Source organism: Mercenaria mercenaria, chromosome 12, assembly GCF_021730395.1.
Source record: "Mercenaria mercenaria strain notata chromosome 12, MADL_Memer_1, whole genome shotgun sequence".
NCBI classification, from domain to species: Eukaryota; Metazoa; Mollusca; class Bivalvia; order Venerida; family Veneridae; genus Mercenaria; species Mercenaria mercenaria.
This window is the reverse complement of record NC_069372.1, coordinates 60,757,177-60,818,124: the sequence shown is the minus strand read 5'-3', so window position 1 is coordinate 60,818,124 and position 60,948 is coordinate 60,757,177. Positions and strand designations below refer to the sequence as shown.

The 60,948-nt window shown below is 36.5% G+C and overlaps 2 protein-coding genes across 3 annotated transcripts; one reads left to right on the top strand and one right to left on the bottom strand.

The window, feature by feature from the left end:
* Positions 1–4,365: 4,365 nt before the first annotated feature.
* On the top strand, positions 4,366–19,147 carry LOC128547590 (uncharacterized). The gene is made up of 5 exons (XM_053520612.1): positions 4,366–4,557; positions 4,845–6,494; positions 6,539–7,113; positions 7,251–8,874; positions 19,031–19,147. Exons 1-5 carry the CDS (start codon positions 4,366–4,368, stop codon positions 19,145–19,147), a joined length of 4,158 nt encoding a protein of 1,385 aa, XP_053376587.1.
* LOC123533929 (RNA N6-adenosine-methyltransferase mettl16-like) lies at positions 15,708–53,686 on the bottom strand. Of its 2 annotated transcripts, none has more exons than XM_053520191.1 (8): positions 53,586–53,686; positions 45,948–46,291; positions 45,106–45,246; positions 43,172–43,427; positions 42,811–42,880; positions 35,155–35,244; positions 28,875–29,012; positions 15,708–27,018 (listed from the first exon to the last, which is right to left on the bottom strand). In XM_053520191.1, exons 2-8 carry the CDS (start codon positions 46,258–46,260, stop codon positions 26,236–26,238), a joined length of 1,791 nt encoding a protein of 596 aa, XP_053376166.1. In that variant the 5' UTR covers positions 46,261–46,291; positions 53,586–53,686; the 3' UTR covers positions 15,708–26,235. The 2 variants fall into 2 exon arrangements, with proteins under 2 accessions (XP_053376166.1, XP_053376165.1); XM_053520190.1 differs by lacking the exon at positions 53,586–53,686 and adding an exon at positions 53,331–53,525.
* Between the last annotated feature and the right edge of the window lie 7,262 nt (positions 53,687–60,948).

Genomic DNA, 60,948 nt, shown 5'->3' with positions numbered 1-60,948 from the left:
TATTGCTTTTGAGGTCAGTAGATTAAAGGTCAAGGTCACCGTGACCCTGAACAATTAAACTGTTTCTTTATGTCAGCATGAGAACGCTTGGGCCTAGGATCACAAAACTTGATAGTGATAGGTAAATTGATTATGATCAGCAGATGACCCCTATTGATTGAGTTCAGTAGGTCAGAGGTCAAGGTCACAGTGACCCAGAAATGTTAAACAGTTTCCAGATAATAACTCAAGAACATTTGGGCCTAGGATCATGAAAATTGACAAGGAGACTGGGAAAGACCAGCAGAAACCCCATATTGCCTTTTAGACCAGAGGTCAAGGTCATAGTGACCTAGAACAGTAGAAATTTTGTTGATAGTGACCAAATAATTTGTGTTCCTTGTGCAATTACAGAATGCATTTTGTGTTCTATGAGCTCATGTTTATAACTTTTCGTATCTATGAGCTCATGTTCATAACTTTTCATATCTATGTTGTACAATACTGTATGCTTTATTTACAGTAACTGTCAATCTTTTTATATGCACTGTAAATAATGCAGTGAGTCAAGTTTTGTTGAGAAAATTTTTTTAAAGCAGCTTCTGTAATCTGAATTTTTATGTAGTTTTTGATTATTTGTCTGGTAAATATATATATGTTTGCATCTTATGTTAAAGCATAATGGTATGTTCATCAAGTCTTGACTCAATAATAGATTAGGCCTAAAAAAAAAATTCTTTGTTTCCGGTAACATGCTCAAAAAAATTAGGGTAGGTAGGTCGGAAATTTTTTTTTTTTTGGAATTTTTTTTATTAAGGGAGACTTTACAGAAATTATTTTTGTGTCAAAAAATGAATACAAATAAGGGTGTTATGCCTACAGAGCATCAGTAAGTTGATTTCTAACATCACTGGCCATGTTTAAGGCATAAAAAGTGCAGTTTTGCAACTTTTTGTTAAAATGTTGAAAAAAATATTCTCCAAGGCCATAAAAACATTTAGGGTCGGGCCAAAAAATTAGGGTAGGTCGGGATACCGGAAACAAACAATTTTTTTTTTTACGCCTTATTAAACTGTTTTATTCATTTTTGCCATAAGTCACATTTGCTGTATAATAGCAATACAATAAGTTTTGTAACATGTTATATTATCTGCATTTTCAAAGAAAAATCTGGCTTTTAGATTAGGTCTATGCAGACAGATGGGCCGATGGACGCAATAATGTTAACCTTTTCATTTATTCAATATTAGAGCAAGTATTTCACCTAGGACCTTGAAACTTCATAAGTGTAACTGCTGTGATGATAACGTCATCTGCGACGATTTATTCGTAAATGTAATTGTTTTAGTCCGGTTCTTTTTGCGGCATGGGAAACGTTATTTAAACTTTGACGGATTTGTGATGTGACCAAATGATAGATTCTGAATGATTAAACATCATAAAATTCTGTGCTGCTCTTGGGTTATTTACAATTATCGTTCGATTGGTTGTTGCGATCCCCTGCCATCACAGTCAAACTCTGCGGAATCAGTGTGTTGATGACATCAGATGAGTAACCGGAAATTATTAAAACAAGCTGGTCCAGTTGTGGAACTGGAAGAACCTACTAACCCTATATTGACACCTTTATTTGTCAGTGACAGCAAGGGAAAGTACATACGAGCAGTTAACAAGAGTTCAAACTTTGATAGAAAAATTAATTGGGTTTGTAAAGGAGGCTTGACGTCTGCGGCTGCATTTAGGTGGCTGTCGAACAATATTGACAACAAAATTAGCAAACTTGGACCTGTGAGTGTGTATATTTGGGTTGATACGTGTGAATTCACAGAAAAGGGTCACCGTTTAATAAATTTACGCCAAAATTCAGACACATGCTTAAAAAATCTTCAGGAAAATCTTGGAAAAATCAAGCAATGCTGCGCAGACCACAATTCTAAAGTAATTTTCTTGCAAATACCATACTATTCAATTAAACTTTGGAACAGCCGAAAGGGTCACGAATCTCCAGATACCTTCAAATTCGATGACAAAAAATTATCTGAACTTACTGATTCTGCAAACAATTTCATCGACGAATTAAACAGTCAGATTGGTACATACACATTGAAATTTAACCAAGATTTGGTGAGATCTCGGAAGGCAAAGTCATCGCGGGGACGCTACTCCATAAATTTCAACTTACTCTCAGATGGTATTCATCCAGACGAAAATCTTTCTAGAGCATGGCTGACGTCACTGAAGCGAAAAATGTTCAAGGACTGTGTTTAGCATCATCATTCATGGTAGTATGCAACCGGGCTAGAGCAAGTAATTGGGTGCAATTTAACTGAACTTTATTTTTGTAGGCCGGGATTGCCCAGCCACATATTTAACTGAACTTTATTTTGTAGGCCGGGATTGCCCAGCCACACATTTAACTGAACTTTATTTTTGTAGGCCGGGATTGCCCAGCCACACATTTAACTGAACTTTATTTTGTAGGCCTGGATTGCCCAGCCACACATTTAACTGAACTTTATTGCGTAGGCAGGGATTGCCCAGCCACGTATTGTGAATTCATTGGTTACAGTTGCGTTTTTTGTGATCATATTTTGTCATGTTGCATTATAGAAATTTCTAGTTTGTACTGAACAGTCATAAATAGTAACCGCTCACAGTACTTTACCTTTCTTATATATAGATATATATATATATATTTTTTCTTTTCTTTCATTGTTCTAGGACTGCTTAAAATTTAAGAACTTGAATTTTATTGGATTGCAAGCATTTTTGGATAACTTACATTCGAGTATTTAGGTTTCATTTTTAGGGTTTAGATTTATTACATATATGCATGTGTGCTTGACAAAATATTGTACTCTGTTCCTTAATAAGCATTTCTTCAGAATGTCGCAGACTACTGAAACGTGTGGAACAGAAGGTGAGGTGTGTACACAGGTATCTTACGAAACTGGTGGCAAAGATGCTCATGGAGAAGAGATACAGTCTACTACATCTGAAGGTGAGGTTAGTGAGGTTCGTGAACGGAAACCGACAGACAAGGGTCGAGTATGGAAACTTGAGCAGTTGTCAGGTAAATTTAGATCTGTAGTTACGAAGTGGCGTAAACAAGCCAATCATATTACTATATGTTTGTCAGATTGTGACAATCATGAATTTATTAGGAATGAGCGTTCTGTGCTGGATGTACTCTTCTCAGATGTTCAAAATGTATTTCACTCTATCTATCAGTTGGATAATAGTTCCCCAGAAGTAAAAAAATATGAATGCATTGAAAGTGAACATCAAAGTTTAATGCCTGGTATATCCGATGCCATAAGATCAATCAAGGCAGAAAGGTCTTCAGCTGTTTCTGGTAAGTCCTAATCATCTCGTCGTTCCTCTCGACATTCCTCTCAACATTCTTCAGTTCTTACAAAGGTGTCCGTTCAAGCTGAGGCTGCTAGTCTGAAAAACTAAGATAAAGTTCATCGAAGCTGAGGCAAAAACCAGAGCGGAGCTAGAGAAAATTGAAACAATGAAACAGAACAGAGATGGCTAATGCCAAGCTAGAGGTTCTTAATTCTGTTGACCCTTTCTCCCCGGGTATTACCAAGGAGATGTTGAGAGTCTGCCAAAGATGTGTCAAAGAATTATGTTTATGACTATGTCAAATCTCAGAATATGTCACAGGACTCTCAATCAAATGTTAACAGTCTTATCATTAAACAAGAACAAATAGTGAATAATGCTGCCAATGAGGTAAAAATGACTGTTGACTCTCAGAAGCCTCTAAAAACAACATCTCAGACTCACACTGACTCAAATGGTTTTAGGTTAAATCCATCAGCACAAGACTTTGTAGCTAACACTTCAAGTCACACTGCAGGTGTAACCCAAACACATGAATACATTCCTGATGGTAACAACTCTACTCAGTCACTTAGTCAAAATCTTGTAGAACTAACAAAATCACTTGCTACTCAGGTCAGTTTGAATAGACTCCCACCACCCGAACCAAATATTTTTTATGGTGATCCCATCCAATTTCCTGCATGGAAGGCAGCGTTCAAAACATTGACAGAGCAAAGAAATCTTCCAGATGGGGAAAAGATTCATTATTTAAAGAAGTATTTAGGTGGCCCAGTGAGACAGGTGGTAGAAAATTATTTTCTGTTGTCAACAGACGATGCCTACGAAGATGCGTAACGACTACTGGACGAAAGGTATGGTAACCCATTTGTGATAGCATCAGCGTTTCGGGATAAACTTGAATCCTGGCCAAAGGTTATACCAAAAGATGCTTCTGGGTTGCTTAAATTCTCTGATTTTTTGAAGCAGTGTCTTACAGCAGTGAGTAGTGTTCCAAGCTTAAGTGTTTTGAATGATAGCCGGGAAAATCAGAAAATGTTGTCCAAGTTGCCTGAATGGCTAGTTATAAGGTGGAACAGAATTGCAGCCACATCGAAGGAAGAACTCAAGGTGTTCCCCTCCTTTAAGCAGTTTGTTGACTTTGTTTCGAAGGAAGCAAAGATAGCTTCGGACCCAGTTACTTCTGTCTTTTACGTCAAGGGTAATCTTAGTTCTGCTAGTGACAAGGTTGGAAAATACTCACCTAGACAAGCTAAGGCTTCTGCCAGTCCTGGTTTCGTTCCTATCTTTCGAATACACAGTCGACTACATATCAAGGTTCACGTCAGTCTCAGAATGTTTGTCCTTTATGTCAAAAGCACCATGGTCTTAATGTTTGTTTTTCCTTTCTGAGAAAGTCGGTAGTTAATAGAAAGGCCTTCGCATTGGAAAAGAAACTGTGTTTTGGTTGCTTACAGAAAGGCCATGTATCTAAAAGGTGCAGACAACGGTTAAAATGTAATGTTTGTTCTAAGAATCACCCTAGCTCTCTACATGGTGACAAACTTACCCAGAGTGATTCCAGGAAGACTGGCAGCGAAAATGGTAATGGTGACGTCAACAAGGAGAACACAGTTACAGGTACACTTGTACAGGCTGGACACTCAGGTGCTGCGTTCTTAAGCAACATAGGCCAGATCAGTAAGTGTTCAATGATTCTACCTGTGTTTGTATCGCATTGCGACAATCCTGATAGGGATGTTCTTGTATATGCTTTATTGGACACTCAGTCAGATACCACCTTTTTGTTAGATGGTACACGCAGTGCTTTGGATCTTTCTGGGGTTGATGTTAAATTGTCACTATCGACTCTGCATGCCGAGAACAAAATAGTGAACAGTCAAAAGTTGAGGGGTCTACAAGTTAGAGGTTTCTATGACTATACCCGTATAACCTTACCTGATACCTATACAAGGGAGATAATGCCAGCCAATCGTGCACACATTCCAACACCCGAGCATGCTAAGTTCTGGCCACACTTAAAATGCATTTCTGACTGCTTACCACCTCTGCAAGAGGCAGAGATAGGTTTGTTGATTCGTTATAATTGCCCACAAGCTCTAGTCCCTCGGGAAGTTATAACTCCTGTTGGTAATGGTCCTTTCGCTCAAAAGACAGATTTGGGATGGACAATAGTTGGAACAATTGATTTAAACTGCGTTGAAGATGACTCAATCGGCTCGAGTCACCGTGTTCTCTGTTGCGAAGTTCCTTTGGCTCTATCAGTAAGTGATAGTCAGAAAGAAGTTGTCCTGTTCTCACTGCGTACTAAAGTCAAGGAGGTTGTGTCCAGTGACATTTTGCGCATACTTGACCGTGAGTTTTGCGATTCTGGGGAAATGTGCAACAAACTGTCTCAGGAAGATCAGCTCTTTGTGTCGAAGCTGTCCAAAGGTATCTGTTTTCAGGATGATCATTATGTTATGCCACTTCCCTTTAAGGGAGCTGAACCAGTTCTTCCGAATAACAAGTCCATGGCTTTGAAAAGGGTGAAATCTCTGAGACAAAGACTGAAAAGAGACTCAACATTCTGTCAACACTACTCCCAATTTATGAAGGAGCTGATTAGTAATGGCCATGCTGAAAGGGTCCCCGAGTTAGATCTTAATTCGAATAAGACCACTTGGTTTATTCCACATCATGGAGTGTATCACCCTCAGAAACGTGATAAAATTCGGGTGGTTTTTGATTGCAGCGCAACGTTTGAAGGCGAAAGCTTGAATGCACATCTACTCCAAGGCCCTGACTTGACCAATAAACTTGTGGGAGTCCTTTGCAGGTTCAGAAAGGAGCCGGTGGCTTTGATGTGTGATGTTGAAAAAATGTTTCACCAATTCAAGGTTTGTAAGGCCCATAGAGATTATCTTAGGTTTCTTTGGTGGGAGGATGATGACTTTGAAAGGTTCCCTACAGAATTTAGAATGACTGTGCATTTATTTGGAGCAACTTCCTCCCCAGGTTGTGCTAACTTTGGAATGAAGAAGATGGCTTCCGACAATGAAGAACAGTTTGGGTCTGACATAGCTGACTTCATAAGGCATGATTTTTATGTTGATGATGGGTTGAGGTCTTATCTTCTGTTCCTGAAGCTGTCAATTTGGTTAAGAAGAGTACTGAGTTATGCAGTAAGGCTGGTCTTAGGCTCCACAAGTTTGTCTCTAATTCTAAGGTTGTGATACAGTCCCTTCCTTCTGAAGCTCGAGCTAAAGATCTCAAAAATGTTGACCTGATTGGTGATAACTTACCTGTTCAGAGAACCTTGGGAGTCCTTTGGTGCTTAGACTCTGATACAGTTCAGTATGAGATGGTCTCAAACAATCGCCCTCTCACAAGAAGGGGTATCTTATCTACAGTCAGTTCGATATACGATCCTCTTGGTTTTATATCTCCAGTGGCTTTATCCGGAAAGCAAATTCTGCAGCAGATGTGTGCAGACCAGGTGGGTTGGGATGACCCCTTACCAGAAAGTCTAAATGGCAAGTGGGTGATGTGGTGCGCTGACCTGAAGAATCTTACTCTTTTGAAGTTTCCAAGATGTGTTAAGCCTGAAGGTTTTGGCAAAATTAGAATTACTGAGATGCATCATTTTTCCAATGCAAGTAGCTATGGGTATGGGCAGTGCTCCTATATTCGTTTGGTGAATGATGTTGGCCAGGTGCATTGTGCGTTATTAATGGGCAAATCTCCTGTTGTACCTTTAAGACCCATCACAATACCACATCTTGAATTGACAGCAGCTGTGTTGTCAGTTAAAATTTCCTCGCTTTTGTATCATGAACTTGAGTACCCAAACCTTAAACACTTTTTCTGGACCGATAGTAAAGTTGTACTGGGATATATATTTGCAACGAAGCAAGATTTCATATATTCGTCGCTAACAGAGTTCAGCAAATCAAGGAGCATACAAACCCTAACCAATGGAATTATGTTGCCTCTGGTGAAAATCCTGCGGATTTGGCTTCTCGAGGTGCATCTGTAGCAGAGCTAGCTAAGACCCCTATGTGGCTCAATGGTCCAGAATTTCTCTGGAAGCAGGATGCAATTTCAGCAAATACCGGTGCACAGTTTTCAGTATGTCCTGATGACCCAGAGTTAAAACATGTTCAGGCATTTTTGTCAAATGCAAAACCACCCTGCTTCAGTTCATTGTTGGAACGGCTTGAGTACTTCTCTGATTGGCACAGGTGTAAACGAGCGGTAGCATTGGTGCTTAGGTACAAGGGAAAATTGTTGCAAAAATCAGGGAAGTTGCAAACTACTGGTGTGGAGAAACGTTCATTACATTACAGTCCCATTACTGTAAATGAACTACAGAAGGCCGAGACTGAAATCTTTAAGGCTGTCCAGTTGTATGATTTCAAGGGTGAGATTGATACACTTAAAACTATAAATATAGTTAGAGTTTCTAATGACAGGGCAGAACAGTCATTAAGAACTAAGTCCCTAAAGGGAAGATCAAACCTGTGTTCCTTAGATCCGTTTCTTGACAAAAATGGCTTAATTTGTGTAGGTGGTCGTGTTCAACATGCCGAAATGTCAGATCTGGTGAAGTTTCCAGTTGTACTTCCTAGAAAGGGTCATATAACAGAGCTTGTTACACGGCATTATCATGACAAGGTTCAACATCAGGGTCGCGGAATGACCACAAATGTTATTCGGAATAATGGACTCTGGATTATTGGTTGTAGTTTGGCAGTTTCTCATGTGATTTTGAAATGTGTTGTTTGTCGTAAGTTACGGTGTTCCTTTGAAGGTCAAAAAATGGCCGACTTGCCATCTGACCGTCTAGAACCATCTCCCCCATTCACGTATTGCGCAGTAGACTATTTTGGTCCATTTTATGTTAAGGAAGGGCGAAAGGAAATGAAGCGCTATGGGGTTATGTTCACTTGTCTAACTTGCAGGGCAGTTCACGTTGAAACGGCTACGTCCTTAGAAACTGATTCATTCATAAACTGTTTAAGACGGTTCATTACAATTAGGGGTCCGATTCGTCAGCTTCGTTCTGACAGAGGCACTAACTTTATAGGTGCTAAAAATGAATCAAAGAGCTCACTTGCAGAATTACCAGTAGATAACGACCAAATAAAACAGTTCTTATTAAGGGAAGGTTGTGATTGGTTCGAATGGAAAATGAATGTCCCTGCTGCTAGCCACATGGGAGGTGTGTGGGAGCGTCAGATTCGTTCTGTAAGAAGTGTCCTAGCCACGCTGTTACATACACATGGCAATTCGTTAGATGATGACAGCTTAAGAACATTTTTGTACGAGGCTGCATCGATAGTCAATAGTTGTCCGCTCACTGTCGCAAATGTAAATGACCCATTATCTGTCACACCATTGACGCCCAATCATTTGCTCACTATGAAAACTACTATTATTCTTCCTCCACCAGGTAACTTTCAGACAAATGATATGAATTGCAAGCATCGATGGCGTAGAGTTCAGTTTTTACTGAATCAGTTCTGGACCAGATGGAGGAACGAATATCTACAAAACTTGCAGGTACTAAGAAATGGACATCTGTAAAAAGAAACCTGTCAAACGGTGATATTGTTCTAGTACGTGATGATAATCTAGCAAGAAATAATTGGAAAATAGGGCGAGTATAGGAGGTGTTCAAAGACTCGGATGGACTTGTACATAAGGTAAGACTTGCTTTGGGTACGGCGTGTTTGGACAAAACTGGTAAGCGCAATAATCCTATTGTGTATATGGAAAGACCAATTCACAAGTTAGTGTTGTTGAAGGAAACTGAGGAGATCCCCGTCGAGGAGCCTTGTTAACAGGTAGTGTATATGTATGTAACAGTCTGCCTTTCCGTCTATGAGCACGCGGTACATGTATATAGATTTATTCAGGATACTAAGAATAGTAAGATCTTTAACAATGTTAAAATGTCAGATAAATTTTAATGTTGTTGCTTTATTCACAGAGTTACTAAAAAAAATGCAGCTTCTGTTATTTTCCAGCTGGATTTATAATAATATATATCTATGTCATTGTAGAAGTATATTTAAGCACTGTAGACTAATTTTGATAAATACATACAGACTCTATACAATATTCAATAGAATATTAAAACATGATTTCATTTTGTTTTTCAGTACATTATAATGATTAATTGTCTGCTAACTATTTTTGCATGTTCAGATTTAAATGCTGTTCTTGGTGCAATTTTGTATTTTTGTAATTTTTGTGTGTGTGTGTGTAATTTTTGTGTAATTGACTTCACTTGTAATTGTCAAGGTACCCTTGTAGTGTATTTTTATGTAATTAAGTGTTTACCTGTAATTGTTAATGTTTGATTGTGGCAATATAGACAACAATGTACACAGACATACATTTATTCCATATTGTATTCTATGTCAAACTGAAGTTACAAAACAAATGTGCATATTGTTTCTCTTTGTATTCAAATTTGCATCAAATGCCAATTTGGGGGAGCCATGTAACTGATGTGATGATAACGTCATCTGCGACGATTTATTTGTAAATGTAATTGTTTTAGTCCGGTTCTTTTTTTGGCATGGGAAACGTTATTTAAACTTTGACGGATTTGTGATGTGACCAAATGATAGATTCTGAATGATTAAACATCATAAAATTCTGTGCTGCTCTTGGGTTATTTACAATTATCGTTCGATTGGTTGTTGCGATCCCCTGCCATTACAATAAGTATTTTGGTCTTAAAGTGTATATGACCCCAAATTATTTAAGGGTCACTGGGTCAAAGGTCAAGGTCACAGGGACTTGTGTGTGTAAACCTTATTTCACTCAGTATTGGGACAAGTATTTCACCTAGGACTTTGAAACTTCATACATATGTTAGTCTTGATGTGTACATGACCCCTAGGGATTTTAGGGCCACTGGGTCAAAGGTTAAGGTCACAGGTACCTGAACATAGAAAATGTTTTCCGTTCAGTATCTGTAAAGTATTTCACAAAGGACATTGAAATTTCATCTGCTGGTCTTATGTGTACCTGACCCAGTTGATTTAGGGTCAAATGTCAAGGTCACAGGGGTATAAAAATTGAAAATGTTTTGGTTTTCTAGTTTTATTTTTACACTAATATATTTATTTCATTTTGTATCTGTTCATTTCTATTTTTGCTTTTTCACTTAATATTGCTTATTAATTTAGGGGTTATTTTTTGTATGCCATTATCAGAATTTTAACTTATTGTCATCAAATTTGGAAAACATGCCCAAAACGACGCCAGGCGTTAGATGCTTGTTATACCATACTGTCATATTTTTTAACATCCAACTTTAAAATAACATTGAAGTGACTTATTTTTGAATTAACTATAGATATGTGTTTGTGTGGTTACAACAAGCTTAATGTGTATTTAGAGAATCTGTCATTGGTCTTCGGTTAAGATCAGAAAAAAAATCCCAACCCGAGTGCGCTCCGCTCAAGTGTTAAACGAGGCTGTGCCAAGTTTAAGACTTGAGCGATGCGCCCGAGGGTTGGGATTTCCGATCATCACCGGATACCAATGATGGATTCTATTTCTCATTTACCACAACAGAAACAATAAAAACAAGCATGAAAATATGAAACTATTTAAAACACAGGAAATTAAAGTCCATAAGCAGAAGTGACGTCGTGACATTTCAATGACGCACAATAACAAAGTTCCGTTTTAGTTTTATCATTTGTAGAGTAACGGTATGTTCTTATCATAAAGTAATGAATTTTGAATCGAGAAATACACTATAAGGAATGGAGAGAAAAGATAAAGGTACCTGATTTTTAATTATTTTACATAAATAATATGTATATTCAGTGCATGAAGTAGTCCGTCACAGGAGTGTGGGATAACCCATCTGATATAAGATTTTCCAGCATTTCTAAAAATAGAGATTTTTCTGTCCAATAAGTGAGAAATGATACTCTAGAACAGTGATGTTTGTTTTGTTCATAAAACAACAATGTTTTCTGTGTGAGCTTTGTCACATGCACAGGGATATAAATTAACACTCGCCCAGTCGCCCAGTGCGACCAGATTTGAAGCTGGTCGAGTCAATTTTCCAAAATAGTCGCCCAGCCGGCGAATGGCTTTGGATTCACCTATTAATGTCAATATTCTGGGTTTTTCCGAGACTGTCTTATTAATATGCACTACGTCACTTAAATCGACCAATCAAAATTACCAATATATACTACGACCAATCGGAATAGGCGGATCATTTACTCCGACAATAACAATGGCTGCGCCCATAGAAATACAGCACTAGAAAGTAGAGGTTTATTGAAGGTTGTTAAAGAGCTTAGAACGGCCGGTCGTGGGGACAAAAGGAAATATTATCAGGATTATTTAAAGACCTAAAGGCCAATGAGGACTTTTAATGAAAAATGGGCTGTTAACAGACCGCGGCTGCATAGAACACCGACCGCAACATGGTGTGTACTTTTTGTACAAGTAATAATTTCATAATTGTGAGTGACCTGTAACACGACAATGTAACAAAATACTACAATTCAGGTGTCCATAAGCGTGCAGCCTCTATCAAAATGCCCATAAACAACCCAAATCCTCTAGTGCTGCAAAAATCATTCAAACTTTAAGTGCGTCTGTGTTTGAGAGTCTGTGTCCGAATGTGTGAGTTTGATGAGTGTTCTGTAGTTATATTTAAGAAATTGATGTATTTTGGCAGGAAGCAAATTACAAGACTTATCATTAATTATGTCGATCTAAACTGCTGTTAGTATATTTTCCCGCTAATAATAGCTGGGCCCCTAACTTTTAGGCTGGGCCCCTAGAATTTGCCTGTAATGAGCCCAGTTGGCTAACAGGGTCTGAGTGTTAATTTATATCCCTGCATGCATTCTAGTTCTATAGTTGGAGATTTACCCAGTCATTTAGAACTTATACTGTCTGTGATCCATTTTTTAATAATGCATAAAATATCAAGATTATGCTTAGGTGAAGTTATATAAAGTTGTAGATTGTTAAAGCAGTTCAGCAGTTTTTACCACAACTTAATTGATATTTCATTCAAACAGATTTGGCACATTTATTATCTCATTGAACTATACATTTACTTAATGTAGTCTAATCTAATCTAGAATGATGTTCCACAATTTTTCATTATATTTTATATTGTTTTGATATCTCAGCATATAATGACTAACATCAAAAAAAATTTGTATTTTACAATTTGGCTGGTATAAATGTGTTTTGTTTATATGTTTTATTTAATTCTACCCAGAGTAATAAAGAAATTTACATTTTTAATTATCTCATTATTTGAAATTAGTAAAGTACATATTAATAAAAAAATATATATATATAAAAAGCAAATTCATGTTGATGGAATTTTCTGTATCAACATTTCAAAAAGAAACTTGATACATACAGTCTTAGTAATACATGTATTTACTTCTTTAGATATGTTTCAGTGAGATGAGAATAACAACATAATAAATACTTTTTGTTTTTTGTTTTCATAAGCTAATATTGAAATCATTAACTTGAAAAATATTTTATCTCACTGCTTTAATATTTTGAACATTTGCAACAAGGCTCAACATTATTATTGTGTGTACATTGCATTCATGTGTGATGAATGTTTTTATGGTATTCTTTACTATAGTATATGTTTTTCATCATACCTTGGATCTAAAGATATACATAGTTACTTTTCAGAAAATAAAGGTCAACATATTGACAGATTAAAATGCAATCTGAGAAAGCTTAAGTGATAAAAAGGGAGGTAATTCCGTTATAAAATTGTGTTGACTATATATGGTACAAATAATAAAGGGAGGTAATAAAATATTGCGAAGTTCATTGTCTTTATTTCTTTGATTAGTTAAATAATTGTTTTACTTGTAAATTAGTTACATATAAAGAGGACTTAAAATGTGTACCCATCTCGAAGGAAAATAAAAATAGGAGCTTGATGCCCTTGTACTGTTAAGTAGTTTCTGGATTTGTTTACATTCCATGTCTGAATGAAATAAAGAAACAGACTTTAATGAGGGTATCCCGGGAAAATACCCAAGTTTATTTATATTTCAGCAAATTTGATGAGATAGTCATTCAGGAGTTGTCTATCCTATTTCCAAAAATGTTATGGGGACCAAATTTTTCGGAGTAAATATCTCATTTAAAAAATAACACACAACATTTTCATATTGTGATTATATTATTTGATGCACTTAGCATTATATATTTGAAGGCAAAATGTTACAAAATGCAGTTTCAATTTTTCAGTTACAATGGCTACCAGATGACTCATTTTCGAACTCAGCCTAGATTTCATCAAGGTTATCATTCTGATAAAATTTCATAAAGTTCAGTTGAAAAATACAGCCTCTATCACATACACAAACTAAATGTTGACAGATGACAGACAGACGACAGACAGACGCCGGACATCGAGCAATCACAAAAACTCACTGGAGCATTGCTCAGGTGAGCTAAAAAGTTAAGTACACATTCTTACAAGTTACTATCATTTTTATCTTTAAAGGAAAAGTACAGATGAAAACGCAAATACAGGGCATGGCACAGCCTGTAGTTGTCAGACGAGAAATGAGAAATGATTCTTGAAGACCTGATGGATGTAACATACCCTGGTAATGTGACCCACCCAGGAGAAGAAGGGCAAGACATGGATAGAATAACAAAAGATTTCTCCCAGTTTTGGGACAATGCTTTAAAGGGGCAGGTGTTTGTGTGCGGTATCTTCCAGTCAAAGCAAAGGAAGTTTTCTCTTACATCGCAAACGTGTTAGAACATGCGATAAGTCTTTTTGGATCGTTTAAGTTGCGTTTGTGCAGATGTGCAATCTTGGCTTTGTAAGAGCTTGACCGAGCGTCTGACAAAGACATGCTCATGGAAGATTTCTTAAAATGCTTCCCAGAATCTGATAGAGATATTCTTGTAGTAGTTCTGGTAGTTCAAAGACAGCTAGAGCTGTTTTTACTTTGCATGACTTGACTGTGCTACCTACAAGTGAGAACCTTTCTAAATGTCTTCTAAACCTTGCCCAGGTTGAACTTCTGGACAAGCCAACAACATTCCTGAGGCTGATGAGAAAATGTATTACACCTTTTGCCATGCCCACTTTCCTTGACGGGCTGAATGCAGACTGTCTGTGTAGGTTTCAGTCTGCATTTCAGCCTGACATTTAAGACAATTTTGTTTAACATGCTGTTGGACTTCTTCGATTCATCACAGTTGAATCCACAGCAAGGAGTTGTACTCTGTTACCTGATTCCTCTAGTAAGGGATTTTTCAGGTGGACAGCTCCGACTTTTTCTGCGATGGGTGATGGGAACCAAGACTATGCCAGAGTTGCTGTCCTTTACCTTTAATTCAGTGTTTGGTGCAGATCGGCACACTGTGGCACACACGTATGGAAATGTTCTGGAACGGTCCAAAAAGTATGACTCATTCCAAGATTTTCAGGAGGAGATGTTTACTTACATTTTTTGTGAAGAGGCTTTCAGGTTTACCATGTTGGAAGTCAGAAGCTAACATGACAATATACATATATTGTACTATGTAAAGTACCTTTAAACATGCTGATGGTGTCTGATATATTATATATTTAAAATGATTTGTTTGTTTGTTTTGGGTTTAACGCCATTTTTTAACAGTATTTCAGTCATGTAACGGCGAGCAGTTAACCTGTTCTCCATAAGTAACTGCCAACTTCCCCACATGAATCAGAGGTGGAGGACTAATGATTTCAGACACAATGTCGTTAATCAAATAGTCACTAAGAACATGCGCCCCGCCCGAGGATCGAACTCGCGACCCCACAATCTGAGACCAACGCTCTTACCTACTGAGCTAAGCGGGCCGGCTATTTGAAATGAAAATAAATTTGTTGTTACTATAAAAAGGTTAAGTATTTACTATTTACAAGTCTTTTTTTTTAAATTTTGAAACTTTGTCCTCTTAAAAAAATTTATTTCATTTATTTATTTTGTTGGCTTTAACGTCGCACCGACACAATTATAGGTCATAGGTATTTTTATATTGAAGCAGTATGGTCCCTGTCCAAGATGCTGTGAATGGCTGAAAGTATCAGGATTTCTAAGACATATGAAATGTAGCCGAGTTGAAGTATCATTTAAAAAAAGTCAGGGCTGTCTGTTGATTGAAAGTAGGATATTGACAGGCAGGATCAATAGCATAGCCAGTGATACATTGGTTAAAGAAGTATTTTCTATCATGAAATATGATGATGTTGGAAAAACAGCACATCATGATGATTTGATTGTGACAATTGGGAATAGATGGATGGAAAAAGCTTAAAGGCAATGAAATAAACAGAAAGTACCTGGGTGGGGGGGAAGGCATCAAATACGATATCTTTTGTACTAATTTTATTTGATAAAAATATAAAGTTCAAACATGTTTATAAAAGTATGACACGACATAGTTAAGACACTGTTAAAATTACATTAAAAATGTTGTTTGTTTTATATACCAACTAAAAGTTAAACTATACTGGTTTATCATAGTCAACTTGCGTGTAAAAGGTAACTCCATCTCATAACAAAAGCTGTCAGCTGACAGCGCGCTCGACTATTCTCTGTGCTTGACAGTATAATATAAGCTATGAGTAAAGCTTTAACATTACAATAAGCATATTCTTAGTCGAAAATGGCCATAATTCAGTCAAAATGCTTGATAGAGTTGCCGCCTCCTTTTTACAGACTGGGGTCATAATGGTAAACAAGTACGCAAAATATGAAAGCAATATCTCAATGGACTTTGAAAATATTTTATTACAATAAGTATATTCTAAATTGAAAAGGGGCCATAATTCAGTCAAAATGCTTGATAGAGAAACCTCCTTTTTTTACATTTGGGGTGGTACGCAAACTTTAACATTTGTGTGACGCCGAAGCCGGGACGAGTAGGATAGCTCCCTTATTCTTTGAATAGTTGAGCTAATCAAAGGCCTGAAGGGCCTGAGTCGGCTAATGATTGATGTACTGACAGTATAGTCTACCAGTTTCAGTTTGTTTTTAGTTTTTTTCTTAAAATTTCATAACACAGCTCGATATTTACCCAAAATATTATATCCGGATACGATTACACTTTTCTCCAGTTTCAACAATATATTTTACAAATTGTGATGATACGAAGACATTTAGCAGCAGTTGGCAGTATCTGACATTGAAGTTTACGGTTAAATTACCTCTTATTTAAATCTTTTCATAAAAAAGTTGTTTCGTTTCGTGAAAGCAGCCAAACATAGACGATCTACTTTCGATTTCAAAAACTACAAGAAAATACAATTTAATGTTTCGCTGATTTGTTTATTTCTCGAAAAATAAGAATTAAAATCATTTTTAATATCAGTAGTAACTAAACAAACCAGTAAGAGCTTCTTCTTCCGATAATTTATCCGTTTACTGACTGCAAAATTCAACCCACGCAAAGTTTATAGAAATCATACGATGCGTGTTTACGTTCAATGTGGGAGAATTAAGGCTGATCGGCTATGTTACCTAACGCATCCAGACGATTCAGATTTTGTTTTTAAAAAAGCATTGTGTGCGTTTCTGTAATTTTATATACGTTTTTATATGCTTAGAAATTATTAGACATGCGTATTTGCATTATTTCTATACATAATTTACACTAATACGCATCTTATCTGGAGCCCTGTGGAACTATTTTTTGTCTTTCACCGGATGTTACCCAAGCTTTGTAAGCCTGCGCAATTCTTAAAATGCACATTTATGCTTAATGAGTTACATTCGAGTATTGCACAATTACAAGTCATAAATATGACAGATTACATCGTATATTGGTCATAGCGAAGGGAATTGACACAACTTAACTTCATTCATGCAGTGAACTGTTTGAAGTTTGAGAAATCTAATGGAACTACATCCCTTCACGTGTTATTCTGTCCATTTAGATAATCGCTGAACAGCAAGGACTCGTCAAAAGGCTTTCAGCCTTTAGCCTACTCAAAAATGTATCCACAGTTAATTCCATATTAACTATATCCATGATTCGATCACGTCGCATAGACAAACAACATCTCACTCATTTAAAACGTGTTTTCTCACTCAACTTAAAATGGAAGAATTAAGAGAATCTACACTTGCAAAACGCTCAAAATTTATGGATATAAGTTTGAAATGGAATTCGGAAAAATTTGTTGATGGACTATACATTTCTGATTTCGAAAGTATGGATTTTTCAGTAACGAACTGCAGAGGGACTGCAAACGCAGCCACGAACATTTCCTAAGGCTACTAGCAGACCCGACAGCGAATTTCCTAAATTTCTACAGGACTTCTGACCTTGAATTTTTAGTCTTGCTTTTTACGTTTTAGGAATGTGATGATCTTATGAAAGACTTGTGCAGGAAAATAGTCCATTCAGGTCAAATGATCTTATGAAAGACTTGTGCAGGAAAATAGTCCATTCAGGTCAACTGAAATACTTAAGGATATTCATTAGAATGAAACAATGTGACAAACTGTATCTTCAAACTTTTGCAAACACTTTAAGGGTGGCTATGGAAGATAAGCGGAGACGGGAGGACAACAAATTTAGTGAAATGTTTAAATTAAAAGTGACTGATGAACCACAAGAACCGCTTTCGTTTGCAGTCATTCGCAGACAGTTAGGATTTTGATTTGTATTGCAGAAAATTTTGATTAACTATACATTTCACAGTAAATTTTACAGTAAATTTCACATTTAGAACATTTCTTTTTTTGTTTTTCTTTTTATATTTTCAGTTACTTTTACTCATTATTTTGTTATAATGCGCTTTTGTGATATTTGAAATTTGAACAATCTTAATGGATCATTTAATGCTGAATATCTATGATGCAAAACATACACGTCCTTTTTACAAGGTAAATAACAAGATGAATTACTTTGTTCAAACTTGCTGTTACTCTCAGGTAAGACTTATCTCCCTTCCAATACACATTTTAGTTGTATTGCACGTAAATGCATGGTCTTTCTGAAAGGTCTTTTCAGTAGGTGTATGGGCCTAATGAAACTCAGGGCTGTATCCCTGTACCCTATGACAATTTTTTTCATTTAAGTTTGACGAAATTGTGTGTGCACTACCACATTATGTTGATCTCAATTCGAAGTTTCATAGTTACGAAGTAGAAATTGCCATATTTATAGTAACCTACATAGTTAACACTAGAAACTACAAACGGCCATAACTCTGGTGTTACTTGGGTAATTTGACTGACATTTTCCCCATAATGGTGAACATGTATATAAAATTTTATTAAAATATATCAAACCATTTTCTAGGTATGATTTCCAGACGGACAGACAGACAGACAGACACTGGCATCAAAAAATAGTATGCCCAATTGGGCGTATGAAAATCATCTTTTATGTATCTTTTAGGGTCATACTATTACTGTATTTGTATATTTCATCATTTTATGCATTTTTTTCAGCTTTTCAGCTTTACTGTCATTTATTAAGAGTAAGTAGTTAGGTAAATGCATGTTTGCCAAATTGTTTCTAACATTCAAAAGACCGTCATGAAACTTTAAAGTTATTTCATAGAAACACCTGATCTTGGTGGGACTGGCAATCCTTCCTTTTAAAATGCTGAAATTGTGAAGTAATATCATTGATAATATTTGTATAATTGTTTATGTAAGAATACTGATGCCATCCTTTTCAGATGAAACCACCCAGCCGGAAAAAACGTCGACGACATCTACATGCACGTGCTGTTCAACAGCTAAGAATAACAAGAACCGTCTCAGAAGACAGCATGCCCGACCATTTCGATGCTTGATGGTAAAACAGTGCACATGTGAGGAAGCCAGAGCTGTCACTGAAGTGTTAAATTACTCCAAAGTGGATGATGATATCGGATGAAAGCTTAAGGCTGTGTCAAATGCAACTGTCTGTGTCTAGCTGGGATAGAGAAGTATATCAAAACATTAACAAAGCATAAAAGGGACATAATTCATAGAAATTTCTGCATAAGTAATGCACCAGGACATTGTGTGATATTGTGAGGCTAATAATGTGGGGCAACAATTAGATGTTACAATCAAATTAGTGAGATAGAACAGAAGTGCATCACAACTTAACCTGAAACTCTAGTAAAAAGGGGGTATAACTTTTAGTGTCAGCAACATAACACTGAGTCATATAATGTTATTGACCATGTAGAACCATCATTTTAAGTTTGAATAAAGTCCATTTAGTAACAACAGAAACAGAGTGAAAAAGCATCAATTTAAGTAAAAAGGGACATAAGTCACTTTATATCTGTGCCAGAATTATAGACCTTGTGCCATATGATGGCTGCAGTTCACGTATTTTGTAGATCAAACTAAAGGAATGCTATACAGGGTTCAGTGAGAAACGTATTACAGGAATACTCCACTGAAGCTTGTACCATCACATGCCATATCCAAGATTTACAAATAAACCTTTGCCAAAGACTGTAAAATCTTCGTCTTCTAATCAAAGATGGCAAATTGACATTCTGAACATGAAAATATGAAAGGCTAACATACAAGTATATACTACAAACATGACAAGTAATTGATATTCACTCAAGATACATAATGCCACAGCCACTGAAGTCAAAGGCTGAAGTAGCAACTGCGCTATAAAAGTTAATGCTAGAACACCGGTTTCCAGGAATAGTGTGACAATGGTCTTGAATTTCAGGGCAAGCCGATGATGTCAATACTTTAACTAGGATGTGTCTTTAGACACAGGGTGTGCCCCCACTGGTACATTTGTCACAAGTTAGGAGAAATAATTCAAATGGTTGCAGTGTTATCATAATGTTACCTTGCACACTTGGCATTCTTCTTGAGAATCTTTGTGCTTATTACAGATTTATGGCCCTTGAAATAGCCGAAATAGTGGATTTTTTGTTTGTGATGCTCATAGCTCAAGAAGTATATAGCCTAGACTAATTAAAATAAATCCTTTTCATGTAATGTTTGTTTATGCTATACACCATTAAGGTTTCGAAGTAGGCCTTGAGAAACAAAACTCAAACAACAACAAATCATAGAAAGAAAGAGTTGTTTGACATGAAAAATGAACAGCAAGTAAAACATGTATACATATTACTTTTCAAAACAAGTGTCAGTTTACTGATATAAACACTGAATTCCGGAAAAGGACTGCCTAAAGGAGCTCCACTTCCGGACAGTTAAACGCTTTTAAAAACTAACAATTTTGAAAAAACAATTACACATGTTTGTTTTGATGCATTTGCAATTGCATGCGAGTGGTGAAATTTCGAATAACAAGGTGGAACATAGTTTTCAGCAATTGTTTATCTTTATTTCTTTACAAATGGTATTCATTTTCAAAGGGAGACAACTTTTTCTGATTGTTTTAAGTACAAATGGAGGTTCATTTTCAAAGGGAGACAACTTTTTCCGATTATTTTAAGTAATCGTCGAGAAAAAATTGTCTCCCTTTGAAAATGATGTTGTTTGATTTTTGTTCCTCAAGGCCTACTTCAAAACCTTAATGGTGTATAGCATAAACAAACATTACATGGACATGAATATATATCATATACTTTTTGAGCTAGGTACATCACAAGGTGAAAATGTGCATTTTTGACTATTTCAGCGACCATAACTCTGTAAGTTAGGGGCTGGGGCAGACAAAAAATAGGAGGTGCACAAGTTCATATCATGATAAAGACTCGAGCAAGGTTAAATCAATTCATATGTAATACTTTATGAGTTAGGCGCGTCACAAGGTGAAAATGTGCATTTTTGACTATTTCAAGAGCCATAACTCTGGATATAGAGGGCTGATTCAGATGAAAAATAGGAGGTGAGCAAGTTCATATCATGATAAAGACTCATACAAGGTTTAACAAGAGCCATGTTACACATGACTAATCCCCCCGCTGGGCATATTATAACTGAAGGCTAAAGTTCCTGGCAAGTTAGTGTCTGAAAGTATTAATTTTGGGGAAAGCTTTGAAGAACCGTTTAGTTGTGGTCCGCATCAGGGGTGGAACAAAGAATAAGTCAGTAATTAGGCGGTTTACTGCTAAATTTTATTAATTTTCATGAACAGTATAGCTATGATGTTTTTCTATATGGCTACTGTAAAAAGACTGAATGGAAAGCTAATAGGGAACAAGAGTGCCAGAATGTCACAATATATACCCGTCAAAGCAAATTTCTTTACTCTAGCACCTGTATTTGCAAATGGAATGTTAATTTTGTGGTTGTTTAGTAATCATTGTAAGTCTTTTGTTTTTTAAAGTCCACAAAAAACTCCTTACCAGGTAGAGGTACCTTATATATGATAAAATACACTTAAAATTGGAGAGTAACATCTATGTTGTACCACAGAAAAGTGGTCTTGTTTTTTCCCCTAGGGTCAATCATAAAAATGTTACAATATAAGTTATTTACAGTAACAACTAAGGGAAGTTGATCTTTATAAAACAAGAGCACCGCCTTGCGGGTGCTGACGCTCATCTGATTTTTTTTGTATAATAGAAATATTGTCCTACCCATGATTTTCTAAGTCTAAAAAGGGCCATCATTCTTGCAAAAAGCAGGATAGAGTTATGTTTCTTGATGTACAGTGTCCACTTATGATGGTGAAAAACTGTTGCAAGTTTTAAAGCAATTGCTTTGATAGTTTATGAGAAAAGTTGACTGAAACATAATATTCAACCAAGAAAATGATTTTTCTAAGTCCAAAAGGGGCAATAATTATTGCAAAAAGCAGGATGGAGTTATGTTGCTTGCTTTACAGGGTCAGCTTATGATGGTGAACAACAGTTGCAAGTTTTAAAGCAATAGCTTTGATGGTTTAAGAGAAAAAGTTGACCTAAACATAAAACTTAACCAAGAAATCTGATATTTTCTAAGTCCAAAAGGGGCCATCATTCTTGCAAAAAGCAGGATGGAGTTATGTTTCTTGCTGTACAGGGTCCACTTATGATGGTGAAAAACTGTTGCAAGTTTTAAAGCAATAGCTTTGATAGTTTAGGATAAAAGTTGACCTAAACATAAAATTTTACCAAGAAAACTGATTTTCTAAGTCCAAAAGGGGCAATAATTCTTGCAAAAAGCAAGATGGAGTTATGTTTCTTGATGTACAGGGTCTGCTTATGATGGTGAACAAGTATTTCAAGTTTCAAAGCAATAGCTTTGATAGTTTAGGAGAAAAGGTGACCTAAACATAAAACTTAACCAAGAAATCTGATATTTTCTAAGTACAAAAGGGGCCATAAATCTTGCAAAATGCAAGATGGAGTTATGTTTCTTGCTATACAGGGTCAGCTTATGATGGTGAACAAGTATTCCAAGTTTCAAAGCAATAGCTTTGATAGTTTAGGAGAAAAGCTGACCTAAACATAAAACTTAACCAAGCAACGCCGACGCCGACGCCGACAACCGCTCAAGTGATGACAATAACTCATCATTTTTTTTCAAAAAATCAGATGAGCTAAAAATTAAAAAAAAAAAAAAAAAATTACAAGTCCACACAAAAATCTTTATCAGGTAGAGATTGGTCAAAATACACCTCAAAATTGGATTTAGCATGCTTGTTGTCTTACAGAAAAGTGGTCTCGGTTTTTCCCTATGACTAGTAACGAAAAAGTTGCAATAAAAGCTATTTAAAATAACAACAAAGGGAAGTAATTCTAAAGAAGGGAAATGCTCATGCCACTTCATCTCATGATGGTGTATAATTGTGCCAAGTTACATCAAAATCCCTCCATGCATGAAGAAGAAATGCTTCGGACAACATCATTCTTGTATCTGATCTTTGGCCTCTAAGTGTGACCTTGACCTTAGGCCTTGTGACCTGGATCTTGCGCATTACACTCCGTCTCTTGGTGGTGAACATTTGTGCCAAGTTATATCAAAATCCCTCTATGCATGAGGAAGAAATGCTCCGGACAAGGTTTTTATTCTTGTATCCTTTGACCTCTAAGTGTGACCTTGACCTTAGACCTACGGACCTGGTTCTTTTGGCATGACACTCCGCCTCGTGGTGGTAAACATTTGTGCCAAGATATATCAAAATCCCTCCATGCATGAAGAAGATATGCTCCGGACAAATTTATTTTAAGAAAAAATGATAAAGAGGAATAACTCAAAAAATAGGCACGGTAGAGTTATTGTTCTTGCACACTGCACTTCCTTCCAATGTGTTCTATTTGTATATCATGGGCTTGGTGCAAAACTATTGTAACTGTATATAAATAAAGAACAAGATACAGTAGTTTTGCGCTAAGCCCTCGATATGACGTTTGAAGAAAATCCCTCCAGTACTTTTGGGGTTATGCTCCGGACAAAATGTTTCAAGAAAATATGATAAAGGGGAATAACTCAAGAAATAGGCAAGGTAGAGTTATTGTTCTTGCACACTGCACTTCCTCCCAATGTGTTCTATCAGTGTATGAAGTTTGAAGAAAATCCCTCCAGTACTTTTGGAGTTATGCTCCGGACAAAGATCGTTGCGGATGCACGGACGGAGGCACGCACGCACGCACGGAGAGCATCTCTAATATCCCCTTCGCCTTTGGCAGGGGGATAAATAAATTTATATTGAATACTTTTTGAACTAGGCGCGTCACAATCTGACAATGTGCATTTTTGACTATTTCATGGGCCATAACTCTGAAAATAGGGGCAGGCCCGGTTACAAAATAGGAGATGTGTAAGCTCAGATCATGATTAAGAATCATGCAAGGTTTCATGAATCTACATCAAATACCTTTTGAGTTGTAAGTCTAGAAATAGGGGCCTTTACTCCAGAAATAGGGGGCTGAAGCCAGACGAAACATAGGAGGTGTGCAAGTTCATACCATTATAAAGACTCCTGCATGGTTTCATCAATTTATATTGAATACTTTTTTAGCAAGGCACTTCACGAACTATGTATGGACACACAGACGCACGGACAAGACCAAATCTATATGGCCCCACCACTCATGTGGAGACCACTCATGGGGAGGGAGCACAAAAACACAACATCAGAATCATTCACAGTCATACTTATCACTAGCCATCACAGGAAAAGAATTTGAACAATCCAGCCAGGCATTAAGAAGAAGAATCCTCTGCCTGCAGAAGAAAAACGGGTTTTAACTGGGTCAGTGTTTTAAAGAGGTAGGTTACCTTCTTACCAGGGTAAAGTCAAATTAGTTGAACCGCAGCAATTTTTTTGTATTTCATTTAATTTAATGTTTTAACTGCTACAATTTTAATTTCGTTTATCTCTGGCCCTTCAAGTACAGTTTTTATACAGTTTTGTAGAACACGGCCCTCCAAAGATATTTAATATAGAAAGAAGGAAAATTTATTTAACAGTTTCCAGTGCCTGACTGTACATATTCCAGAGTGACTGTGGAAAAAACTGTGGACAAATGGTTGGCTGCAATAGGGATCATCTAGGTACTTGGCATGTCCAATCATACCACTAAGTTTCAACATTTTGGGCCTGTTGGTTCTCAAGTTATGAAATGGAAAAAGTTTTCCCAAGTTCATGCCCCTGTGACCTTGACCTTTGATCGAGTGACCCCAAAATCAGACAGATTACATCTGAAAATCACCTATCATGCATAATGCAAATATGTTCAGAGATCATCGCTGTTTGAAACTGCTGTACAAACATAAATTCTCACCTACTGAATGTAAGAATGTTTTGAGTGTGAAATACATTATTACATTCCATGTGTGTGCGTATATATCCAATTTGAGACAATTACTTTTAAACTATCTATATTGTACTGTTTATGTACAAATATAAACAAGGGTGAAAACTGATCAAACTGAAAATGTTGCAAAATAGGTTAAAGTATGCAAAAAATTAACAAAAGAACAGCAAACACATGCAAAAAAGTGGACATCTTTAAAAAAACAAAACCTGACCAACTGAGATGTATCACCATGATTGTCGGGTGATCACCAGGTTTCATCCCCAAAGCCTTTGGTTATTATTACTGGAGCTACCCCACCTACAGATGCTTGCGGTAGTGCACCAGCAATACAAGAAAGTCCTATTTTTTTCTCTCCAAGATGCATTATTAGTCTTTCTGGTCGTTATATAAAGGTGATATTCTCATTATCAGTAATCAGTACAGTAAGTGTTATTAGTAAAGAATGTTATAGTCTATGGATAGTCTATGGTCAATAAAAGTCAACTGGTGACTACACTGACTGTTTAATATACATGTGGTTTTTTCCATTTCTTCTAACCAATCAGTGGATATGTGGACTGTATACAACCAGATGTGGTTGGTTCTAATCAATTGACGTATATATTAAGAGCATAAGCAGTTACAACAATGTACATAAGGAATCGTCCACCGCACTATAAAATGGCTCCTAATCAATTGGTGGATATGTTTAGAGTGTAAGTAGCTAAAACAATGTACATTAGGAATCGTCCACTTGCACTATAGGATGGGTTCTAATCAACTGATGGATATGTTGATGGTATAATCAGCTAAAACTGTGTATGTATGGATTCTTCAGAATACGAATTAAACAAGATTGACAAAGCATGCACTTTACATTTTTTTAACAGATGAAAATATATTTGATTATGAAAAATGTTTACCAGCATTTTTGTAAGTTACATGTGAAAAGTCAAATGAACAAAGCCAATTTTCTTAACCTATTAACATAGAAATACTGAGATTTTTTCAATTCTGCTATTTCAAAGTCAACAGGTTTTTTATGTTAACTGATGTTGTTTAAAGGTAACTAAAAAATGTATGCCAGACTACCCATCTTGCTTAAGCTAACCATAGGCTGAGCTTAGATCAGCTAAATAAAAAAAATATTTTACCTGATACTTTTCAACATTACACAGATCAACTACCTGGTATGTCTTTTTTTTTCAAAATGTAAAATATTAACTTTTCTGCTTTGCACAAAGTTTGTTCTTGAAAAACTGTAATATCTGATGCATGGATTCCCTTTTTCCGCTCATGTATGTCATAGAAAGTGAAATAATTCCTTCCTCTTTCCTTAGCACAATCTTACTCAACAACAAACATTCCTCTTCCTCATTAAATGGTTCAAGAGACTCGTAGAAGGATTTCTCTACTTTCTTTCCAGGCTTTTTCTCACTGTTTGCCTGCTTCTCTTTCCAGAACTGTTCTATGACGTCTTTCCGTACAAGTTTATTAGAACTTTCAACTTCCTGTTTAACAGTTTCATCAGTTAAGTCATTCTTCTCGCCAAGGTTACCATTTCCATTTTCTTCTGTATTCTTACCTTTACCCTCAACTTCTTTACACTGATCGTCTGAGTCAAGTTTTACCTTTTTTGAATCAAGACCACTGTCTTGATCACTCAATGTTCTTTTTCTAACTTTTTTTTCCACTTCTAAACTTTTATCAGTAACTTCACTTTCAATGTCTTCTATCTTTTCTGCAGGATTACATTCCGAGTCAATACCTTTACTTGCACTCTCTGCTTCAATTTCCTTACCAGCGTTTTCCAATTTGCTGCTTCTTTTTTCAACGTCTTTTAAATCACTTTCAACTGATTTTTTCTGATCACCTGCTTTAAGTTCGGTCTCATGTTTGTGTTGTTGTCTTCGTTTTCGCCTCTGATGAGACCATGTATTTTCCTTAGCTTGGATGATAAAACAGGCATAGAACTTTCCGTTGTGCTTTGTGTAGAAGTGAATCTGAAATTCATAAATAACCCAGCTATTCATAAAATGTTTTAACTGCTGTTTCCACATTTGTTTCCCTAAGAATATGATAATAATTATCAAAGAAATTTTAGTTTCTGCTCTCAGGAATATCACCAAGAGTCTGCTACTTTAAGCTCCTCCAGCTGTTTGCCAAGAAGCCAGGAGTGTGTTGCGACATTTACATTTAGCTCCTCCAGCTGACTGAGAAACTAGGAGTGTGTCGGGACAGTTACTTTAGCTCCTCCAGCTGACTGAGAAATCAGGAGTGTGTTGGAACAGTTACCTTTAGCTCCTCCAGCTGTTTTAGGGGAAACCAGGAGTGTGTTGGGACAGTTACCTCTAGCTCCTCCAGCTGACTGAGAAACCAGGAGTGTGTATGGACAGTTACCTTTAGCTCCTCCAGCTGACTGAGAACAGGGTTCATACAGACAAGGCCAAGTCAAATTCAAGGACTTTTCAAGGACTTTTCAAGCACTAGTCTTATAGTTTTCAAGGACTTATTTATAAATAATACTTACACAGATCTGTAACGAATTGACGCCATTTTAGTCAGGGGAGACAACGCTAACAGAAAGTACGAAACATTCGTACCCAAACTTCGCTTTCGTCCCGAACACATTCGACCTTTTTTATAACAGCGTTTTCGCAGCTCTTCCCATTGCTCGAAACTTGCCGATTTTATTCTAAAAGATTTACTTTTGATTTTCAGGGAGATTTTAATTGTCTAGCATATGAGACAATAAGAAATTCAAGTACTTTTCAAGGTCTTTGGGCAATTTTCAAGCACTTTTCAAGACAAATTTTGTTTTCAAGGACTTTTCGAGACTGCCCTTCATTTTCAAGTACTTTTCAAGCCTGTGCGAACCCTGGAGAAACCAGGAGTGTGTTGGGACAGTTACCTTTAGCTCCTCCAGCTGTTTTAGGAGAAACCAGGAGTGTGTTGGGACAGTTACCTTTAGCTCCTCTTGCTGTTTTAGGAGAAACCAGGAGTGTGTTGGGACAGTTGCCTTAAGCTCCTCCAGTTGACTGAGAAACCAGGAGTGTGTTGGGACAATTACCTTTAGCTCCTCCACCTGACTGAGAAACCAGGAGTGTGTTGGGACAGATACTTTAGCTCCTCCAGCTGACTGAGAAACCAGGAGTGTGTTGGGACAGTTAGCTTTCGCTCCTCCAGCTGTTTTAGGAGAAACCAGGAGTGTGTTGGGACAGTTACCTTTAGCTCTTCCTGCTGTTTTAGGAGAAACCAGGAGTGTGTTGGGACAGTTACCTTTAGATCTTCTTGCTGTTTTAGGAGAAACCAGGAGTGTGTTGGGACCGTTACCTTTAGCTCCTCCAGCTGACTGAGAAACTAGGAGTGTGTTGCAACAGTTACCGTTAGCTCCTCTTACTGTTTTAGGAAAAACCAGGTGTGTTGGGACAGTTACCTTTAGCTCCTCCAGTTAACCGAGAAACCAGGAGTGTGTTGTGACAGTTACCTTTAGCTCCTCCAGCTGACTGAGAAACCAGGAGTGTGTTGGGACAGTTACCTTTAGCTCCTCCAGCTGACTGAGAAACCAGGAGTGTGTTGGGACAGTTACCTTTAGCTCCTCCAGCTGTTTTAGGAGAAACCAGGAGTGTGTTGGGACAGTTACCTTTAGCTCCTCCAGCTGTTTTAGGAGAAACCAGGAGTGTGTTGGGACAGTTACCTTTAGCTCCTCCGGCTGTTTTAGGAGAAACTATGTGCATGCCAGAAAAGTAACATTCACCTGCTCAAGCTGTTTCATGAGAAACCATGAGTGTATTGGAAAAATTAATTTCAGCTCCTCAAGTTATTTTAAGAGAAATCAACAGTATGTTAGGACAAATACCTTTAGCTCCTCCAGTTGTTTTATAAGAAACCAGGAGTGAGTTGGGACAGTGTAGTCTCCCACCACTTCTGCTGATGACCGTGGGATTTCCAAATGTAGAGGTGGCTTAATATTCTTCTGTTCTTTAAATGAAGATTTCTGGAAAGGAAACAAATCAATTCTTCAAATTTATTTACTACAATACTAGTCTGACAGACTATGTCATTGAGGATACAGTTTAAAATTCCAAATTTAACACAAATCTACCAATATATATCCTTAGAAGAGGGCCTATGATGGCCCTGTATCGCTCATCTGACTCAAATAGGTAAATGATTTCTTGGTACATGCTATATGCTAAATATTTACCGTAGATACCCATGTATAACGCGCACCCGTGTATAATGCTAACCCCGATTCTAGCCCAAAATCCTGGGAAAAAAACATTTTTGGTCAATTTTGAGGTAGATGGAAAACGAAAGTAGAGTTTACATTGACACCGGTAATAAATTTTATCTCCGCAGCAGAGAGCAGCATCGGTCTCGCGGTACTATCAATTTTTGTTTTCTCGAAAATAAAACCAGTAAAAAATATTGTTATATTTGTTGTTTTACCTTTTTAATTATCCATTCTGAATAAATAAACAGCAGCTGATTCAATATTTCAGAATGGTATCTTTCAAAATGACATGAGCTCCTCAATTCAAACCAATAACAAAAGGTGTGATAGTCTTTTTGTCACAATCAAATAGCCAGTAATTACCAGCAATTAACGTGTCACCTTGTGTCAATTATGTTGTTCACAGTTTGATCTCGGTAAAAGATAATTCTCGATCTTTAATTAGTATCATAATTTTTGTGGTTTATTAACATTTCTTTCATCAAAATACTTTTAAGTTTATATGAAATTAATTTTGTTTTAAAGAAAAATAAACCATTCGATCTTTTACGGAACGTAACGGCAATCTTAGATTTTAGCGGTAACAGTAAGCGCGGGGAGTACCGTATTTTACCTAAGTCTTGGGACACCCTAAATCTTAGGACACCCCTAAAGTGTGGAAAAATAATTATTTTTCTTGACCCTAAGTTTTTGGACATGTATTTTCTCAGCATATTTTTCGTCCCTAAGTGTTGGGACTAAGGTTGCGTGCTGATTCAAGATGTAACCCAAATACCGTTATTATACATTAATGGTGTTGTATCCATCAAAATATCAAATAATTATAAGAACCAAAGACTTTTTTTTTAACATTTTCGTGTCGTGTTTTTTTACCATACCAGTTAAGTGTTGTATTTTTTTTTTTTTTGCTGCAGCCAGGAAGTCCATTTTCCGTTATTTATTTATTTACCACTGACTGGAATTTACCCGCGAATCGTACAGATATCAAAACGCCATGCCGGTAATTTTCCATTCCACGAGCACGTGCGACCTATTGTAATTTCTAACTTACAACGCCGTTACTTTTGTTCATCGACATGTATACAAAAAACGCGTGTCACGCATTCATTTTTTGATTTTATCGTTTCAGATTTTCAACACTGATTGAGAAGTAATATAGTTTGAATTCTATAACGATTTTAAAAAGGTATCGACAGAAATGTTGGCAAAATTCTATAAAAACGGTCGAATTTTCATAAAATTACTTGCAAAATTTCAAACAGCGCGATCCTAAATACTTATTTCTTTCTAAAAGTAAATAAATGATACAAACTATGGGCATAAAATTCAGACTTTTGACCAGAAAGTACAAAAAACAGAATAGAAAAGTCTTAAATAATGAAACGGCGGCAGCAATTTAAAAATATGAAGTAAAACGATTTTTGGCAAACAGATTTCTGTTACGTGACCTCGTGAACGTAAATAGAAAATGCGGTTAAAAAACAAAAACAATAATGATGTTGTTGCGTATTTTTAAGAAGTTTTGAATGAATCTTTGTACATGTACATGTATTTTTTGACACGACACTTTATAATAAGATATCCTTCGCAAACCATTTTGTAATTTCCTTGAGGGCAAATACACAGAAGTAAGATATCCGCTATTATAGTTTGACACATTTACCTGTCAGTTTATACGGGATATTGCACATTCGCTTTAACAAATTAAAAAGAAGCTTTTTTTCTTGATTGTTACAACACTAGATCTACTTCTCAGCACTTAAGAAACGAGGCGGTACGATCAAACAGTGATGTGCAACATGGCGCAAAAACATGACGTAATGCCATGAAAATCTCTGGGGAACTATACCGCTTTGATCTCCACTTCTAATGTCATGATACCGACACACTTCTTTTAGCTCTTTGAGGGGGTGTTAATTGATGATGAAAACAAGGCCAATTACTTTGTTTATCAACAGAATAATTACCGATAAACGTTAATTTTTTTTTTTCCCTTTCAACATGGGTGGGTGGGGGATGTTACCCGATGACGATTATTGTGTCCATATTTTTGGGACACTTTTCAAAATAATTATTTTTCGGGAAATAAGTCTTGGGACAGTGAAAAAAATAATTATTTTATGCTGTCCCAAGACTTAGGTAAAATACGGTAGTTTCCCTTTACCAAAATGGCGAACATCAGTAACAAACTTGTTTGAAGTTGGAAAATTGTCTATACCTGTGTATTATGCGCACCCACGAAGAGTCTAAATAGCAAAGTTTTTCATACAGAACATCTTTACATGAAAGATGTTCAATTAAAAGTTTAAAACAAATTGTACTCAGGTAAGGTTGTGCATCTGAGCAATTTAAATGTATTCCTCCAAAAAGTGTACGAGGAACTGAACACACCAAATTTCTTCAATATGGCCTATTTTTCTGAAATCAAGAAAAGTCCATAATTCTAGAAAAATATAGCCACAGAAAAAGAGTCCATTAAATATGGTAATCTTCATATCATGGTCCTTCATCTTTGAAACTTTCAAGCATATCTTTTCAATGAAACTTTCAAGCATATCTTTTCAATAATGTTTAAGTTGGACACTCAAGATTTTTCTCTATATTCTATAATAGCAAACTACAAAGGGCCATAACAGCGGTAAAATAGTCATAGCAAAAGTTCCTTCCTTTATGGTCATCTGCACATCAAGCTTGTTCATCTGTAAAAGTTTGAAGCAAATCAGGCTAAAAGTGTGGGAGGAGTTGGACACACAAGATTTTGGGACATATGAATGTATGGACAGCAGAAATGCTATAGGCTCCCCACATAAATGTGGAGGCATATCAATCAAATTCAGTGAATGTATATGCCTGCCGAATAGGCTGTTTTCTGAATGAGGGGACTATATTTTAAAAGATATTTAATTTTCATTTATAAACAAATTATGTATAATAGGACTGTGCGATAGTCTGTTGGTTCACTGACTGATCTGAGTATAGGGTGATTTTTTTTTTTTATATAAACATGCTTAAGGCAACAAAAAATAAGGCAATAACTGAAGTTAGTAAAGATCCTGACAAAGTTGCATGTGCACCACTGCCCTACAGTGACCTATATAAGTTGTTTGAAATTTCATCAAGATCCATCAATGGGTTACTTTGCTGTGGGAATTTATGAATTGTAAAGCAATCAAAGGGCAATAACTCTGCAGCTACTGAAGAGATCCTGACGAAAGTTGTGCATGCACCACTGCCCTATAGTGACCTATATATATAATAAATTTAATGAGAACCTATCAATGGATTACTTTATGTTGGAATTTATGGATTGTAAAACAATTATAGTGCAATAACAATGAAGTTACTGAAGTGATATTGATGTAATTTGAGCATGCACCACTGCCCTACAGTGATTTACATTAACTTTGTGTTAAGTTTCATGAAGATCTATAGATAGGTAAGTTGGGCGTAGTCAAAAATCCCTACTTTTTACCAAAACAAGGGGAAGACTGCTTTTACTGGGTCAAGGGGGATAATACTATATTTGAGCAAAGGTCATATGCTAATTATTTATTATGCGAGGTTGATTCTAGCTAAAATACTTGAATAAATGAAATATAAGCATTTTCAATTTCGGACGGATGCATGCACATACAAACGGACGAACAGCCATATAAACAACACCAGACCTACATTCCATTTACTTTCGGCAGGGGATGATAAGCGACCCTTAAAGGCAGAGACAATTTTGACCACAGAGCCAAGATCTGAACAAACTTCATAATGGACTACTACACATAGTCACATGCCAATTATCTAAGCTCGAAGGCTTCCGGTTTTACACAGTAAGATTTTTAAATTTTTACCTCTAAAAGTCTCTGTAAAACCAGTGAAACCTATGGCAGGGCCAATTTTGACATGATCTGAAGAAAACTGGTAGAAAACCACTAAACCGTGCTAGATGCCAAATATCTTAGCCTTAGGCTGTCATGTTTTCATTACATTTTTAACTTTTTTATATTAAGACCATGTAAAACAAAAGAACCAGGGGGTGGGGTCAATTTTGAACCCTGGGGCATTATTGAATAAATTTGGTACAGGAATACTACACAATACTGTATACAAAATATCTAAGCTTTGGGCTTTGCACTTTTGGAGAAGATTTTTTATTTTTTCTCCCATTTGGTGTTGCTTCTGCATGTAAACAACTCTGGTAAAAGATCGTGCAAGGAACATCCTGGACAAGTTTCATCAACTTCCACCAAATAGTTTCAGAGGAGCAGATGTGTAAATAAAACTTTTCAGAGTTCAGGACAGCTAAACAGATAGCTGTTAAATGACAGAGATTTCATTTTCAAAGTCAGAACAGATTCATCTCAGTGTTTCCATTCATGTACATTATGTATGTAAAACAACACAAAACACAGTAATGTGAAGTGTTTTTGTACTGCAATGCACGTACATAGAATTCTGCATGAACTGCTTTAATTTTTCAGTACCTTGTCAAAAAGTTGAGCGGGTGATTCTGTTTTGCTCTAAAATGATTCAAGTAATGGCGTTATTTATATCTGTTTTGCTCTTAAATGATTCCAGTAATAGGTGTTATCTTATAAAAAATGGCTGAAAAAACGCAAGTAACGCTGACCAGGCTGTGGAAGATAAACACGCCCACCAACGCCATTGCAGCGTGATTCTACTAAACATGCTAGTACATCAAGTGTCAGTGAACCACCAAAAAGTTAGAACCAAGAAATTTCAAAGCAGTTGGCTCTCCCTGTTTCTTGACTAGATCTACGTTATCCATTAATTAAACAAGAGTGGCAGACTGTCACAAAATATGCCCGCCATCGAGCTTGGCCTAATTCAAGGGCCAAAATCCAAGAGTGCCTAAGGTGATTTTGCTGGCTATCACACTTGGCCGAGATATTATGACCACAAACTTAGAGAGCGGACATGCTTTTGGACGCCGACTGCCCGCCACGGGTGTCCACATAATACGCCCCGCTCTTTCAGGGACGGGTGTATAAAAATGCTAAAATTTCAATAATGAACTTGTCCATCTTTCAATTTGGACAGTATCTTTAACTGTTAAAAGGGGTGCATACCATAAAGATACTGACTGAATAGCAAACAGTGCAGGTCATGATCAGACTGCACGGATGTGCAGGCTGACCATGACATCTGCACTGGTCGCAAAGCCAGAATCAATCATGTCCAGCATGATAAGGTTAACTCTCAAATAACTTTATTTCTTTATTTTATTTTCAACTGAAGCTAAAGAAAGGGTTATATCTGTGATTAAAAGTGTACATGTTTTATGACTGCACCCCCAATTTTCACAGAAAACCCCAAAAATTTGAAATTGGTCAGTCATAGGGGGTGCAAAAAACCCACACAGAAACAAGAGCTGTCTATTCTCAGTGCTTGATAGTATAATATAAGCTATGAGAAAAACTTTAAGATTACAATAAGCATATTCTTCGTCGAACAGGGGCCATAATTCAGTCAAAATGCTTGATTGAGTTGCCTCCTCCTTTTTACAGACTGGGGTCATGATGGTAAATAAGTATGCAAAATATCAAAGCAATATCTCAGACTTTGAAAATATTTGGGGTGGTACGCAACCTTAACATTACAATAAGCATATTCTAAGTCGAAAAGGGGCCATAATTCAGTCAAAATGCTTGATAGAGTTGTCTGCTCCTGTTTACAGAATGGGGTCATGATGGTAAACAAGTATGCCAAATATGAAAGCAAAGTTTGGATAAACATGCTGTACCATTATAAAGTCTGCTTGAGTACAGCTTCAACTTGCAGGTAAAACTTTAATATTTAATTTATACTTCCATGACATTTTTATGCAAAATAGAAAGCACATTTCATTTCCTTTCTTATGTTCATATTCAAAAATATTTCAGCTTACCGGAAATTCCACTGTCTCATCAAATGTCCAAGCTATTCCCCATCTCATGGTCTTGCCCTGACAAAATTCAGTGGAGGCATACTTAGGAACCTGAAACATAACCGTATGTTAACACGTTATTGAAACTATTAACTGTATGACCTCTTCATCCACCAACAAACTCAAGCTAAAGGAAGTTTTCAGTTTAGGCATTACAAGTGTAAACTACAGTAAAACATTAATCCAAGTGGCAATATGAGCAGAATTCTCAAGTCATCCACGATTTCAAGCGATGAAATCAAAGAAACTGTAATAACAGTGACTGTAGTCCATATGAATTCCTCGAGTGAGCCAAAGTGCCCGAGCAGTTGATACTCGAGCGAGGAGTGTTTCACTGCAGTGTTATTTAGCACACTCAACAAGGAAGAAGAATATTGGAAGCTTGTAGTCATGCCCTTGTTCTTTATCTTGGAAAAGCATAGACTACTATCATATTGGAAAGTGTGATTGTAACAAAAAGCTGTTAAAACTTGCAACCTCTGACTTACTAAATGTTTAATTCTTAGCCTGCTGATGGCAAGTGATTCTGCCTTTGCAACCAGTGCAGACCAAGATCAGCCTGCACATCCATGCAGTCTGATCAGGCCTAACAAAAAAAATTGTTTGTTTCCAGTGACATGGCCAAAAAAAATAGGGTAGGTAGGTAGGCATTTTTTTTTTTTTTTTTTTTTTTAAACCTAACACCATTCTAGTTTCAAACAGGGAGATTATAAACCTTATAAACATGCATCCTATTGTTATGTTTGATTTACACCTGAATGTACAATGACTTTGATGATGTTTTAGCAATATAAAATGCCATTTGATTGTGTAAATATTATGAAATAAATATATGCTTTATGTTTGTGTTTTGTTGTTGTTGTTTTTTCATTTCCAGAGTAGCCCATCCGATTAGCTCAATAGGTAGAGCAGTCGATCTACGGATCAAGTGGTCATAGGATTGTTGTGTCCTATATCATTCATTGTCCGCCACTAATTCATGTGGAGAAGTTGGCAATTACTTGCGGAGAACATGGTTTATATTTGATTAAACATGAAACTTGAATGAAATCTTGCTGTGGATTCTCTCTTTAAATAATAATTTTAATACTGAATATTATTCAACAACCAACATTTATACTTCAAACTAAAACCAAGTAAAAGCACACTGGCCAGGAATATGATTTGCATCTTTGACCTGCATTGGGATTAATACCATCACCCCCTACCCCAGTCTAAAATTCTGGATTAACTGGAAATGCTAGACAATGGAGTTTTGACTGGTATGCCCAAATTGTGAATTAATAAAGCTGCAAGTGGTTGTTCAACGTCTTACTACTATAAATCCAGGGTTTTCCCTTGGAAATTTATTTTGAGGGACATGATGTCCCCCCAAATTTATTTTTCTGGAAAAAAGAGACTATTTTGGGGGACATGTTAGGATTTGCATGAATACTTTGATACTCTTTTGGGCTTTTAATAGTTTAAATTGATTGAAATTAACTTTTAATTAATTTGAAAAATTGTGTTTTTGGGAAAACTCATGCCCCCCTTTGCTAAGAAAAGGGGGACATGGACCTCGAAAAGTGGTAAATTTACCACCTTTTTTTGGGCTAGGGAAAACCCTGTAAATCCCATCTAAAACCTGACTTTTCAAGACTCTGCAGGCCTCGACCTTAACATTTTTCAGCAGGTCCACCAACTGCTGAAATCTAGGAGCGCTGCTCAGACTTTAGTGGACCTCCAATTCTATCACATAAATTGTGATGTTATAGACGTCATAACTTCATATGACTCAAAGAAACAGGACTTATTTCTAAAATAATTAAAAATGGAAGACTGTAGCAATCTGTTATCCCGAAAAATAATTATTTTGAAAAGTGTCCCAAAATATGGACACAATCATCATCATCCACCCGACGTCGACCCGTGTTGAAAGTGTAAAAAAAAAAACATTAATAATTATCGGTAATTATTCTAATGATAAACTAAGTAATTAGCCTTGTTTTCATCATCAATTAACACCCCCTCAAAGAGCTAAAAGAAGTGTGTCGGTTATTATGGCATCTGAAGTGGAGATCAAAGCGGTATAGTTGCCCGAGATTGTCATGGCATTACGTCATGTTTTCGCGCTATGTGACACATCACTGTCTGATCGTACTTTCTCGATTCCTTAAATTGTTGAGAAGAAATCTAAAAAAAAGTTTTTTCTTTATCTTTTTTTAAAAGCGAATGTGCAATATCCCGAATAAACTGACATGTAAATGTGTCGTGAACGATGATAGTGGATAGCCTACCTCTGTGACCTATTTGCCCTCAAGGAATTTACATTATTGTTTGAAAAGAATATCTAACAAAGTGTTGTGTCAAAAAATACATGTACTATGAATAATTTAAAACTTATTAAAATCCGCAACAACATCATACTGCTTTATTTTAAAACCACATTTCTATTTACGTTCACGAGGTCACGTAACCTATTCTGCCGTGCTAACAGAAATCTGTTTGCAAAAAATCGTTTTACTCCATGTATTTAAATTGCTGCCGCTTTTTCATTATTTAAGATTTTTTAATTGTGTTTTTTGTACATTCTGGTCAATAGTCTGAATTTTACTACCATAGTATGTACCGTTTATTTACTTTAAGAAAGAAGTAAATAATCAAGATCGCGCTGTTTGAAATTTTACAAAACATTATATGAAAATCTGATCGTTTTAAAAGAATTTTGCCTACATTCCTGTCGATATCTTATTAAAATTGTTATAGAACTCAAACTGTATTAGTTCTCAAGCGGTGTTGAAAATTTGAAGCGATAACATTGAAAAATGAATGCACCACGCGCGTTTATTGTGTCAAAAGTAACCGCGATGTAAATAAGATATTACGATAGGGCGCACGTGTTTGTGGAATTGAAAGTTACCAGCATGACGTTTTGATATTTTTGCAATTCGCGGGTAAATTCCAGTCAATCCAGGTAATTTTGCCTGATGTATTAATTTCTCAATTTGGTAAAGTTACCACGTAAAAACCACTCGCCCGATCGGTGGAGCAGTCCATTCGCGCAAAGAGCTACAAAAATAATAATATACTTATTTGCAAAAATATGTGGCCCGATTTTACCGCTAAAAAAATTTAGGGTCAGCGGTAAAAAAATAGGGTAGGTCGGGCCACCGGAAACAAACAATTTTTTTTTTTACGCCTCATGGTCTGCACTGTTCGCTATTCAGTCAGTAATTTTTTGGTAAACACCCCTTTTAACAGTTAATGGTACTGTCCAAATTGAAAGATGGACCAGTCCATTTTAGAAATTTAGCAAGCTAAGGGTTAATACTACTTATACTTCTGGAATTTCCCCCATCTGTGTAAGATAATATACATTCAGTCATTATTATATTATATTTCTTATCAATTTTCACTGAATGAGATGCTTTAAATGGGTACTAAGGTGTTGTTGTCTTTTTCGAGATATAAATTTATAATTTACTCTGACAATTAAAAGAAACAGAATGAAACTCACTATATGACTTATGCTAATATGCGAAAACATATGATAACAAGAGCTGTCACTAATGGTGACAAATGCCCCCGCAGCACCTTGACCTTTGACCTGGTGACCTTGACCTAGTGACCCCAAAGTCAGTAGGGGTCGTGTACTCAATAAGTACTATCAGCATGTGAAGTCTGAAGGTCCTGGGTGCAGTGGTTCGCGAGTAAAGTGCCTTCATGCAAAAAGTTAACATTGTGACGAACGAACGGTCGGACAGTTGAAAACTAATATGCCTCCCTTCGGAGGCATAAAAAATCCAATCTTTAAAATTCTGACCATCAACCTCAAATTATTTTACACTGTTAACTAGAATGTGTCTGTAGGACACAGGGTGTGCCCCCACAGGTACATTAGTAACAAATAAGGGGCAATAATTCAAATGTTTGCAGTCTTAATGGGGTATAGCCCCAACAAACATTTTATGAAAAGGGTTCATTATTCTAGGCCCTATACTTTTTGAGCTATGAGCATCACAAACAAAAAATCCATTGTTCTGGCTATTTCAAGGGCCATAACTCTGTAATAAGAGTAAGATTCTCAAGAAGAATGCCAAGAGTGCAAGGCCACATCATGATAAAGACTCCTGCAAGGTTTCCTGAATTTACATCTAATACTTTTTGAACTAGGCACATAATTAGGTGAAAAAGTGCATTTTTTTACTATTTCAGGGGCCATAACTTAAAAAAATAGGGGTGGAACCTGCCAAAAAATTAGAGGTGTGCAAGTGTATATCATGATAATGACTTATGCAAGTTTTCAACCATTTATATTAAATACTTTTTGAGCTAGGTGCGTCACAAGGTGAAAATGTGCATTTTTGACTATTTCACGGGCCATAACTCTAAAAATAGGGGGCATAGCCAGACGAAAAATAGCAGGTATGCAAGTTCATATCTTGATATAGACTCATGCAAGGTTTCATCAATTTGTATGAAATACTTTTTTAGCTAGGGGTGTCACAAGGTGAAAATGTGCATTTTTGACTATTTCAGGGGCCATAACTCTAACAAGAGGGCCATGAAGGCCCTGTATCGCTCACCTGACCTATTGACCTATAGATCATCAAGATCAACATTCTGACCAAGTTTCATTAAGATATGGTCATAAATGAAGCCTCTAAAGTGTTAACTAGCTTTTCCTTTGATTTGACCCGGTGACCTAGTTTTTGCCCCCACATGACCCAGATTCGAACTTGACCTAAAGATCATCAAGATTAACATTCTGATTAAGTTTCATGAAGATACAGTCATAAATCTGGCCTCTAGAGTCTTAACAAGCTTTTCCTTTGATTTGGCCTAGTGACCTAGTTTTTTAACACACCTGACCCAGATTTAAACTTGACCTATAGATCATCAAGATTAACATTCTGAACAAGTTTCATTAAGATATGGTCATAAATGTGGCCTCTTAAAGTGTTAACTAACTATTCCTTTTATTTGACCCCCGTGACCTAGTTTTTGACCCGACATGACCAAGATTCGAACTTGACCTAAAGACCATCAAGTTTAACATTCTGACTAAGTTTCATGAAGATATAGTTATAAATGTGGCCTCTAGAGTGTTAAAAAGCTTTTCCTTTGATATGACCTAGTGACCTAGTTTTTGACTCCATCTGACCCAGATTTAAACTTGACCTAAAGATCATCAAGATTAACATTCTGACCAAGTTTCATTAAGATATGGTCATAAACATGGCCTCTACAGTGTTAATTAGCTTTTCCTTTGATTTGACCCGGTGACCTAGTTTTTGACCCGACATGACCCAGATTCAAAATTGCCCTAAAGATCATCAAGTTTAACATTCTGATTAAGTTTCATGAAGATATAGTCATAAATGTGGCCTCGAGAGTGTTAACAAGCTTTTCCTTTGATATGACCTAGTGACCTAGTTTTTGACCCCACCTAACCCAGATTTGAACTTGAGCTATAGATCATCAAGATTTGACCAAGTTTCATTAAGGTATGGTCATAAATGTGGCCTCTAGTGTAAACTAGCTTTTCATTTGATTTGGCTTGGTGACCTAGTTTTTTATCCTACATGACCCAGATTCAAACTGGACCTTAAGATCATCAATATTAACAATCTGACCAAGTTTCATGAAGATACAGTCATAAATGCGGCTTCTACAGTGTTAACAAGCTTTTCCTTTGATTTGACCTGGTGACCTAGTTTATGAACCCAGATAACCAAATATCGAACTCGTCCAAGATTTTATTGAGGGTAACATTCTGACCAAGTTTCATTAAGATTGGGCCAAAAATGTGACCTCTAGAGTGTTAACAAGCTTTTTCTTTGATTTGACCTGGTGACCTAGTTTTTGAACCAAGATGACCCAATATCGAACTCGTCCAAGATTTTATTTAGGGTAACATCCTGACCAAGTTTCATTAAGATTGGGCCAAAATTGTGACCTCTAGAGTGTTAACAAGCTTTTCTTTGATTTGACCTGATGAGCTAGTTTTTGACCCCAGATGACCCAATATCGAACTCGTCCAAGATTTTATTGAGGGTAACATTCTGACCAAGTTTCATTAAGACTGGGCCAAAAATGTGACCTCTAGAGTGTTAACAAGCTTTTCCTTTGATTTGACCTGATGACCTAGTTTTTGATCCCAGATGACCCAATATCGAACTCGTCCAAGATTTTATTGAGGGTAACATTCTGACCAAGTTTCATTAAGATTGGGTCAAAAATGTGACCTCTAGAGTGTTAACAGTCAAATTGTTGACGACGGACGGACGGACGGACGGACGGACGACGGACGACGACGGACGCCGGACACAGGGTGATCACTAAAGCTCACCTTTGAGCACTTCGTGCTCAGGTGAGCTAAAAATAGGGGGCAGACCCAAAGAAAAACAGGAAGTGCGCAAGTTCTTATCATGATTAATACACATGCAAGGTTTCATGAATCTATATCAAATAGTTTTTGAGCTAGGCGCGTCACAAGGTGATAATGTGCATTTTTGACTATTTCAGGGGCCATAACTCTAAAAATAGGAGGCGGAGCCAGACGAAAAATAGGAGGTGCGCAAGTTCATATCATGATAAAGACTCATGCAAGGTTTCATGAATTTATATGAAATACTTTTTGAGCTAGGCGTGTCACAAGGTGAAAATGTGCATTTTTGACTATTTCAGGGGCCATAACTCTGAAAATAGGGGGCGGACCCAAATGAAAAATAGGAGGTGCGCAAGATCATATCATTATAAAGAATCATGCAAGGTTTCATCAATTTATATGAAATACTTTTTGAGCTAGGCGTGTCACAAGGTGAAAATGTACATTTTTGATTATTTCAGGGGCCATAACTCTGAAAATAGGGGGCGGACCCAAATGAAAAATAGGAAGTGCGCAAGTTCTTATCATGATTAATACACATGCAAGGTTTCATGAATCTATATTAAATAGTTTTTGAGCTAGGCGTGTCACAAGGTGAAAATATGCATTTTTGACTATTTCAGGGGCCATAACTCTAAAAATAGTGGGCAGACCCAAATGAAAAATAAGAGGTGCGCAAGTTCATATCATGATTAATACACATGCAAGGTTTCATGAATCTATATAAAATAGTTTTTGAGCTAGGTGCGTCACAAAGTGATAATGTGCATTTTTGACTATTTCAGGGGCCATAACTCTAAAAATAGGGGGCGGAGCCAGACGAAAAATAGGAGGTGCGCAAGTTCATATCATGATAAAGACTCATGCAAGGTTTCATGAATTTATATCAAATACTTTTTGAGCTAGGCATGTCACGAACTTCGGACGGACGGAGGGACGGATGCACGGACAAGACCAAATCTATATGCCCCCACCACTCATGGGGGGAGGCCCAAAAACATAATATTTTACAGCAGTTTTCAAAAGCAGCAGATCAGGATAGGCAAATTCATAAAAACTGTGAATTCAAGCTGTTAAGGCACAATGCTAGAAATACAGTTTCTGCACTAGTTTTTTAATTTTCATTCACTATTCAGTCTGCATATCACTTTAACCTCCTCTACTGATCCCTTTAACCTCCATTAGTGATCACCTGTATATCCCTTTAACCTTCCATCATTTTTGTCTTAAATCAATATGAAAATTACCTTTTTCCTTTGCAGCACATCCTTCAGCAGGGACAAACTCATCTTTTTACCCAGTAAGCTCGTATAAACTCTGCGGAAGAAAAAATAAAGGCTTAATTTATGTTCTGATTTACTTCAGATATAATATTACCAATGTAACAAGAGTGCCATACTTCAAAAAGTACGCTCGTCAGATGAAAACTGTTTGACTTAGAGGGCAGACAAGGCAGAACTATTATTTCTGAAACAGACTTTAAGGCACTTGAAGACTAGTCCAATATACGGCAAAGCAATATATTAAAGCTTTATCTATCTTCAGCTATTAACTAATAAAATTGATGCGAATATAAAGTAGAAAATCTGCAGTATGACCATAAACTACCTGATTTTATTTTTCAGTATGAGGGATTCTTCAATCATCTGTGTTACAAATCTAACTTCTCCACCCCATGCGATACTCTCCGCCTCACTTGCTGTAGATATGGACGACGATTCTGACCTGTCGTCATTCCGCGCGGATGTTATACCCTGTGCCTCAAGATGATCTGAGTAGAATGGAGGATTGCACATACTGAAGTCATATATCTCATTTTCATCAACTAGCCCTATCAGTAGAGTGTCCTCTGTTACTTTCTTTACTGGAATAAAAATATATTCATCAGATACATAACATTAACAACACACTGACCAACCTGTAGTCCTTAAATAACATCATAAATATTATAGCAAACAAGAGCTGTCCGTAAGACAGCCAATCTCGACTATTCGAAATATTGTCACAGAAGCAGGAAATTATTACCCAAAATGTTAAATATCAAAAGAGTTTTAAGTTCGAAACGGGACATAATTTGACCAAAATGCATATCAGAGTTATGGGACTTGACACTATCAACTAGTTTAATAACCCCGAAGAAACATGTTAAGTTTCAATTCCATATCTGCATTAGTTTTGGAGATAGTAACTTGCATGTTAAACTTCAACCAGAATTTTCTAAGTCCAAAAGGGGGCATAATTTGCTCAAAATACATGTTAAGAGTTATGGAACTTGACCCAGTGAGGTTGGTAACTGACCTAGAAAAAGAATAAATAAGTTTCAAAGCTATATGCCTTTTGGTAATAGCTGTATGTATTTGCACGCAAAACTTTAACCAGGATTTTCTAAGTCCAAAAGGGGGCATAATTTGCCCAAAATACATGTCAGAATTATGGGACTTGATTCTATCAACTAGTTTTATAACTCCGAAGACACATGTGAAGTTTCAATTTAATATTTGCATTAGTTTTGGAGATAGTAACTTGCATGTAAAACTTTAACCAGGATTTTCTAAGTCCAAAAGGGGGCATAGTTTGCTCAAAATACATGTCAGAGTTAAGGGACTTGACCCAGTGAGGTAGGTAATTGATCTAGAAAAAGAAAAAATAAGTTTCAAATCAATATGCCTTTTAGTAATAGCTGTATGTACTTGCACGCAAAACTTTAACCAGAATTTTCTAAGTCCAAAAGGGGGCATAATTTGGCCAAAATACATGTCAGAGTTATGGGACTTGACCCAGTGAGGTAGGTAATTGATCTAGAAAAAGAAAAAATAAGTTTCAAATCTATATGCCTTTTAGTAATAGCTGTATGTACTTGCACGCAAAACTTTAACCAAAATTTATTAAGTACAAAAGGGGGCATAATTTGGCCAAAATGAAGGTCAGAGTTATGGGACTTGGTGCTATCAACTAGTTTTATAACCCCGAAGACACATGTGAAGTTTCAATTCAATATCTGCATTAGTTTTGGAGATAGTAACTTGCATGTAAAACTTTAACCAGAATTTTTTAAGTCCAAAAGGGGGCATAATTTGCTCAAAATACATGTTAGAGTTATGGAACTTGACCCAGTGAGGTTGGTAATTGGCCTAGAAAAAGAATAAATAAGTTTCAAAGCTATATGCCTTTAAATGATAGCTGTATGTACTTGCATGCAAAAACTTAACCAAGGTGTGACGCCGACGCCGACGCCAGGGTGAGTAGAATAGCTAGACTATTCTTCGAATAGTCGAGCTAAAAAAGAAGACAACAATAAGAAGAGGGCCACGAGTTTGAAATAGTTAGAACAAGCATTTGGAGAGAAGATTTTCAGTTTTCCACATAGCTGTACAAGGAAAACTAGCCACATTAGAAAATGAATTAAAATATTTAATACTTCTTTAGCAATGCAAGACACAAATTCGGACAGAAGGACCGACAAACAAGGGCGACTGTAAGGCACCAGATTATGAATTTTTAACAAAAAAACATTAGGAAACTATGTATTTAGACTTACATACTTGTAATTTTATCCTCCATTTTGTTACTAGCTACATTCTTGTTGGCGAAGTACATGTTCTGATCGTCTATTTCAGATGCCAGGAACTGCCACTGGTTCAGTCTACATCCCAACAGCGGATAGATACAGCTTGATCCTGTTCCTTAAATCAAAACATATAATACAATAACTTGACAGTAAAAAAACAATAAATGAACATTTGGACATCTCAATCTGACTAAAGTACTTGATCTTACTAAATGTTAGATCTGATGGCAACCAATTAAATTCATCTTTCTGTATAATTAGATTTCTAATATTGCTATTTTTATTTCCACCAATCTACTTTTATAAATTTGAACCAACCAGATGACTTGTTTCAACAAACGTTTGGCTTAAAGGGACTGGACAGATCTTCATCATAACGATCTTTCTTTAGAATTGAAGTTCCGTAAAATTATGAACATAAGAACATGAGGTTCAGTTTCTAAACTATCTTAAAAATGCCAAATCAAGAAAAAATCATGCCCAAGTTGGGAATTTAACCCTGGCTGCCGCAGTAATAAAAATGTTTCCTGCATTCTTGACAAATACACCATGTAGGAATATGTTCTTCACAATGATTAAATATAAAGCTTTATAATTAAGACAGTTTACGTCTGGTACAATGTTACCGTTTTAAATTTTGAATGGAAAAATAGTAAAAACAACTAATTCTCATAGGTTTCCATAACATAATTATAATCTTTTTGCTTTATTATCTTGTTGCTTTGCAAAAAAAAAACACTATGAGATGGTTGAAAATGAGTTTCAACTTTATTTTAAAGGACAGTTATAACTTAAATGTAAGTACTCATCATTTACCTATATCAATTCCTTTTGCTCCATTTTCCTTCCCAATGATATCTTCCAGCCAAAGAATATAGTTTACTCTCTGTGGAACTGTAGGTATAAGTCTGTCCAGTGGAACTGTCACAGCAAGTCCAAAATCATCTTCCAAGAGGGCCCTAAAAAGGGCCCTAAGAGCAGCAGGGTCCTTGAAATCTAGGATCACTTTACCAGATGCATTCACTTTTACTTTTTCATTGAAGTAATCATATTTTGAAGACAGGGCTTTAAAGTCTGGTTTCCTTGTTTTGTAAATGTTTCTTGGATGCATATACTTGTTCAAAGCCATTGCTCTATATTTCGATCTTGTATAGTGTCACCTGAAAAACAAAAAGGAATTTAAGCTTTATCACTATTACAGTTATGATAACACTATTATAATTCCAGTTCTTTCTACAAATACGCACAGACAACTAGCTGTATTACACTACTTTCAACATTTTACTTCATTAAGATTGGACCAATTGTTACATCCAGCAGACCATAATTAGCAAGTTGTCTTGCAGGTTTAGTGACTTACAATTGTTACTCGTTATGCAACAGAGTCCACTTAAGCCTGCAATTTTCAGGTACATGTCTGAAATTTTTTGCAGAAGACACATACAATATCATGTACAGTGTATTGAATACTGCAAAAAACTGTGATGACTGACTAAAATATGCATCATAGCAACAGACTAGCACCTGCAAGTACAGACTCACTTCCTGTTTCATTTTGGATGCTTGATACACGCAGCATCAGTAATAAACAGCCAATAAACTATGATACTGAGGCATTGTGAATATTTCAGTCATTATGTTCTAATTAATTAGTAAATTCATTCCATTACTGATTTCTACCTGAAAACAAAGACCTGTCACTGACACACAGTTGAGTCCAATAGCTCTACCTATTCTTTCAGTAGTTGAGCTAAAATTCCACTAATCCTCGGGCTGTTTCTACTTGTCAATACAAGCAGACGAGTGGAATTTTTTGTCCTCTGTCAGTGTGTTACAGTTCAACTGTTGATGACACAAGAAGCATGACCAACAACTCACAACAACGGACATAGAACCAAAACTGAGCCCCATGCCTATCTCAAATTCTCAACAAAAAGTTTCCCCCAAAAATGCTGTTTTACATATTCAAAAAAACTCTTAAACCTATGGCATAATTACCATACCATTTAAAACACATCATGACAATGAGCTTTTAAGTAATACACTTTTCTAATATAAAGTACAGTTGAATATCGTTACCTCGATATCGGTTAGCTCGATACTCCGGTTAGCACGATGTGTTTTAGTCGGTCCCGATTTTTCCCTATATATTTCAATGTAATTATTTATCATTACCTCGATATGATTAGCTCGATATTTTGTTTAGCTCGATGAGATTTTTCAGTCCCGTCAACTTACCTGTACTGTTTTTACACCTGGTTTCGTCGATATCACAGCTTGTCAAAAATATCTATGTGATTTGTAAGGTGTGAAAATCAACCTATTGTTGTCCGGCGATGTATTAATCATAATCAAGTTAGATTGTGTGTTTTTATTCAATATTTCAATTCAATTTAATTGTCAGGAAGTTTGCATTTAATTCCCAATAATTATCTTATAAAACGGGCAAGCTGTTTTCCAATATAACAACTAAAAGATCTGCCATTTATGGTTGAGTAATAATATGCGTATTTAACTGGCAAATTTTCGTTATCGATGCACAGTCAAAATGACTATTCATCTAGGAACATTACTGCTACATTCAGATTTGTTTAGGGAAGGAATAAAAATGCGAAGGTTTACACGTATTTTTGAAAAATTAAAAAGTTGTATGTGACTGTGTATGTACTATTTAAATAGGGTGTTTTATTTGTCAATAAAATTAAAATCGTATTTACGTTTTATATTATTATTTCTTTCCCCTTTCAAACCCTTTGAAAATGCATTGGATATTATGACAATATAGACGTCCGACACAAGTACAAAGTAGTCCCAGATAGTCGATATCGTTACGTCGAACTTCGGATACGTCGATGCAATTTTTACAGTCCCTTGAATATCGAGGTAACGGTATTCGACTGTATTTCTGAACAAGAGCTGTCAGCGGACAGCAACAGTCTTGTCACTAAAAGTTCAATAAATGATTACAAGTCAAACAAGAGTGCAAGAATGTCACAATATACGCCCGTCACAGCAAATTTCTTTACTCTAGCACCTGTATTTGCAAATGGAATTTTAATTTTGTGGTTGTATAGTAATAACTGTAAGTGTTTTGTTTTTCTAAGTCCACAAAAAAACTCCTTACCAGGTAGAGATACCTTAAAATAAACCTAAAATTGGAAAGTAACATCTATGTTGTACCACAGAAAAGTGGTCTTGGTTTTTCCCTACGGTCAATTATAAAAAAGTTACAATATAAGTTATTTATAGTAACAACTAAGGGAAGTTAATCTTAAAAAAAAAAAAAAAAAAAAAAAAAATTGTAAGTCCTCATAAAAATCTTTACCAGGTAGAGACTGGTCAAAATACACCTCAAAATTGGATGTAGCATGCATGTTGTACTACAGAAAAGTGGTCTTGATTTTCCCTACGACTAGTAATGAAAAAGTTACAATATAAGCTATTTATAGTAACAACAAAGGGAAGTAATTCTAAAGAAGGGAACTGCGCATGACACTTCATCTCATGATTGTGTATAATTGTGTCAAGTTACATCAAAATCCCTCCATGCATGAAGAAATGCTTCGGACAAAGTCATTCTTGTATCTGACCTTTGGCCTCTAAGTGTGACCTTGACCTTAGACCTAGGGACCGGGTTCTTGCGCATGACACTACGTCTCGTGGTGGTGAACATTTGTGCCAAGTTATATCAAAATCCCTCTATGCATGAAGAAGAAATGCTCCGGACAAGGTTTTCATTCTTGTATCCTTTGACCTCTAAGTGTGACCTTGACCTTAGACCTAGAGACCTGGTTCTTGTGCATGACACTCCGCCTCATGATGGTGAACATTTGTGCCAAGTTATATTAAAATCCCTCTATGCATGAAGAAGAAATGCTGCGGACAAAGTTTTCATACTTGTATCCTTTGACCTCTAAGTGTGACCTTGACCTTAGACCTAGGGACCTGGTTCTTGCGCATGACACTCCTTCCATTGATGATGAACAATTGTGCCAACTTTCATCAAAATCCCTCTATGCATGAAGAAGATATGCTCCAGACAAAGACATTCTTGAATTTGACCTTTGACCTCTAAGTGTGACCTTGACCTTAGACCTAGGGACCTGGTTTTTGCGCATGACACTCCGTCTCGTGATGGTAAACAACTGTGCCAAGTTTCATCAAAATCCCTTCATGCATGTAGAAGATATGCTCCGGACAAAGTCTGTGGACGCCGCCCGCCCGCCCACCCGCCAGGGGCATTCCCATAATACGTCCCGTTTTTCAAACGGGCGTATAAAAAGGGACAAAATTTTGTAATGCAAAATAAAGTTATGGCACCTATGCAGTGCAGGTCAGCTCAACACAGTGAACATGTGTGTTTCAATCTGTTCCCATTTATGGGTACTAGGAATGATACCAACTGTCATACAAAAACTTGTTAAACAATATTGAGACGCCGATGCCGATGAATGGGCGAATACAATTATAATCTAACTAAAAACACAATCACTGTCACAGGATACCAACAGCTGATTCCAGCTAAGCTTGCATAAATTCATGTAAAATGACAGCCAGAATAGTTGATAAAAAACCAAGCAAATTCAGTGACTTGATATCACCCACCGAATGGGATAAAGGTTTCACCCTTGAAGAAGTACTTTAATGCAATTGAATTTCATTCCTTTTGAAAGTAACCCATTCTAATTTATTGATTGAAAACCATTTTTCTATATTAGTAAGAATGACAGTGACCCCAAGCTAACTGAAATAATAAAAAAAACATTGGTCTCTATGAATCTACCTTTCTACCAGGTTTAACCTGCTAACCTCATTCCTAATTGAAGTTATCTTAAGAAAACCACATTTCTATTTTTTAGTTTGTCTGTTGGGTTTAACATAGCACTGACACAATTCGGGTCAGATTGCGACTTTCAAGCTTTCGATAGTGGAGGAAGACCACAGGTGCACAGGCCGGCACCTAAGTAGAACCACCGTCTTTCCGTAACCCAGTTGACTGGCTTCCTCACATGAAGAATTCAATGCCCCAAGTGAGGCTTGAACCTACATTGGTGAGGAGCAAGTGATTTGACGTCAACAACCTTAACCACTCGGCCACAGAGGCCCCATATTTTCAGTAACAATGATTTTGACCTTGACCTAAGCAACTCAAGTACATCTAATACCAATCTTAAATCTATGGCCTCCATAAAAGCTCCCTAAATTCCAAGTTTGTACGTACTACCCTATTCCTAGCAGGAACAATTTATTATTTTGCTAAAAGCGACCTTGACCTTAGCTTGGTCACAATTTAAAATGACATTAAATTTGCAAAAAAATGTCCTATATAGAAAGCATTATGCAAGTACCAAGGGCCATAACTCATGTGTTCCTGAAGCAATTTCACTGAATTTTGCAAGCCCACATTTCCTTATTACAATTAATATCATTAATATGATTTATTGAAATCCTTCAAATAATGTCCGAAATATGACTTTGGACGGGCAGAAAATGGAACAAGAATATTCATGTAAGTACAAAGGGCCATAAATCTCGTTTTCCTGAAGCAGCCTATCTGAAACTTGCAGGGTGGCATGTCCCTTCATCAGTTAACATTTCAACCATGTTATATTTGAATACTCCACACCAAGTCACAGATATGGTTTCAGACATACGGACTGATAGACAGAATCGAAAAATGCAGAAGATATGAACACAAGACTTGGCAATGATCACTTTTGTGAAGTTAATTGTACATCCTTCCAGAAGTGTTGCGCTGACAAACATGATACAGACTGAAAAGCAGCACTAAATCAATATTCAATATATCTCTCCAGCTATGTCATATCAAGACATTATTTATATTATTGAACAAGAGTGGCAGACTGTCACAAAATACGCCCATCATCCAACTTGGCCTAATTCAAGGGCCATAATCCAGGAGTGCATTGGGCGATTTGCCTGGTTATCGAACTTGGCTGAGATATTATGCCAACAAACATTATCTGCAAGTTTGTGGAAGATCAGATGAAAACTGTTTGACTTAGAGAGTGGACAAAGCTAAATTCGCAGTTTTTCGAGTAATTCAAAGGCCATAATCCAAGACTGCCTGGGGCGATTTTGCTGGTAATATCGAACTTGGCCGAGATATTATGCCTACAAACATTGTCACCAAGTTTGGTCAAGATTGGCAGGACTCGACACTAACACTGGTCCGCTGGTCCGAGGCCAGTGAAAAGCAACAAGGACCAGTGAAATATTTGGAGGACCAGTAACTGTTTCATTTAAAAAGTTAGTGGAAACTGCTCTTCGGACCAGTGACCCAAAATGGTTAGTGTCTAGCCCTGCCAAATTGGAAGAAAACTGTTTGACTTAGAGGGCGGACAATGCTAAATTTGCAGATTTCGAGTAATTCAAGGGCCATAACTCGAGTGCCTGCGGCGATTTTGCTGGTTATTGAATTTGGCTGAGATAATATGCACAAAAACATTGTCACCAAGTTTGGTGAAGACTGGATGAAAACTGTTTGACTTAGAGAGCGGACATGCTTTTGGACGCCGACCGCCAGCCCACTCGCCATGGGTGTTCACATAATACGCCCCACTCTTTCAGAGACGGGGGTATAAAAATTGTGTATTGTGTGAACAAATATTTCTTCTACTAATTACTTGTATAAATGTTATGTCAGTTTTTTAAAAACATTCACTTTACAAACGAGTCAGATAATTTATTTCTACATTTAAATCCTTTTGCCATTATTAAATTTGTCATATTTCCAACTCTACCTGTTGAGAAACAATAAAAAAAATCTATTGACATAGGTTTCAACTCAGACTAGTATTTGTATATAGGATGCAGGATTTCAAGTTGACATGATCATACTAGAGTTTTTCTTTATTAAGGCATTGGACACCGTGCCCCATTCTACAACATGTAGATGAGAATCCCTATCTAGATGTTACATTCACAGAAAACCTCAGGTTCAGCAGCAACATCACAAAGATTAGCAGTAAAGCCAGTTCTACAATTGGATTCTTGAGGCGCAATTTGAAGCCCTGCCCACCGTCATGCAGGAAGATGGATTACTTATTGTAAGTTCAGTCAACACTCAAGTCAGATGTACCATATAGGACCTATACTTACGAGATATTGATAAGCTGGAATGAGTTCAAAGATGTGCCAATACAAACCTGTACTCCGCAAGTAACTGCCAACTTCCCCACATGAATTATCAGAGGTGGAGGACAAATGATTTCAGATGCAATGTCTTTTATCAAACTGTCATGGAGAACCTACACTCCTCCCAGGGATAGAACTCGCCACCCCGTGATCAGTAGACCAACGCTCTCCCTACTGAGCTATGCTGATAAATCAAATTAATTTGTTAAACTATTCAGAACTAAATTCATTACCAGAAGCCAAGAAAAACCTTGTGGTTTAGGCTAGGCATCTGGTGACCAGATGGCTAAAATACAAGATAAAAGTGTGAGGCTACCCAACAGCTAGACACTGCCGTAATCCAAATAATTGTACTCAAGAGTTGAATATCGTTATATTATTTTGACTTGTCGATATCCGCCTCCGAGTACAAACCAGAAAAGGTAAAGAATGTGATAGCACTGTCCTCTTCTTTGCGTAGGTAACACCCAATGGAATCCGTTGGGCGGGAATTATGTTATAATAATGCAACGGATAAAAAAAAAGAAATACATACATAAAAAGCCTGTAATTTTTCCTTTTCAATGATGTATATATTACCAAGATTTCTTGAGAAAAATTCAAACTATGGCAGTTAAAAAAATGCCAAGGTTTAACGCGAGTGTACTACATATTGGAAAATGGCCGATCACTGGTAAACACATTACTACACGCAGCGTTTTCATTGGTCACGCCTCCGACCGCCATTACATGAAGAAGATTGAAACGTTAGGGGTTTAAATTTTTTTCAACAGAAATTCTTGATAAATGTGTCCTGCTCTTATGTTTTTTATTTACTATTTATGACTTAAAACAACAGGTAAGCAGTTAGGGCTAAGGAAAAATCGTGACTACTGATAAATCGTAATTTCAATTGATCACAGTTTCCACCACAGTTTTGATTGTTTCTGGTTGAGACCTCTAGGTAGACAACGTAAAATATCAAAATGTAAAATCGGTCTGCCCGAGGTCTCATTATTTAGACTAGACACTGACATTAAGAACAATTAAAACAAATTATACCTGCCTACAGCAATTTGGTACATCATATTTTTTAAATGCTATTCACTGCTATGATTTAGTCAAAACTGGATATCTCTGGTTTTCAATAAAATGACAAATCCCCTACTACAAACTGCGTCGTTTCATCAACGTCAGTTCATTTTGTCATCCGTTTACGCGACTTAAAATAAATCTTAAACTCTGTTCAAATAAGACTATGTCAATAAGTACCCTTTATCCAGTTCATTTCAAAATGTTATAGGCTTTAAAGTTTACCTGAAGAAAATATGTATATTTTGAGCATAAGCTTAAAATTAATTAAAATTCTCAAAGCCTTCCCCACTTATACCATATCTTGGCTAAACGCCGTGCTTTACGCGCTGCCGTTTTCAATACTGGATTTTAGAGGACTTGGAAAGGTCTTCTGCAAATCATGTTGAGAATTTTTATGAGCTCATATAAATAAAAATTACCTCTTTCAACAGGGAGCTCTACCATTACATACGTTAAGTTACAAAAATGCTTTACTCAGTCTTACTATTATAAAACATATAAAAGTAATCTAATGTCACTAAGTACTACGAGGGGTACTCTAACAGACTGTATTGAAATTAAATGAGTAATTTAGTAAAAAGTACATTCGAATAAAGTAATAGTTACAATACATTTAACCTACATTTTAATATTTATAATTCACATACATGTATAAGAAATTGAAATTTAAAAAACTGCGGAATATTGTAAACATACCTCAACTACACGACTTTGTTATAATAAGGAATTATGTAAAAACACCAAGACAAAAGTTCAAGGAGAAAAGTCATATTAAAAAGTTTGATTTTTGTCATCAAGTCAATTCAACTATCTCATTAATACTTCAAATGAGTCAAACTTTTGTATGCAGTGTGTGACTTTCATAAACCACAAAAGTAAACAGTAAAATTGCCCTGAATTTTCAGAAAAAAAGTACAGACAAATCAATTATTTTCGGGTATCTATTTCCTTCCCAACTAGATAGATAGATATCTTTATTTCCCCCAATTGTGGAGAGCACAACATGTATACAAATATATACATTACAAGAATTATATGTACATATATACATTCATCAAATTCGTTTATATAATCATATACAAACTCAATATGTCACTCATTATTATAAGAGAAATGGAACAAATATTATTTTCTAAATTATTCCAACCATACATTAGTACAATGCCTGAATTAATTACACATCTCTTATACATGCGTTGTAAATATCGAACCAAGTCCACCTTATCCGAAACGAAATGATAAGAGAGACGTGCAGTTAACGCAGAATGTGGAAATAGCAGCAATAGCAACAAAAAATACCATATATAGTCAATCTTGAGCTGTGACTTACCAAGAATGACATATGGGACTATAACTGGAGCATGTTTATCTTATTACATTTTTATTTTAGTGGCATCATTTTAAAATACATACTTGTAGTCTGATACACCTGTAAACTATCTTTAAATAGATAGAGGTCGTTATTTTTGATATGTATTAATTACAATTTCAATATTTTACAGAGGTTTTTTGCAACATTATAGTTTCCTAGGTTATAACCATTACATACAGAGGCCTATTTCAAAAGGAGCGCACACTGATCATTTGGTCTTAATCTCATAAGTTCAATCATTCCAGCAAAACCACAATCAAGAAGCACTGCCTTCCATAACTTCTCTTGTCGATTCAAATGACAGTGACATATTAAGTGTTCTAGTTCATCTTCAACATGGTTTTTGCAGACTTTACATACTATCAAATATTTCCTAGAAAGCCACTGGCTAATAGCTGCTACTAGAGTTCTACACAAGGGGGCTAACTTTGGCACATTTTTTGATAATTCCCACAGGCTACAGCATTTATTCACCTTTAATAGATCATTTAGATCCCAAAACAAAGAACGTTGTCTAATGTGTTTATTATGACAGCTCTTCTTGCGCAAAACACCTGTGTATTTAACATATTTTCCAGCGTACCGAGATGGAAATGTGCCCGTAGACATAAACTTTTCTAGGACAGTCTGTAGATTGTATTTATGTATTAGCTGGTAAGCATCAGGAATAAAACCTTTCATTTGTTTGTCTAAACTCAAATACCTAAATAGTCTGTTTACAAACAACTCTTTAGCAAGGTATTTACATGGGAGTCTACATAACTGTCAAAGAATGTCAGTTTTCTTTTATCAATGATTGCTTCCACAGAATTCAAATTTATCGCAGATATTGCAAAGTCGTGCTAGAGTTACATTTCAAAGTTGGGTTGACTTAAACAAAAAACGGTGTGACCTTTCCAAGGCAAGTAAATCCGTTTTGGAGAATTTTCCACAAAGTTCACTGCCGTAACAGGGCTTTTGGCAAAAATTACGGAATTGTAGATGGTCTTAAGTGTCAGTGGATGCATTGTACTTGGGTGAAACCCACTATTACAAATGGATAGAAAAGTACCTCTCAATTTGTCACATGACTCCATTACCAACTGGTGTGATGATAGGTCCTTATCCATTGTGATACCAAGGTGTGTGTATGACGGGACTATTTTGATAAGATCTTTACCTATGGAAATGGTAGGTTCGTGGCGTTAGCGGTTTTCTTTTGTCATTGAATATTATTACTCCGCACTTGTTTGCATTATACTGATATCGCCAACGTAGAGAGTACTCGTGACATATCTTCAACATTTGTTCAAATCTGACTTGAAAAAGAAACAAGTACATGTCGTCTGCTACTGTTGGCGATTGAAACAATTGTATTACAAATACAGATTCCACAACCACTCGTTTGCAATTGTTAATCAGTTCATTGTATAAACAAGATAACATATCGGCGAAACTTTTACGTCCCTGGGGCGTACCTTGACGAACAGGGAAGGGTTCAGACGTAAATCCACCTCTGCTCTTTACACAACTTGAAGCGCCTCTATACAATTCTTTGAAAGCTATCAATGAAGTATCATCGATGCCAAGTTCATACAGCTTCAATAACAGTCCAGATGCCATACATTGTCGAAGGCCTTTTTTACCGTCAAGGTAGCATACAAACAGTTTCGAGCCATCATTAATAATGAATACACTCTTGAAGAACAAAAGATGTCATTAGAACTCCTAACTTCTCACGAAAGCCTCCTTGTTGGGGATTCAGTGATAAACTAATAGTTTCCTTACATCGATCTAACAGGACTACTTCAAACATTTTTAAAATAACGGACGACAGTGTAATAGCCCTATAACTGTCAGGGTCCTCTTTGCGTTTCTTACCACCTTTGTACAGAGTGATAATTGTCCCTCTTTTCATGGCGTCTGGCACATATCCTACACGTAACATATATGTAAATAAGTTTGCGAGGATAACGGCAATAACATCGGCTGAGTAAATCAAATGTTCATAATAAATCTTATCAGCCCCACTTGCCTTCCCTTTAGGCAAGGATTTAATAGTATTCTTCAAAGAGTAGGATTAACTGTTACATTACTGTCAGTGCACATACTGTTAACTGTTCTTCAGTTGTATAATAACTTTTGATTAAAGTTTTCGTCATAATTTGTGGTCACAGATGGCTCGTACAATGACTGGAAGTATTTGCCCAGTTTTTGGCCAGCAACTTCTGATCCGCACACAACATCACCAAATTTTATACCTGCACCCATTTTCGATGATGATTTCCTTCTTGAGGATACAAGTTTCCAAAACTGACCTGAATCTACCTCAGCCGTTTCGCTAATTTTTCATTTAAATTTGCTAAATGATTTTCAGCTGCCCTACGGTGCGTACGCCTGAATATTGCTTTGGCATCTTTATATTGGCGGTAAAATGAATTATTTGAGTCGCGTGGCCGTCCTGCACGACACCACATTTCCCGATATGACAACATTTCCTTGTGTTACGTTCGATAATCAACAGACCAATATGGTTTCAAGTAACTTTTAATTTTTTCATAGGAAAAGCTACATTTACAGCATCAACCAAAATTTGTGCGATTGATCATAGGCATAGTCAATTCTATAAGTGTTTGATAAATCTGCAGTGGCCCATTCTTGAATGTTTTTATCACATTGAAATATTATTATATGATAAAATATGGCTATGCGACACTTTTTGCCAATGAATTGTGCGCTCTCAGAATTAGGTACTAAAATATCAATGTCTATATACAAACTGCATACTACAAACAATAGGCCTATGTCGAGGACACATTTAAACAGTTATCGTCTAAAATTTCACAATAATAAAACAAGTCTACAACCTCTGACGGTACACATATATAGTCTATTATTGACCTGTACAGTTTGTCGTAAGATGCATAAGTATAATTTTCACCCCTACATGTTGGAAGTGTATTGATTGCAATTAAATTGCAGTTTGATAAAAATCTGTAAAACATCTTATCTCTCTGTCTTACACATGGTTCAACAATTTTGCTGTTAAAGTCCCCTAAAAAGATGACAGTACCTCTAACAGAATAAGTGTTATACAAATCAAAAAGTTTATCAATATACTCATAGAATATGTTATTTGAATAGTTTGTACATGGTAGGTACACCTGAAATATATAAATATATTCGTTTTCGGAATATTGATACTGAATCCCTACGATATGATCTTCGTCTAAGTTCAATGGTGAAACATAATAGTCTATCGACTTTTTCCACATAATGGCCACGCCACCTTTCCCTACTTTGCGCTGAGTAGGGGTAAAAAGGTCTTTATCACAAACTGCATGATAATTATAATTACTACATACACTGTCGAAAAAGTAAAGATTATGCGGAAAGAGCCAGTGTTCTGAAAGGCCTACAATGGTAATATTTCTCAACCTTAATAGTTCACTCAAGTAGGAAGCAGACGACATAATGCCGGTCAAATTCCAGGTCATTAATGTTAATTCCATCAAATGTTTTTAATACATTGTGTTTAAACCGTTACAGTATCATAAAACCATACCGCCTATTTAATCTACTTGTTCAATTAGTGGATCAAATTTATTGTAGTCACTAAATGATGGGTAACTCGTTTTATTTGCATAACGATGTGTGGCTACATTCTTATTTCTGCTATTTGCGCGGCGTGATTTCCAGCGTCTACATGAAACGTGTTCTGGCCAAAACTTTTCATTTAGTACAAGACCACAATTATCGTCAGCGTCGAGTATAAGACGAATCACCGCTTTTGACGGGTTCCTACGCGCTGGGAAAGCCCGAATACCAGTGACACGTGGACCACGTCGATTAATTGCAGCAGCCAACTTATCTAAATTGGCATTCATACTAAATCCCAAAAGACAAAAATACTGTGAACGTTTCCTTTTTCTGAAATGAAAACCATTATCAGTTTTAGCATTTTCCTTGTTATAATTGTAAAATTCCGTTCTGTAGGTTACCCGTACCGGAATACATTGCGGTTCCGCGCCCATTGTAGTCTGTGTATCAAACAACGATTGTTTTGTAGCCAAAGTCTGATCCTCGCGTGAGCATAAATTTCGTTAACACTGATACATCGTTCTTTCATTTACACGAGTCAATGTATTCACTTCAACCTGTAGATTTTCATCATTCATTGATACGTTACGCTGCTGCAATAAAGAATCTCTAGATTGTTCACCATTAATCAAATCACCGTTATTTTTCATTTGGTATGTCTGTAACTCTGTTAAAGCAGGTTGTCTGTCAACTTGACAGTTATCATATTTTGACTCTCTGTCAAGCCCTTCACTGTAAGTCTCATTGCAATCGGGATCATAAGATGATCCAGTGCTTACTTTTTCAACAGATACAATACAATTACTGTCTAAGAAAGATTCAAGCTGATCACTCTATCTTCCACGTCTCCAACTTCCTGATGCGTTCCTCTACAAGATCCATATCATTTGTAGTGTACAACCTAATTCAGTGACGCATATGTGTGTTTTTGTGGTCACAGTCTTTAAGGCAATACCGCATTCTGCTATATCCAGTTTGATACTGTCTAATGTGGACATTACCACTTTCATTTGTTCTTGTCTTAATGTATCACTTGCAAATAATGATTGTTCAAGTAACAGAAAACCGGCCTAAAGAGAACAAACGATATCTTTAAGAACATTGATTTCTGCACTGCATTGACAATTGTGCAAATTCTGCTGATGTTGAACGACTTTTGGTTCTGTTACATTCACAGATGATTTCCGTGATTTACCGCTACTTATCATTTGTTTCAGAATGCTGTAGTCTTCGCTACCTTCTATTACAGAAAGTAATGTATGGACATCTTGGGCGAGTTTAGTAACAACAGGATTTCCATTTCTAGTTGCCTTGCGCAGTTTAAGCTCAGAATCTAGACCATATGGGAAATCATCATGTTCTTGTTTTAATATTTCAAAATATTCCAGCCGTAATCTATCTAAATCTGGTCCGCTAGAGGCAAAATCTAACAGAAGTCGCGCGACAAACATGTCTCTCGGAAGGTCACGAAAGAGAGTGATATGAGAGTTAAATGAGTTTAAGTAATCTAAGTTCATCTTATTGGTTTCTAATTCGTTAATGTGGAGGCCGCCATTAAATTGATCAAACGTGACCTTTGACCCGGACCTAGAGTATGGTATCTTCACTTCTGTCTGACCATCCAGCCGTAGCGGCTCCAATTCGGCAAACACTAATTCGTCCCCTGACATAATTTCAATAGTTTACCGGTATATTTAGTTTACGAAAAACTAAGAGATCACTAAAACGTGATGTCACTATCCAATGGTGACCGGTATGTCCAAATACTGTTTTAGTGAACGAGCACGTCTCGACGCCGCCAGCGTTCACTTACTATTTCCACGTACCACGTCCTTGTAGAACGTTCCAGTTTGATAAGAGCCTTTCAGTAACTCAATAAAATATCATACAAAAAGATCCAAATTTCTTTAAGTGAACCGGCACGAGCACGTCTCGACGCCGCCAGCGTTCACGAACTCTTTTTATTTAAAACGTGTTGTTGAATGTTCCCGGTTGTCAGTACACCACTATATTATCCAGCGAACCGGCACGAGCGCGTCGCAACGCCGCCAGCATTCACTGCCTCAGCGTAAAAGTACTTGCAGTGCGCCGCTCTCATGCGTGACGAGCGCTAAGTCAGTGTGGGGTTTTAGCTAGGGTAATACTTAACGCACAGTGACCAACAACAAGATTTAGCCCTTGAGGCAATTTATGTCATGAAGATAATCGGTGAGAAAATGTCAGTACTGAACAAGGAAAGTTTATTGTCTTTTACTTAAACACAAATAACTTCAAAATTAATTATCGATTCTCGAAAACTGTTTTACCAACATCTGGAACATCCGTTCATTATTCCTCATATCACATTTCACAATAATCCAAGGGATAGAAACAAGTAAATTTCCGGATTTTTAGAGAGCGACATTAACCCAACCTTTTCACACCTTATTCAAAATTCAATACCTTTATAATTTATTAATGGTCTATTTAATATAAAAATGTAATCAAGACCATTTTATGACCCATTCTTCAGCTGACCAGACTGCAAATTTGTATGCAATTTCCTTCACGTTTAATGAAATTGAACCACTTCAAATACTTCACAAGGTCGCAGATCTGTATACTGAGAGAAGAAGAAAATGCATCAGACGTCTT

Coding starts and splice junctions, on each gene's coding strand:
- LOC128547590 (XM_053520612.1), top strand. CDS start 4,366: ATGTTGTCCAAGTTGCCTGAATGGCTAGTTATAAGGTGGAACAGAATT. Junction 4,558..4,844: donor TTAGTTCTGCTAGTGACAAG/GTTGGAAAATAC, acceptor GTTTGTTCTAAG/AATCACCCTAGCTCTCTACA. Junction 7,114..7,250: donor GAATTGACAGCAGCTGTGTT/GTCAGTTAAAAT, acceptor CGTCGCTAACAG/AGTTCAGCAAATCAAGGAGC.
- LOC123533929 (XM_053520191.1), bottom strand. CDS start 46,260: ATGGCTTTGAACAAGTATATGCATCCAAGAAACATTTACAAAACAAGG. Junction 43,428..45,105: donor AATGGAGGATAAAATTACAA/GTATGTAAGTCT, acceptor TTTTTATTCCAG/TAAAGAAAGTAACAGAGGAC. Junction 35,245..42,810: donor ATGTGCTGCAAAGGAAAAAG/GTAATTTTCATA, acceptor GTTATGTTTCAG/GTTCCTAAGTATGCCTCCAC.